Source organism: Hypomesus transpacificus, chromosome 26, assembly GCF_021917145.1.
Source record: "Hypomesus transpacificus isolate Combined female chromosome 26, fHypTra1, whole genome shotgun sequence".
NCBI lineage: Eukaryota > Metazoa > Chordata > Actinopteri > Osmeriformes > Osmeridae > Hypomesus > Hypomesus transpacificus.
This window is the reverse complement of record NC_061085.1, coordinates 5,044,749-5,105,696: the sequence shown is the minus strand read 5'-3', so window position 1 is coordinate 5,105,696 and position 60,948 is coordinate 5,044,749. Positions and strand designations below refer to the sequence as shown.

The window sequence follows — 60,948 nt, the reverse complement described above, 5'->3', positions numbered from 1 at the left end:
ATAAACATATAGGAATCTTACATTTAAATATGTGGTCTAACTATACTAAAACTAGCAGTAAAAAGTGGAATACACTAAAATAGAATAAAAGTGGGCATAAAATAAAATATAAATTGACAAATTACAATATAAAATACAATATAAAATACAAATATAACAGGAATTGAATGTAGTGCAAAAGTAAAAGTTTTAAGACATGAAGTCATTAGAGTCAGTGTAAGCTCTTGGCCTTGTTGAGGAGGCCAACAGCGGAAGGGAAGAAACTGTTTGTGTGGCGTGAGGTTTTGGTCCTGATGGACCGCAGCCTTCTGCCGGAGGGGAGTGTTTGAAACAGGGAGTGACCAGGGTGGGAGGAGTCCGCCACAATCTTCTTCGCTCGTCTCAGGGTCCTCGAGGTGTGCAGGTCCTCGAGGGAAGGCAGATTGCAGCCAATCACCTTCTCTGCAGTGCGGATGATACACTGCAGCCTGCTCTTGTCCTTGGCAGTGGCAGCAGCGTACCAGATGGTGATGGAGGAGGTAAGGAGAGACTCAATGATGGCTGTGTAGAAGTGCACCATCATTGTCTTTGGCAGGTTGAATTTCTTCAGCTGCCGCAGGAAGTACATCCTCTGTTGTGCTTTCTTGGAGAGGGAACTGATGTTCAGTTCCCACTTGAGGTCCTGGGAGAGGATAGTGCCCAGGAAGCGGAAGGACTCCACAGTGTTAACTGGGGAGTCACACAGAGTGATGGGGGTGAGTGGGGCTGTGTTCTTCCTGAAGTCCACAACCATCTTCACTGTCTTGAGAGCATTGAGCTCTAGTTTGTTCTGGCTGCACCAGGTCACCAGGTTGTCCGCTTCCCACCTATAGTCGGACTCGTCTCCACCAGAGATGAGCCCAATGAGGGTGGTGTCGTCCGCAAACTTCAGGAGACACGTTCAGCTGGGAGAGCTTGTCCTGAAGCAGAGCGGGGATGATGGTGTTGAAGGCATAGCTGAAGTCCACAAACAGGATCCTGGCGTAGGATGCTGGGGAGTCCAGGTGCTGTAGGGTGAAGTGGAGGGCCAAATTAACTGCATCGTCCACAGACCTGTTGGCTCTGTAGGCAAACTGCAGGGGGTCCAGTAGAGGGTCTGTGATGGATTTAAGGTGTGCCAGCACCAGGCGCTCAAAAGACTTCATTACCACAGAGGTCAGGGCGACGGGTCTGTAGTCATTATGTCCAGTTGGCCTGGGCTTTTTGGGCACAGGGATGATGGTGGAGGATTTGAGACAGGCTGGCACATGGCATGTCTCCAGGGAGGTGTTAAAGATGTAGGTAAACACCGGAGACAGCTGGTCAGCGCAGTTCTTGAGGGTGGCTGTAGAGACAGAGTCTGGCCCAGCTGCTTTGCGGGGGTTCTGTCTCTTGAACAGTTTGTTCACTTTTCTCTCCTGAATGGAGAGGGTCGTCACTGTAGATGAGGGAAGGGGGGGGCCTCATGGGTGGAAAGGGGTTGTTCAGGACTGTCCAATTGTCTTTCAAATCTACAGTAGAACTCATTCAGGTCGTTGGCCAGGCGGTAGTCGTTAGTGGAGTGGGGGGCTCTGGGCTTGAAGTTGCTGATCTGCCTGAGGCCTCTCCAGACAGAAGCAGAGTCGTTAGCAGAGAATTGGTGTTCCAGTCTCTGCGAGTACAGTCGTTTAGCCTCTCTCATCGCCTTGCTAAACCTGTTCTTCGACTCCTTGAATCTGTCCTTGTCCCCACTCCTAAACGCTGCCTCTTTGTCCAGCCTCAGCCTTCTGAGTTTAGCTGTAAACCAGGGTTTGTCGTTGTTGTAGCTCACCCTGGTGCGTGTTGGTATACAGCAGTCCTCACAGAAGCTGATGTATGATGTCACAGCCTCTGTGAGCTCATCCAGACTATTGGTAGCAGTTATGAACATGTCCCAGTCAGTACAGTCCAAGCACGCTCGCAGTTCCTCCATAGCCTCACTGGTCCACTGTTTCGATGTCCTCACAGCAGGCTTACAGCGCTTAAGCTTCTGCCTGTATGCAAGAATCAGGTGGACCATGGCGTGGTCTGAGTGACCCAGTGCTGCTCGGGGTCTGAGGCAGTCTGTGAGGTGTCTGTCAGTAAGCCGGCTCCTGTACTTGGATTTGGTGATTTTCATCTGTGAAAATGCCATTTCACAGAGGTAGGTCGATCCAAAGTAGGCACTCACTTTTAGTGCACATGCACTGAGGAGAGGAAACTTCTCTCGGCTGACAAGTCCCCAAAAGTCACTGTCCCTTGACCTGGCTTTCAGCTCAATGTCATTTTGCAAATCAAGCATCTCCATGTCCACTCCACTTGGCAAAGCAAATGCTTTCTCGAATTGGTCTGCAACCTCCTCTGTATTAATAGGCAGGAATGGGTTTGAAAGAAATGCAGCAATATCCTTCATGATTTCTAACTCACCAAAACGTCGACTGAACTCCGCTGCCAGTTTGTCCAGGTGCACACAGTACTGCTCAGGGTGAAAGTCAGAAGAGTCTTTGATGGACTGTGACATTTTTTCCAGGTTTGTAAAGTGTGTCAGCGTCCCTTTCCTCAGATTCGTGGTCCAGACACAGAGTTTGGCCTTGAACGCATTCACTGCGCTGATCATGTGGAGGAGGTGCCGGTCTTTTCCCTGGAGTTCGTGGTTGAGCGAGTTCAGTTTTCCGGTTAGGTCCGTCAGAAACCCCAGGTCCAGTAGCCACGCATCCGTTGAAAGTTCCTCGTGCTCCTCGTTCCTTTTCGACAGAAACGTCTTAATCTCAGGCAGCAAGTCAACAAATCGCTGCAGCACTTTTCCGCGACTCAACCACCTGACATCAGCATGCAGAAGCAGGTCTCCATACGCCGAATCGAGCTCATCCAATAACGCCTTGAATAAGCGATGCTGAAGCGCTTTTGCTCGAATCGAGTTTACCACTTTGACCACCAGTGACATGACATGAGAAAAGTCCACAACTTTCCCAGCCAAGGCTTGCTGATGAATCACACAGTGATACTTCATGAAGTCGGGGAAATCCGGATCATTACGGCACAGTGCTATAAAACCAGCGTGCACACCGCACATTGCCGGTGCCCCATCGGTAGTGATTGCCACCAGTTTCTGAATGGGGATGTTCTTTTCACGGACATAGCTTTTAAAAACGTTGTAAATATCCTCACCTCTCGTTGTCTCTTTTAATTGGAGAAGAGTGAGGAAGTCCTCCTTTGTTGTAAAGTCCTGGAAAGCCATTCTGACAAATACAACAAGCTGAGCCGTGTCCATTACATCCAGCGATTCATCAAACTGCAGTGAAAAATATTCACAGAGTGACAAGTCCTCCAACACCTGTTGACCAACGTTATCCGACAGTAACTCGATCCTTCGTGTCACTGTTGTAGGACCAAGAGGCACAGCACGGAATGCAGCTTTTATGTCCTCTTTGTTTTTGAAGGTGCTGCAAACAGTCTCTGCGGTGACGGTCAATAGTTCCTTAAACAAATCCCCATCTGTAAAAGGTCTCTTGTGTTTAGCCAAAATGTGGCTAATACGAAATGACGCCTCAGTTGCAGCCTTACTTTGAGACGTAGGTTGTGAGAAAAGCGACTGTTGAGCCTTCAACTCCACTTTCAGCTCCTGAACTTTTTTGGCGCGGATTGCGCTCTTTGGTGGATAGCAGTCTTTGAATCGGATGGTTGGTGTTGTGGTGCCGCTCCAAATTCCCTCGCTTAGACAGTGCCTGTGGCTGGTGGCACAACATACACACACTCTTGTCTTTTACCAAGGTAAAGATGAATTCCTCCTCCCATTCATGATGGAAACTGTAGTTTTTCGCCCTCTTTCGTGGTGCCTCTGCCATGCTTGCTAACACTATGTGGACAACACGGCCGGGTAAATAAACAAACCAACGGCAACCACGCCCACAGGTATCCTGGGATAGCAGGTCTCTCAAAGGTCGTCTTCGGGAAAAAACGCCCATTTATTCTGTCGGTGAATTGCTTTGCAACACGCACAGGCCAATATGCAAATCCAGGTACAAGAGAACGCGCGTTCAGTTTAAGAATCCTCCGCGTTCATGAATTAGTCGGAGATCAGTATTTCTGAAATTATTTTGGAGATCGACAGGGAAAGTCTCCGAGATCGACACGTCGATCGCGATCGACAGGTTGGCGACCTCTGCTTTACTGGATCGATTCCCCACCGTGCCACATGATGTTGTGTCCTTGGGCAAGGCACTTCACCCTACTTGCCTCGGGGGGAATGTCCCTGTACTTACTGTAAGTCGCTCTGGATAAGAGCGTCTGCTAAATGACTAAATGTAATGTAAATGTAATGTAAGGTGTTCTCTTCTCTGGTAGGGCATTTGATGAATTGTCTGTATTTGGGGAGTTCTTGAGTGAGATTGCCTTTGTTAAAGTCGCCTAGCACAATAACCAAGGAATCTGGATTTTCATGCTCCACGCACAATATCTGGTTTGCGAGTACACGTTGAGCCTCGTTGGCGCTTAGCCTGGCTGCCAGCCCAACTTCTCCCCGCCCCCAAAAAAATTTGGTCGGGAAGTTGGGTCTGGAGGGTCTCGTATTGGGGACCAACTACAGAAAAACAGAATCTGGGCGAACCAATTAAATTGCCGGGCGGGCTTTATAGGATGATGGACAGATGATCAACAGTAACGTAATCACCCACGTCACAAAAGAGCGTTTAAGTTGAATTTGTTTTGAACAAACATGGCTACCGCTGGAGATCTGGGATGTTATGATTCTGCCACCGAGTCTGTTTTAGAAGACATCGACAGCGCATTAATTTTGAAAGAGGAACAGAGAGACGCAAGGCATTTGTCAATGGAAAATATGTTTTTGCCGTCCTTCCTACGGGATTCGGTAAAAGTTTAATTTATCAGCTGGCCCCGATGGAGTTGTAATCCTAAAAGGAGAACTTGTTCGTATATGCATTGCCCTTTATTGTTTCGCTCAAAAAGGTTGACCGTGTGAACAAGTATTCTCCCTACCCTTAAATTAATTTTACAACACCGGCAAAAATCGTTTGTATTCATTCTTCAAGCATACTTCAAGTCTGCTTGTAGTTTAGTTCTGTTGACAACAACTATGCGGTGCTTAACATAAGCTACGTCACATACTCTGTTGCTCTGATTGGTTGTAGATCTATCCAATTGAGTGAAGAGGCATTTGTTTTCCAGGCTCGTTTGAAACACGCCCTGTAGTCAAAGGCCAACGGAGAGTTCTCAGACTCATATTCTGACCAGAATTATGAGTATGACAACGTCAGGCTAGTTGGCGCTAGCCTGAGGGGGCATGTAGATGCCGACCAGTATGAATGAAGCAAACTCACGTGGCGAGTAAAAAGGTTTACAGTTAATAAAAAATGTTTCCATATCAGGAGAACAATGCTGCAAAATCACTGTCACATCTTCACACCAGCCACTGTTAATAAAAAAACAAATACCACCGCCTTTCGTTTTGCCAGAAAGCAGGGAGTCACGATCCGCTCTCAGCAGTTTGAAACCTGCTAGCTGTAGTGCAGAGTCTGGGATCATTTCACTCAGCCATGTTTCCGTAAAGCACAAAACGGAAGATGAACGAAAGTCTCTGTCTTTCCATACCAGTAGCTGAAGTTCGTCCAGTTTGTTGCTCAGCGAACGAACGTTGGAGAGAAATATCCCCGGTAACGCTGTGCGCACTCCGCGCCGACGAAGTCGCACCAAAGCACCGGCCCGTTTACCTCTCCTACGATTCTTCGCTGCTAGGACAAAGCCGAGCGTGGCTTTGACTATAATTCCCACTAAGTCTGCCGCTGGAAGCAGAAAAGTGGGAAATAAATCCACAGGAGAAAGACCTCCTTCAAACCTACGCAGAGTTCAGAACTCCACTTTGCCACTACCCTTACAAAAAATAAGTATACTTCAAGTTTATTTTGTAAGTATACTTAGTATAAAAAGTATACTATTATCATGTTACTTACATTTACATTTAGTCATTTAGCAGACGCTCTTATCCAGGACGACTTACAGTAAGTACAGGGACATTCCCCCCGAGGCAAGTGCCTTGCCCAAGGACACAACGTCATTTTGCACGGCAGTAAATCGATCCGGCAACCTTCTGATTATTAGCCCGACTCCCTCACCGCTCAGCCATCTGACTTAAAGTATACTAGCAGTGTACTTATTTATATACAATTTTTGTACTAAGTATACTGAATTGGCCCACTTTTTAGGTCATTTAGTACACTTTAAAGTACACTTATAGTGTATTTCAAGGTTTACTTTTGAATACTGTAAAGTAGCCTGTGTAGTGCACTTTCAGTTCATCAAGTATACTTCCTAAAGTACTTCAAAGTATACTTTGGAATACTCTAAAGTAACCTTTGTAGTGCACTTTCAGTTCATTAAGTATACTTCCTACAGTACTTAAAAGTATACCTTGGAATACTCTAAAGTAACCTGTGTAGTGCACTTTCAGTTAATGAAGTATACTTCCTAAAAAGCCTCAAAGTATACTTTGCACTTTCGTGCACTTTCAATTAATGTAAGTACCTCAAGAAGTAGTCTTAATAAATTTAATTTTACTATGACTTACTAATAAATTAAAATGTTAAGCCCCTCAGACCTTGCGTCACATGGCGAGAACGAGGGCCCTCTCAAAGTCACACTGCAGATTCTGAAAGAGGCTACCTACTGCATGGGCATAGATGTTGAACAAATCCATATAAATACAAATTCATAAAACGTAACAGTCATTTAACTCATGGTTACAATGGTAAACCAGCACAACAATGACAATTACCATGCAACAAAACACAACAAGCAGACACATTTAAAAAACTAAATTCATGAAGTTACATTTGTATTTTGAACAAACGGCAAACTTATCAGCGCATTTTTACACTATTTACCGCCTTGCATCATGGGAATTGACAAGCCAATGAGCCACACTATCTTCATTATTTCACGTCGTTATTTAATTCTTCAGTCAGTTTGACAGTATAACCTTCAAAAAAGTAGCTTTTTAGTTTTTTTTCCATTAATACTCCAATTGATAATATGTATAAGAGTATAGGGCTTCAGAATGTTTTGGCAGCTATTAAGGTTACAGCTTCAGTAACAAAAAAAGATTCAATGTGCAATGCATAATAGATTTTCATAGACATGAATAATTAGAATGAGATGGATCAAAAAAATTAACCTGTAATGTACTTTTAAATTATTTTGACTGCTTTTGCTGTATAATAATAGAAAACGTACATCTTACTCCAGAAGAAATGTACACAATTTTCTGTTTCTAAGCAACACTTCTTAAAAGTAAATCAAAAGTGAACTATTTTCAAAGCATACTTCTTACAAAAGTGAACTATTTTCAAAGCATACTTAAGAGTATATCAAAAGTGAACTATTTTCAAAGCATACTTAAAAGTATATTAAAAGTGAACTATTTTCTAAGCATACTTCTTAAAAGTATATCAAAAGTGAACTAAAAGTGTACTATCCATATTTTAGTATACTTATAGTATACCTTAATATACTTCTTTTTGTAAGGGTAAGAGCAGCAAAGATCAATATCATGCCTTCTGTAGGCCCTGTCGCATTGATATAGAACGGCACAAGGAATATGCTAGTTCTGCCGGGCACTCTTCCTTAACATAATTTTCTGCTTCGAACACATCAACAGCGGATGATAAAACAACTGCTGCTGAGTTGACCAAATTATATATTTTAATTTATATTACAATTGAAATAGTTTGGGGAATGGCACTGTCTTAATTTCTTATCTTTCTTTTGACTAAACTTGTCCTCCTTTCTGACCCTTTGCCCTTCTTCCTGGGCCCAAACGTACTCCTTTTCATCCTTATGCTTCTGGTCACCCTACTTCTCATTGACTTCTCAATAGCATGCCATCAGAAACCAAAGGCAACAAATGAATCCCTAAATATTGTTAATTTATAATAATAAAAAATAAGTAATACACTAAATATTTATGTCAATTTGTAATTATTTTAAAAGTAATTTGTAATTACTTTTTTAAAATAAATTGTTGACGCGCTCAAATCGGAAGCCACCTTTGGTTTAGCGCCATACCATTGGTCCACAGACTTAGATGGAGAAAGCTGATTGGTCGTCAACCGAAGGTCAGAGGGTGCTGTGAATGTTATGTAGTCGGGAATATGTGGTGTGGACAATGTTATTAATCGAGATATGCGGCTATTTAATTGATACATTCGCAACATAATTCGTATTTGCTGGTCAATGTGTCTTTGCTTCGAGACTTATATAATAGCACAGCTATTTGAAGAAAACATTTTGCTGTAATTTTTCTCCTGCATGTGCAGGTAATTACTTTAGGGTGACTCGTAGCTAGCAGTAGCTTCCTAACCGCTGCATTTAGCAGACTTGTCACTTGTTAGTGATAGGTCTGTTGACATTTAGTCAGTTAGGTAGTCTGCCAATTTGATAGACGCAACAGCAACTGCACGCTATTAACAAAATGGGCTGTCTCAAAGCAACTAGACTAGCCTTGTCCTACGCTAGGACACTAAGCTTGTGCAAAACATCAGCTGGTGTAGGAAACATGAGTTCTGGCTATCTCAGAAGAAGTCTCAGTTCCTGTTCGAGACTGCAAAGCAGTATGTCTGCTTGGGTGATTGACCAGTATGGCACGAATGGGGTTCTAAGTTTCACTGAAGAGTACACAACTCCTAGTGTACATTTTGACAGTGAGGTTTTAATTCAGATCCATGCTGCAAGTCTCAACCCTCTTGACATATCCATGAGGGGTAAGTTGGGTCAAAACTCCTTTATTCAGCCTTTTGCTGGTAGTACTGTAAATCGACTGCAAAAAAAGCTGGTTATAGAGCACAAGTCTAGCCTAGAACTAATACTGCCGATGCACTCTGTCACTAGAAGTCACCTTATCTTACAGGCATGTCTTATGTTGATCTCAGGGGGGTATGGGGCCACAATCCTGAAACTGCGACGAGACCCTTTGAGCCTGGTTAAACAAGGCAGCTCTGAGTTTCCAATTGTATTGGGTCGTGACCTATCTGGTGTGGTGGTGGACTGTGGGTCTGGGGTGACACACTTTAAACCAGGAGATGAGGTACTGGAATATAGCACTCATATTGTCTGTTTGTTGAATACTCAAAGTCATACATACATAAACCTTAAAAAAGAATATATGGCTTATATGTGCTCATGGAATGTGAAAATGCAATTCTAATGTCTGTCTAATATTTTTTCATTCTTTCAATAGGTGTGGGCAGCAATTCCACCATGGAAACAAGGTAGCCTTGCAGAGTTTGTGACTCTAACAGAACATGAGGTACTCCAACCATTTTAAGTAGGCCACCTTGTACAGCCTACCTTAATATTGCACCATAAAGTATGCCTAAGGTTTATTGCATGATACGCAAACAATGTGATAACGTGTTCATCTGAAACATGCACTTTATGTTTTTTGTTTGATTAATTCATTTGGGTTTAATTTATTCATAAAAATAAAAAACAATTTAACCACCAGGACAGGGTCCATAGTTGTCTAACCTTTTCACTGAACATAACTAGTAGAATCTCGACAATTTGGATTAGATTCAAGCCATTATGTAATACCACAGTAGAGGGTGTATAATTAATCAGGGTTCAGTTCCACTGCTTTGCATGAGCAAGAGAAATATCAATTAGTCGGACAGTGGAACTGTCGTGTCTGCTTGAGTAGTAGTAGGGTGTATTGTTAGCTTGCTGCCCTCACCACAACTCTCAGGATGAACTTTCTGTTTTTAAACAAAGAAAAGTTTTCTTTGTTAGTCCAGAAAAATGCATTGTTACTGAAATTCAGGTGTGTGTTTTATTTTAGCGCTTTTGTTCTTGTGTGTTCACGGCCCCCCCCAGGTCTCACACAAACCAAGATCACTGAGTCACACAGAGGCAGCATCCATCCCCTATGTGGCTGCGACGGCCTTGTCTGCCCTTGTCAATGCCGCTGGCCTCTGCAGAGACAACTGCAATGACAAACGGCAAGTATTCCACTACTAGCGCACATACACACAACCTTACATACGTGCACTCCCACACAAAGATATATGTGCCTGTCATTTTTAGCCTATTGTATTGTATACTTAATTTAAAATGGATTATATAGCCTATTTTTTACATTAATCTACACTCAAATACCCATTTTGACAACATGTTTAGCAAATTCATAAAGAAGTATATACAGTTTGCTGTGGCACTCCAAATTGTGGTCAGGTGCTTCCTGCTTGCTATGACAATGACCCGAAGCAAACAGGCTTCAGGACATGTCTCTGAATGTCCTTGAGTGGTTTAGTCAGACTTAGACCCCATAGAACATCTGTGGAGAGACCTTAAAATGGCTGAGCGGTGAGGGAGTCGGGCTAGTAATCAGAAGGTTGCCGGATCGATCCCTGCCGTGCCACATGACGTTGTGTCCTTGGGCAAGGCACGTCACCCTACTTGCCTCGGGGGGAATGTCCCTGTACTTACTGTAAGTCGCTCTGGATAAGAGTGTCTGCTAAATGACTAAATGTAAATGTAAGATGGCAGTTCACATATGCTTTCCATCGGGCTCTGTCATTATAAATAATTGAGTACAGATTAATGGAGGAAAATGTATGCATTTCCAATGTAATCTAATTAGTGCTGTCAGTTAAACACGTTATTAACGGCGTTAACGCAAACCCATTTTAACAGCGTCAATTTTTTTATTGCGAGATTAACCTTCTTTTTGGCCTAGCAAACTTAGTAGTTTTTTTTCACATGCTGTTGCAACAACTAGTAACGTTAGAAAAACTACAACACCACACCGGATCTAGCTAGACCGGAAACAAAAACAATAGGCACATCGCACACACTTGTTTGGGCTTGCAAGCCGGCCAAAGAGTAGTAGGCCAACGTTATGTTTTGAGTGGATGGCGAGCGCGAGACGCCAAAATGGATGCCAATAAGATTCTGAGTTTACTTTTAAAAAGTTGATTAATACACAGAAATACATACTAACAGACTTTTCTTGTTTCTTTGGCTGCATTTATAAATCATCAGTGTAAGCGATTGACCGTGGCTCTGTTTGTTCTCTCCCCCCCCCAGAGTCCTGATCATTGGAGGGTCAGGAGGTGTTGGGACATTTTCTATCCAGGTAGAGACACTGCAGATCAGTAACCCACACACTGGTGTCGAACTACACCTTAATGGTAGACAGACCTTAGCCAATATCATACAATACAGTAACTATTAGAAAGGATTATGGGGAAATGGAGGCCTGTGTAATCTGCCACATATTTATAATCAACTTGTGGGGTCGATTCGTTTAGTTTCGTTGCATTATCAACAGTGGACCAAGCGAAACCAAGTGCACCCCATATATTTGACCGTGATATTTATCACTAGCTCAGGTCTGGTGGTTGACCTTTTACTCTTTCAGAGGAAGTGTAGATGTACCAGTCAGCTGTTCTCTTTCCGTTTCCCTTAGTTATTGAAAGCCTGGGGTGCACATGTGACTGTTACCTGTTCCCACAATGCTGAGGGGCTTGTGCGAGGTCTGGGCGCGGACGAGGTGGTGGACTACACAGCCGGAGATGTAGAAGGACGGCTGAATCTGATGAACAAGTAGGTGTCATAAGGTTTCAAGGAAAAAAGTTAGTATGTTAGTAACTACATTTTTCAAAAATAAAAGCTGGCTATAGTCGAGCCTCAGGTCTTTTCCATGTGATTTGACAGGATGAATGGTAAAAATGCCAGTACATTCTGTTCAACTGCTTTCAACTTTTTGGGATGCTGTACTGTATCTGAACCCGGTTTAAGGTACAGTAGATCAGCTAATACTGACACAAAACGAATGTTGTTTAAAACCATGATTTGGTTTAGAAGAAGCACAATGTCCCTGGCCTGAAATAAGCCTGTGTGTTGATCCAATGAGTCACTTTTTGATTTAATTGTCGGTTTTGTGAGACATCTCAGATCACCCGCACGCACCTCCTTCTGCCCAGCAAGCTGCGGGCCTTGGCACACCTGCCCACTGATTTTTACGTCTTGGTTTCCATGGAGATGAGGGCTCAAGGACTGAGTGGGTGCTGGTGCCCGCCTTTGGTTGGGCTACTAATAATCAAAGCTGTGAGCCATGCCCTGACGAGAGCACTGTTGGAAAGAACTGAGGAGAAAATAGTGAGAGAAAGACACACACACAAGCTTTAACCTGTTTCCGGTCCAATCCCGCCCGCGCGACAGAACCGAGCCCCCTTCCTGCCCAAGTTACTGCGCATTCACTAGTAAAACATATATTTTTAGACAGCTACACATTACATACATCATTGGAAAGTTAAGATTATTGTGCTTGCATTGCTGTAATCCATTTCAAAATCAAGGTGCAACAGCAAGTACAGTCAACGTCTTTTTTCGGTGACCAATATATAAACAAAGCCAAAGCAAAAAATGGTACTCACCCTAAAAGGTTTAAATTGGTCCAGGTATGCAAACAACCCAAAAACTTGATCTGCTTACATTCCCAAAGGTCTAAAGCAGGGGTGTCGAGCTCCGGTCCTCGAGGGCCGCTGTCCTGCATGTTTTAGATGTTTCCCTGATCCAGCTCACCTGATTCGAATGAATGGTCGTTATAACAACCCTTTTAATTGAATCAGGTGTGTTGGAGCAGGGAAACATCTAAAACATGCAGGACAGCGGCCCTCGAGGACCGGAGTTCGACACCCCTGGTCTAAAGTATCTAACCATGTCGAGTAGGTGTCCAAACAATGAATTATATCCACACATAGCCATGATCTTGTTGCTTCATTCTGCCTTCGCAATTTTTTTCTTCTTCAGTCTCTCACACACTATTGCTCATAAGAGGAGATCTGCTTCGTGTATTTATGAGTGGATAGTCTTACAATGGCCGCTACACTCTGCCCTTTCGATTGACACCTTGTTTGACCCAATAGGCGCTTTCATGCCCTGGTGACGGCCTTCTAAAGCCAACTAGGTCTGTGCGTCCTGCCGTCCTGCCCTGGGGGGCCCCACACTCGTTCTAAACGAATTTCTCAAACTGGCTTTGACTGGCTCTGAAATGAGCTTGTTAGCCTTGTAGCTAAGGACATGCTGTAAATGCTAATACCCAACATGCTAGGTATCTGTGGAGCCTTCAAAATAAAAGTCCCGGGCACAAGCTGTGTTTCTTGTGTGTCAATCCTGGGAATCAAATAAAGCACTACAATGTGTTCATGCTTCAGTTTTTATGTTTCAGCAATACTAATGAGGGATTTTGCTATTATGTATGATAATTCTAACTACCACCTTTCATTAGAGGTAACGATTATGAAAAATAATTAGTATTTGACCTTGGTTACAAAGGGTCATTTCAGAGTCTCCAAAAGGCCCTTTTAGAAAACGCCTGTTTGTACTCTTAAAAAAACTCGTCAAATATGAATATATAGTGGTATTATGTTTGATTTTTGACTTGAATTGGATAAGGCTTCAAGCTGTGGTCCAATTTTGTCTTCCAGCTAATACCTACCACCTCTAGGCCTCTTCAGGCCTCTGTTTTCAAAACAAAAGGTTGAGATAGAAACTTTTAATTTCCTTGTGTTAAAGCTTCTATTACTCAACACCAGTAGGACTTACAGGGGTCCTGACAACAGAGGAAATAAAAAGTGTCACCTTTCAGAAGAGACCATTTATATGCATGTACTCCAAATGGCTCAAGAATAGCTTTCAATTTACTTTGGGTATGCTGTTTAGGCGTTTTCAGGAACATTTAACAGGATTCTTAAGAGGTTTTAACAAACATGGAAGGAGTTAAAAACTTTGGTAGACTAGATTGATGAAGGTTGGTTTTCCGTTTCCTTTAGCTTCATTGCATCAAAGCACTATTTGAAACTCTGAAATGAGTTAACTATCAGCGTTTCCCACGTTTGCGATTTAAAGAGCGACCATCACTCCTACTTCCACCCCCTAGGTTCGATGTGGTCCTGGACAACGTGGGAGGAAACACAGAGCAGTGGGCCGTGGGTCTGCTCAAGCCCTGGAGCGGTGCCAAGTTCGTCACCCTGGTCTCCCCCTTCCTGATGAACACAGACTCCATGGGCCTACTGGACGGAGCCATGCGCTCAGGGCTCACTTTCCACGACAAGGCCACACAGGTCAGTCAGCAGTGACACAAGACCAATTCAATAATTGTGATGGCTGTACCTGATGTATACCTACCTGGTATAAGGAACCAAGGGATAAGTTCCACGAGGGCCTAATGTGAATCACTCTGAGAGGCAAGCAAATGAAAATGAGATGGGAGTCAGATGGCTGAGGGGTGAGGGAGTCGGGCTAGTAATCAGAAGGTTGCCGGATTGATTCCCCACCGTGCCAAAATGACGTTGTGTCCTTGGGCAAGGCACTTCACCCTACTTGCCTCGGGGGGAATGTCCCTGTACTTACTGTAAGTCGCTCTGGATAAGAGCGTCTGCTAAATGACTAAATGTGAGATATTTCACAGTAGAAATACCAGCGGAAGGTGAAGTTGTGCACTCTGCGAAACTTTGTTTTCAGTATCAGGGGTATAAAAAGTAGCGACCCGATCCTGAGGTCACCAAACGGGACCTCCTCAACGCCCTGGCTGCGCCTAGAAATTCTGTCCATATAAGTAATGAACAGAATCGGTGACAGAGGCCAGCCCTGGCAGAGTCCAACCCCCACCGGGAACAAGTTCGACTTACTACCGGCAGTCCACAGCCCCGATCAGGGAATCCGGTACCCCGTACTCTCTGAGCACCTCCCACATGAGCCCCCGAGGGACACGGTCAAACGCCTTTTCCAATCCACAAAACGTGTAGACTGTTTGGGCAAACTCCCATGTACCCTCCAGGACTCTGCCGAGGGTATAGAGCTGGTCCACTATTCCACGGCCAGGACGAAAACCACATTGCTCCTCCTGAATCCGAGGTTCGACAATCCGACGGACCGTCCTCCAGGACCCCTGAATAGGCTTTCCCAGGGAGACTGAGGAGTGTTATCCCCCTAAAGTTGGAGCACACCCTCTGGTCCCCCTTTTTAAAGAGGGGAACCACCACCCCGGTCTGCCAGTCCAGAGGCACTGTCCCCAATGTCGCAGAGTCATCTAAACGGCTTTTTGAAGCCGTTTGGAAGTCCTTCTCCATGGCCTCGCCGAACTCCTCCCATACCCGGGTTTTTGCCTTCGCGATAGCCAAAGCCGCGTTCCGCTTGGCCTACCGGTACACATCAGCTGCCTCTGGAGTCCTACCAGCCAATAAAGTCCGATAGGCCTCCTTCTTCAGTTTGACGGCATCCCTCACCTCCGGATTCCACCGCCGGGTTCCAGGGTTACCGCCGCAACATGCACCGACCGCCTTGCGGCTGCAGCTCCGGTCAGCCGCTTCAACAATGGAGGCCCGGAACATGGCCCATTCGGACTAAATGTCCCCGGCCCCCCTTGAGACATAATCGAAGCTCTCCCGGAGGTGGGAGTTGAAGCTCCTTCTGACAGGGGGTTCTGCCAGCCGGACAGTGTGGTTTAATGTTTGGACTAAGCTACTACATTCAAATGTATGCATTGACTCTTCCAGCAATTGTCTCCCACCCCAGTTGTCTCTCCTTTGCTGCTACAGTCGTGTTGCTTGTTTTGGGAATGTGTGCTGAGATTCACCATAAACACGTATTAACACTTCTAACTGAAGTGGGGTGAAGTAGGAGGATGTTTTTTGTTGCCGGGTGCCATGGTGGATCCTAGTAATGGAGTTCAGTTGATGTTGGCTTTTAATAGACCTCATTCACATGCTTAATTCAGAGTGGACATACATACAGAGTGGACATACCCCAAGTTGATTTAATTTATTCAATTCAGCTGTTCTGTAACCGAAAAGTCAGAGTTTAGCATTTTAGGGTAAATCAACTCTGAGTTCAGGGTTAAGCTCACAGTTTGTCAAACCTGCTTCCTGGAAAACCCCCCATAAGTGTAGAAAGAGATGCTTGTGTGCTTATGTGTGCGTTTGTTTCCCCAAACACACAGCTTCCCAGTTTGTGAATTGCATGTGTGATGGGTATGGTGGGTTTGCGCTGAAATGGATGGATTACTGGTTTAGAGCAGGGTGGGGCTGTTTTGAGGACTATGCATGTGTCAGTTGCTGAAACGGCAGAACTTTGGCAGGTGGGTGTGTGACTGGGTTGTCAGTAAATGCCCATTTATTTGTTTCCTGACAACCCCCCCAGACTCTTTGTCCCTGAAAATGTCTGTCTGACCAGTGTGTCTGATTGGACGACACACCCCAAGATCTGACCACTAGACAGCACTCTACGGCACAGACAACAGGGTCCCCTAGTGGCACGGAACAGCTTTGCAGGAATAAGCAATATTCTGCAGTTACTTTGCAGTTCTTTCCCCTCAGTTTCTCTTTCCCTCTTGCCTAGAACATCTTGTGTAACGGGGTATTCTACCGCTGGGCTTTCTATGCTCCTGATGGTCCTGCTCTCGACCAAATCACTGAGCTGGTGGACGCCGGAAAGGTAAGTAAAAAAACGCTGCATGTACCGTTACTGTACCCTTTCAAATTCACCGGAGACGGGCTCGGTCAGACCACCCTTAATCTCGATTTCATCACAGTTCATTAAATCAAATCCCGTTCCTGAAACAAATTAGATCCCATAATGAGTTTGAATAACTTTGAACTTTGACTAAATGACAGTCCCAATCTATTAGATGTAGAGCCCCTCCCCCCCTTCCTCCCCTGCCCCAGCCGGCAGTATGCGTCAATCCAGTCTGGTTCCCATAAGCGGACTCCTTTGTCCCAGGGCTGCTGGTTGTTAGAAACCGCCCTGTTGACACAAACAAACTCTGACACAAACAATCACACCATACACCCATTCCCAGACAAGTGGTCGGTCTTTACTGTGACAAGTGTGCCCCTATTCTTTGTTATTGACGAGACACTGACCAGAATACAGGATAACATTAGAATATCAGGGGAGGGTGGAAGGCGGAGCTGCAATTGTCCTGCCTCATCACATTCTACCCCCAATCCCTCCCCTTCTCCCCTTCCAATGATTTTTGTTGACAAAGGTGGATTCAATTGGAGATTATCTGGCTTTGGGAGCTCTCCTATAAACATAACCAGCAGTCTGGTTACAGCCAGCATATCTGTATGGAATAATGGGATTGCCAAACCTCCTAGACCTGTTGACTATTTGTTGGATTGCATACTGGCAACAGAACTGCAAGTGAAACAGCAGCTCTGTATGCAGCCGGTAGATCACGTACCACATTATTATGTGTACATTTAAAAACATGCTCTGGAGTAGATTGTTCTAAATTAACTTCTTAGCCCAGTAAGAATTTTCTAGAAACTAAACTTTCTTGAAAGGGATTGAATCAGCTGTTTAGGTCATGTTTCATGTCACGATAGGTGTAGAAATCATAAAAGGGAACATGTTTATTTTTACAAGAACTCAAACCGGATGCCCCTCTCTAGATCTTGCCGGTGGTGGAGGCTCGCTTCTCGTTCTCCCACGTGCCCCAGGCCTTCTTGAAGGTGGAGCAAGGTCACGCCAGGGGCAAGACGGTGGTGATGCTGGTGGAGGAGGTGGAGCACGCCCATGGCGACACCCCAGAAACGCCAAAGGAAGTCGGGCAGCACAGAAAAGTCAAGTCATTGTGATAAAGCACCAGTATATCACAAATGGAATGTCTTCCCTAGTTGCCCGAATGGAACTCGTCCATGAATTTTACAGAAATACAGGGATTTTAAATGCACGTGGGAAGAGAAATATTTGTGATAAAGACACTCGACTGCTATAGAGTATTTTATGTTTTACTTGAAATTAAAAGGCACCTACATAGGGGAACTTTGATAAACCTCTATACAATTATATCATGTATTTACTGTACATGTAGCAATCTTTACGTTATTTTTAGCAATTGAGAAGTTTATATCTGTGGTTGAGTGATTAATGTTGTATAAGTCAACCTGATATCTCCATGGTTGTTTTTGATATTTGTCACAACAAATTATACAAACACTCAATGCATGACGTGAATTAATTGGTACCCTGGTATGAAATATTTATTTATTAATCAAAAATAATACAGTTGTTTATTGCATAGTGTGTCAGAGTCTAATTTCTCTCAAATGAGTAAACATACCACTATTTGGTCCTTTTTTTTTTTTTTTTTTTTACCAAGCCATGGGCAGGTAATGTAATCCTTTAGATTTTTCCAGAAAGCTTTGTTGTCAACAACCTTAATGGAAAGGTCATACTACTTCCTGCAGCCAATGTCCAGCATCCCACCGTGCAGCTGCACAACGGAGCACTGAGGCTCCTTGTTGAGACTAGGTCCGATTCCATGTTCTCATAAGCCCTCAGAGTATCTCAATTGTCCATCTTTGAGTCAGTTTGCCGGGAACAAACGTATTGAGAATGACATGGTTCTTATCATAGTTCTGTCCACCTGCACAGGGGGAGCGAGAAAAACAAATTACCAAAAAATACTGCTCCAAGCTGCTGTTACACAGAGTCCACCAAGTGTCATTCCTTCACAAGGATTATACAACAAGCCTCTCCCTGTAAACCTAAAACAACTATGGACTGAGAAACTGCGGTCGACCGTGGGTAATACAACACAATACTGCAGCACCACGTCTCAATCATGCTGGCGTCTGACCTTTGACCTCCAGCAGCAGGTCGGGGGTGGGAGCATGGAGAATGAGGCCGTCTGCCGTGATGCTCCACAGGGCGGGCGGTTTCTCAGGATTGGGGGGGGAGAGACCAAGTCGACTACCTGCCATCGCCATACTACTGGTGGGACTCAGACAACAGTCCTCCAGTAGCTAGCAGACATGCAAAGATGGAGAGAGAGAGAGGGAGATAAGTAGAGGGATACAAACATGGGGGGGTGGGAGGTAGAGAAGACAATTTAGAAACAAGGACAGGGAAGAAGGGAGAACGTTTTTTAACTACCGAGAGGATAGACATGATGCACTGACCAGTGGATTTGGAGTTACAAATTTACATTTCAAGTGAAATCAGCACTGGCAAGAGTTGTTTTCTCATCATTATGAATAAACTTTGTTGACATCAGGTCATGATGAAAAAACTCATAGCAGGTGAAGCATCATCACCAATGTCGGGGGGTCATGTTCTACCTAGAACTACAGTTGCACTGAGAAGCTAAGACAGAAATATAATCACATGGTCACAACAAGCCACAAACGATGCATCAAATACTTCCTTATTTACACATTCCCCGATGGTCACCTGGCAACTGCATGGGGTGTCAGGTGGCTGAGTGGTTAGGAAACCGGGCTAGTATTCAGAAGGTTGCTGGTTTGATTCCCGGATGTGCCAAATTACGTTGTGTCCTTGGGCAAGGCACTTCACCCTTCTTGCCTCGGGAGAATGTCCCTGTACTTACTGTAAGTCTACTAACTGTAACTTTAATGTGTCATGTTAGCGACTCCCAAGTTGAAGATATTTCAGGGCCGCATTTACACCGCATTCCAGTTATGTTAGTGGGTGTACATAGCGGGGACAGTGTTGCCATGGTGACGGTACCTTGGTGCGAAGCTGGCCGTCCTGATAGAGCCAGATCTCTTCCACTGCGCCCGTCTCCTCCATGGTCTGGATCCGCATCAGCTTCAAGTCGTCCAGCTCTCCTGTGGCGGCCATCACCAGCCCTGTCTGTTTGTTCCTCAGACGAAAGTGCACCTGTTTCTGTTCAGGGGACGCACAGTTATAGCCTTCCTTCACTGCCCAAAAAGTTAAGCAATTAAAGGAATTATATTTGGATGTGGATTACTTGGATTAGTGGTCGCAAGGATCCGATTCGCTGCCAGTTGCTGAATTTGTGCCAGTCAGCGACCTCGCCAGGCTTAAGCAGAATCTGCGCACCTCTGTAATTGATGCTTTCATAGATGACCCACCTGTCATTTGGAAAAGGAGACAACATTCGAAAAACTCATTTTTCTTCGATATGTGAAAATACCGAGCCATACATAAACTGAAGAAAACATTCTCTCATAGATCACGGGTCTTATTGAACCGATTGTATCCTTTTCAGCTTGTGTACACACTATGACTAGGAAACTCAACAAGCCAATAAGACAAAGAGAGATTATGCTATTTCCTTCCTCTATAAACTATAGATAAACAAGCATTAAGTGATTGCTCTGCCCATTGGTGTGTTTTATCGACTTCTGTGGATCTCATCACAAAAATTCTGGTCTCAATAATCCCATTCATTGGTTTATATCCCTCCCCTCTCTGACAGTAGGAATGTCCCACTCCACAGACAGACTTGTTGCTGCCCGACTCTCTCCCCCCTTCCTCAGACAGAGTTAGCACCCTTCGACTGAATCTCACACACCCATTTCAACTTTCCACAGCGTCTGTTTCATCCATCAAACAACCATCAAAGTTTCTCTCGTCACTCAATATGAGATTTCTGCTGGCCTTGCAACCTGAAAACTCTATTAAATTGATTACTGCCCTTGGCCAAAAGACAAATAGATAAAAAGTTGTACAAGAACAGCATGTTGCACAGACAAAAACTCAATGACCAGGGTATTGTTTCAATTCTGATTTACTTTCTGTTTCTAAGTACAATGATTGTGACAATGAAGTACCCTGTCTGAGTCACAAGCAGATACTCGCGATGGCTCTATCGATTTCTTATGTTGCAATGTGCTCTTAACACTGACACACGCATAACTCTCAAGCAGGTCTCTATTGCGAGCTAATGACAGTCTCTAAAAGTCACATTGGATTGGGGCTGGATGAAACCTCTTCTGTTGTTTCACACCTTGCTGTTGTTTTTAACAGTTTGTCTTCTCTGCATCGCTGAAAAATTGTTTTAACAGTGTGGTGGACTGTTCGTCCCTCGTGGCAAATTGGCAATGAGTTGTTTAAAAAGTAAATAATGGATGTCATATTTTAGGGAACTCTTGGATTATACATAAATACACACACACAGAAACGTGTACTCACATTCCCCCATCTACCATGATAGATTGGACCCTACTGCAGTCTCCAGCCAATTGAAGGTTGACACAGCCAGATGCCATAACCACCCTCCTGCCCCGTAGGCCCAACCTCTCAAATAGAGTGATGGAGGGTACAGAGAACTCCTGGAGAGCAAAAGGGGGAGAGAGAAAATACGTTTTTGGTATTTTGGGATTATTACTACCGGCATTCCCCACAAGTAAATAAATGCACTCTTTTTGCATCTGTTTGTTTTCTTACAACTCTTTTCTTATCAACTCTTCTAGAAATATACTTCCTGACACACAATTCCTAACCAGAAGTTCCTGTTACCCACCCAATATATTAGTGTGTTTCTCAGTCATTTATTTTTATTGCACCAAGTCATCTTAGAAGGGAAACAAATGTGTTTACTTAAAATAACAGTTCTAGAATCGACCCAGACTCAACCTTGACTTGTGGTGCACAGCGCAGATGGAAGGACACATATGAAATTTCAGGCTACTCACAAAGCCAGTAATTTGCAGAGACAGGATTGAAGCATTGGCTCGCGAACAACCCATCGATCTCAGATCCGGGTAGTCCCCCTCCTCTAAAACGTACATTCTTTCAGTGAAGCCCTCACCCTCGAATGCCAGCCAGCTACACATGAACACAGGACACATGAAGACACAAGACAGTGACAATTATATGTGGTTCTGTTTAGGCGTCAGGCTTTTCATTTGCCAGTATTTTGACTTAATTTTAATAGGACATATATAAAATAATTACATTTACATTATTTAACTTGTTTTAGATTTTCCTACAAATGTATATTAGGAATGAAATTGCAGTTTCTCAACTGCATAAAAATTTGAATCCATCCCAACTTGTCATTAGTCATTGGTACAGCTACAGCCACAAAAGAGGACACAATGTCGGGTGTTGTTTTTTCCCCACCATCATTTTGCCTTTTGAAAGAAAATATTCTCAATGTACGTAAGTGTCAATCCACAGGATACCATATTAAAGGCAGGGTAGGTAATGTTGTTGAAAAACACTTTGTCATATTTGCCAAAAGTAACTTGATAGCAACCAATATATTTAAAGGTTTGACTGTAAAATGAAATCATTCCGGCATCTGTGGGCGTCGCAATACTGTAATAAACAACCAATCATTAAGGGGTTTGATACGGTTGACCATCAATTCCTGCTCGCCAGACTTTTTGAGATGGGCATTACTGGCACTGCACTTCAGTGGATCTCATCTTACCTGTCGGGAAGATCCGAGCAGTGAAAGGAACTGCACCCGACTACATTAGGTCTATGCTCCAGCCTTACACCCGCACCCGCCACCTACGGTCTTCTTCTGACATCCGTCTGGTGGTCCCACCGCTCAAGAGCACCCGGTCCCAACACAAGCTCTTCTCCTGTCCGGCCCCCCAAAGGTGGAATCAACTCCCCACCTCCATCAGAGACACTGACTGTCTCCCCACTTTCAAGAAAAGGCTCAAGACGCACTTGTTCCGGGAGTACAATGGCACTTAGGAATGTTTGTAAATTTTGGTTGCTTGCTTTTCCGCAGGTACACCCTTGCACTTTTTCGAGATTCATGTTGTTTAATTGTATCTTGTTTAACTACATGCTCTTATGGTTCTTCCCTTTGGGACTTATTTAGTTTTCACAATGCTTCATGTTTTGCTTACCCGCAATGTTTGGGGCTATCTCGTTGTTATGATCAGTGACCTATGCACTTTTGTAAAGCTCTCTTTTGGAAGTTGCTTTGGATAAAAGCGTCTGCTAAATGCATAAATGTAAATGTAAGGACCCTGACTATTGATTGGATGGGATACCTGTCTGTTTACATTTACATTACATTCACTTTTAGTCATTTAGCAGACGCTCTTATCAAGAGCGACTTACACTAAGTACAGGGACATTCCCCCCGAGGCAAGTAGGGTGAAGTGCCTTGCCGAAGGACTTCGGCAAATCAAGGCAAATCAAGGCAAAACTTAATTTGGCACGAACCAACAACCTTCTGATTAGTAGCCCGACTCCCTAACCGCTCAGCTATCTGACCCCCGTCTAACTACCTGCGCGCACTCTGCCCCGCCACTCAATGCTCGTTACTATAGTTTTGTGGGAGTGGCTTTGAAGAGAGGAGGTGGGATATTTTGGTTTGAATTTTGTAAAAAAAGACCTAAAATAGCTTTGCACAACTTGCCAACCTTGCCTTTAAGGCTATTATACGAAAGACCATAATTTCTGAGTGTCTGAATAAGAATGCTCCTTATTCTTACCTGCCAGCCTGAACCCTGCAGGAACCCAGAAAGAAACCCTGGGGAAAAGACTGAACACTATCCTCTAGTACGTGGATGGAACCCTGGAAGCCAGCTTCTGAAAACAATTGCACCTAAAACCACGGAAAACACACGGATGATACTGTATCTAGAAACAGAAGTAGTGTATATGGCATACAATTATAATGACTGTGCTACAGTATGTTAGCTACATTTTTTACAACAATTTAAATGATGTAATTTATACTTACTTTGAACTTGACCAACTTCCCAAAATTATCCTGAAAGACACCCAAGATAAGAACAGACAGGAGCAATTTTAAAGGATAATTAGTCAGTTCTAATAGAATGTATTTAAATGGCAGAATTGATATTTACCCGCATGACAGGCATCACTGAGGAGATTTTGGGGTGTATTGCCGCCCAGTCCTCTGGACTTCCATAGAGCCCTTTCTCCAACACGTACTGCTCCCCAGAGAAACCAGGCTCCTCATATGCCACCCACCTGGTGAGGGACAAATATAAACTTAATAATGACAAAACAAGGTCAATATTCATTTAGCTTTGACATTTCAGATCAAATACTGAATAAGATAACATATTTATAAAATGCTCTGTATTATAAACCCTACCACAATGTTAATACATTTGTTTTACTGTCATTGATGTATTTGTGTACCTTATCTACGGAGTGTGTGTAAAATCATTGTTTAAGAGCTGTTGCTGTTAGTGTGTCTGGACAACTTCCCATCAAATATAAACCAGTCTATATGGACACTCTCCAAGATCTCAGAGCCAAGTGGTAATGTACATTATGTATGCTCAGGGTGAACATAACATATGCCATGTGTATATGTGTCGGTGTATGTGGCAGAGTAGTGTTTAACCACACACAAGTCATCATGGAGTATGCAGGGCTGAGTCAACAGACTTAACCACACAGATTAGTCAGCTACCGATAATCAAGACAAGGGAGGAGGCCATCTGATTTAATAACAGGGTGGTACAATAGGAGTAGGATCAATTAGCCAGCACGGTGTATCCAAAGACAGGCCTTTTGTCTTTGGAGACAGTACACTCCAGCTGCATTTCAAACAGGCACTCATTAGTGCTGTTTCACCTTCTAGCACGCTTAGCTTGTTGTGTAAGTAAGTCACAATAATGCAATTATACAACTAAAAGATTGAGTGCTCTGTAAACACAACTTGGAGATTGCTTATTTCAAATAGAATGGATTCAAATGGGTGATACTTTGATACATCTCAATTTACATAAACTATAATTCATCTTAATTTTTGTCATAATGGTAATTATTTCCTTCACCAAGGTGAGAGGGAATGCCGTGACAGAAAGGCGTGGCGAGTTCAGCGTCTGGGAGACGGGTGTACTGTCTCAACTTGCCACCAGGGGAGTGGCCAGTTCCTATGGGAGCTAGCTTTTCTTTTGAACTACACGCCTGAAGAAGACCCTATCAAAACACACAGGAATTCAAATGATGGTTTATGTGTACTATACTGACGCAAAAAGAAAACATTTTAAAAGAGGTGGAAGAGTTTTGCAAGAATTGTCTGTTTAGGCTAGAGAAAGGAATGCTTTTTCTGTTTGAGAGAGACATATTTTCCAGTTAGGTCAGTTAGCCTAGCTACATTAGTGATGACAGGTACTGCTAATTCACTGTACATAAAGCATGTCAATAGCACACCCTCAAACCCTCAGGTGGGTAAAGATTTCCAAGACATGTCTCTGCAGCAGGTGAGCAGTTGAAGGTGAACTTGTCTACTTTACTCAGCTTGAAATGACATGATAATGGATTGAGCAGATGTCTGATTGTTTTCCTGTCAAAATACCTGCACCCTTCCCCTTGCGCAAACCCAACCTGTTATTAAGATTGCTGACTTACACTCCGCTAAAAACGTGAACCGACTGTGTCTTGAGCCCATAACCAGTCTCTTCTAGATTGGTGATGGGCCCTAGCAGATCGATGTTGGCGCCCAACTCATCAAAGTCTCTCTTGCTGAACATCTCTAGGTGTGGAGACATGAAATCCTGTTGTTTGGAATTAAAGAAAGACAACAACTTTCACTTCGCACTGTTCTGAAAGTAATAAACCAAGTCATGTACAAACCTGGAAACGGTTAATTACTATTTGTATCTGTTGCAAGGCACCCCTGCACCTAATTGAGAACGCTAACTTGACCAATTAATCATAATTTCAATCATCATTTGTACCAGGAGGTCCCAAAGTGTACTATAATAATAATATTTTGTAATGCGCCTTTCTTGCACTCGAAGCTCCAAGGTACAGTAAAAATTACAATCATAAAACATAACAATACAATAACAATAAGAACAGACACAATTAAATTAATTTAAAAAAATATATATTTAAAAAAAAATCTAAAATCTAAAAAATTCTCAAAATGGGTAAGTGAAGGAGCATTTCTGATGGAAACAGGTAGTGAGTTCCACAGTTTAGGAGCAAGATACTTACAGACAGTATTGGTCGTATAGACAGCAGATGCTGTGAGGCCCCTCCCCAGTCCCTCCAGTCCAGGTACTCTCCCTCCTCCAGGACATGCTGGTGACCTTCAAACCCAGACTGCTCATAACCAACCCACCTGGGCCAGGAAGAGGGATTATGATTACGTTCAGGCACAGAGAGATCTAATAATAATGCACGCATTAAAGAAGACAATGGCAATAAAGTCTTCTAAAATAGTATTTTTTGAAGTTATATCTTTTGTTATATAACAAAATAAATAACAGATTTTAAATATTGTATAATAAAATAAATAGCCAAATTGCTGTTTTGAAGAGAATAGATAAACCTACAGTCCTCCAAGGATCTTTAAAGAGCCCACAGATTTGAGTTTCAGATTTGGCAAGTCGGTGGCATCCTCAAAACTAAGGACATCCCTCTCGATCTCCACACAGGCTCCTTGAAAGCCAGACTGCTCATACACCAAAGCCTGGACACACAAAGGTCATAGGTCAGAAAAAAACCAGACTGGAGTCACACATGTCAATGTGTTGCCTGTCAGTCGTGCTACTCATCTTACTTTCTCACTTATCTTTTTCACTGGTGTGTTACCCGTCCGAAATTGAAACTAAGCTGCAATACTGTAGGTTTGTAACCTAATGGAACAGGTGGGTGGTATTTAAATATATAGAGAGAGAGAGAGAGAGAGAGAGAGAGATAGAGAGAGAGAGAGAGAGAGAGAGAGAGAGAGAGAGGGAGAGAGAGAGAGAGAGAGAAGACTAGAGAGAGATGAGAGAAAAAAGGAGGGAAGAGCAGCTGGAGTAAAAACTAACCTTTTGTTCATTGGGATTCTCCACTTTAAATCCACCCTGGAGAATGGAGAGAAAGAAATCATTAGCATCCAGCAAGAACCCCTCTGATTAAACACTGTGCCCAAAGGGTGCAAGTCAGCTATTATGTAAATACTGCCATTTTGCAAATTGCTTAATTAACTGCAGTTCTGTTTCAAAGTGATAGCAAGGTGAAAGGGGGTAGTGAAAGTGAGGCAGGCAGTACTGAGATGGTTGATCACTTTGGAACATTTTAATGTTGAGAATGAGCTGACATCCTAGTGATCCTAATAGCCCTCATGTAAAGTGGCAGATAATATAAAAAACTGTCAAGGATATAAAACACACTGGGGAATTGAAATGTTCATCTTATTTGCGCATCACACCATGCCAGGTATTCAAGCATTTAGCGATGAGCAATATATTCCATTATTGAACACAAAATCACATATACCAGAATAAAGGACATAGGAGGATACATTTGGAAACCTTGTGCTAAGTACATGGACTGTAAATAATGTAAGATTAGATAGTTCTAAGACTAACTAGATTTTTTCCTCAGCAAAGTTGGATATCCAACAAGCCCCCAACAAGTCTTTTGATGATTTGGCAGCTCCTACAAGGTCAAGAAAAAACTCTGGTCCACCCACCATTTTGAGTGGTCGAAGGGATCCAACGAAAGCAGATGGAAACCCCCAGGACTCTGGGCAGGGATATTCCCCCTGCTCCAACACTGCAAGCATGCCTTGGTACTCCGGGTCACTGAACACCAGCCACCTATTTTAGGTAAGGGGCAGAGAAAACTCAACACCTAAAAAATAGTCCAAACCTCTCACCAACCAAGACTGAGCTTGGTTCAACTGCTTGGTTCTATTGATTGTTTATGAGTCGAATAAACTTCGGAATAAAAACACTCCAGACCCCAACCTTGGTTTCATAAGGAAACACCTGTATTGACTTTGGTTTCATGGAATGAAATGCATGCTACTGTACACCACTATGTTAGATACAGAATGTTCGAAGATAGGGGAAATAAATGTGCAAATCAGACACCACTATGTGGGTTTTCTGACAATGGCGGGCTAGGAGTCGGGCACACAATGTCCTATAAACCTTCACAGAGAAAAACAGATTTCTCCCTGCCAGACTTTACTTTTTTCTTTCTCTCTAACTCTTCCTCTTGCTCTGTTCCTCTCTTTACTGTGGAACACTTCCTTCAGCTCCACCTATCTCTACTAGCGCCAGAGCCTTACGGTAATGCTCACTCCGTCCTACTCTAGTTATCCCTCTATCCCCACCCATGTCTCTCTTCACCTTTAACCATCTCTCACAACATTTCCCTCTTTCCTTTTTCCCCTCAAGTGGGCAGTGGCAGGTGGAACATTCTAAAGGTTAGAGCAAGGCCGTAGCCATTGGGGGGGACAAAATCTGCTGGGGAGATTTCCTTTCCCTCTTTTTTTTACGTTTAGTTATGAATATGATTTCGGACAGCGCGCGTGGTTGCCTGTCGAAGCGTAGCACATTTATATTTTTAAACCAATATTTTGGGGGAACATTTTGACCCTATTTGAATATGGGTGAGGATGTCCCCCCCCCCCAATATATATTATAATTACGGCCCTGGGTTAGAGTGAAGAGAGCAAAATCATGATGTACACTGTTTAAATCCAAATATTAGTTCATGAGGGGTCAGATGGCTGAGCGGTTAGGGAATTGGGCTACCAATCAGAAAGTTACTGGTTCGATGCCCGGCCGTCTGAAATGACGTTGTGTCCCTGGGCAAGGCACTTCGCCCTACTTGCCTCGGGGGACTGTGCCTGTACTTACTGTAAGTCGCTCTGGATAAGAGCGTCTGCTAAATGACTAATTAAATGGGAAAATGAGTCCAAATTTTTAGTACCAGTCAAAGGTTTGGACACATTTTGAAAATGTGTCCAAACTTTTGACTGGTACTGTAAATGTAATGTAAGTTCATGGTCCCTTTTCCTCTTCTGTTGTCCTCCAGCCACTAAAACAATTATACCTGTCAAGGGTCAACTATACTGAGGGGCTCAAATGCTCTACACTAACCAGAATTGAATAATAATTAGTTAATGACTTATTGCTTACAGTTATCCTGCACTTCTAAACAAACTGGGCTTCTCGAAAGACTGTGGCGGCCATTTCAATTAAAAATGAATGTTTCTAGCTTCCCATATAGTTGTCTCATTCAGCAAAACTAATAACTGTGCTTGTGGTTTTCATTTTTCAAAAGAAATTCTAGATTTGAGATAAGTTGACACATGATCCCAAACAGATACACACTCGCGCACACACAGACACTTACACTCCAGAGTGGACTTTGATTGATGCCGTGTTCTGAAGAATACCAAAAGTGCAAATCTCCAGTGCATCATCATGGTACGTGACCACTCTGCCATGCCCCGCCGGTTCAGTGAATAAGTCAATGTGAGGAATGCTGTAGTCCTACAAAAGTCGAGAGAGAGAAAGAGAATCAATAAAAACATGGATGGAAGAAAAAAGAAATATGTAATACGTGCCCCAGTTTGGATATACATGGACATCTTTCTACTTTTATATTCCTTAGAGCAAATTAACATTCCCTTCATATCATTACATGTTATTGAGGTCAATGGCAAAGCCAGGAAATTATTTTATTTGACCTCAGTTAAATATTTATTTACTAATGAGGCAATTGGAGAGAGTACACTTACACACACCGCCAGCCGAATGGAGCCAATGACTATTGGGGGTTCAACTGGTGGATGTAGCTCTTGAGGTCCTGATTCTGCCCACACATTGGTCAGGTCCATAGGCCCCTCCTCCAGGGCAATGCAACGACCAGTGAAGTCAGGCTTCTCATAAAGCACCCAGCTGCAGGTTCAAGGTGTGGTCATGTTAAGTTAGGGACACTTGGTCACATCATACATTTGCAATACAAAATGATTTAAACACCTACATATCTTCCTTACTCTGCTGTATCAAAGAATGGATTCTGAACCTCATTATCACTGCAGCTTTTCAAGCAGTAAATCACAATCTTAATGTTGATTTCATGTTTCAATGAGTCTGTAGTATCTCAAGTGGGGATTATTTGATATGACAGATAAGACGACTGATTCAATTCCCTGATGAATATTTAAGGTGGTGAGGCAAGCCTCGCTGGTTGCTCCGGCAGCATTTTTTCATCTCTCCTCAGAGCCAGTTGGTCTTTGAGACATACTCTCTGTGACAATAAACTCTAGGCAGTTTTTCTAATTTTGCAGACTCACCATCCTCTCACAACTTTGACTGAAATCAGTGGGGATAGTTTCAGTGAGGTGGCATTCGGCACATTCCTGAAGATTTCATAGGCCTGACCTTCAAACTGAGCATACTCATATAACACCATCTACAATAGGATAAAGAGAGAAGAAGCCAAATTGTCAGTCACAAACTGAAGGACATTAACTATTAACCTTGTTTTTAACTGCATAGCATACTAATGAAAAAAACGATCAGTGACTCATTGTTGGTGGAATAAGAACAGGTGGTGTGGTCATTGTTATTCATCTACAGCCTCTTCCCTAGAGATCTAATCTAAATAAGGTTTCTAGGTTCATTCACTCAATAAAACATGTGTACAGCTGCTTAGTAATTCCCAGTACATAAATAGTACATGCAACAGAGATATTTCCCACAATGCATTGCGTCACCACAATCGTTGAAAGTCCTTGGCAACGCTACCTCTCATTTTTAATTATACCCATCTGAGAATTTCTACTGCTTTGTCTCTAACACTCAGATAAAATAATTTTTAAATAGATGTTTTCAACAAACATCTGCTAGTTGCCTACCTTTCCAGGGCGTCTATGTAATCCCTGTATAGCCGCCGTCTGCAAAACAAACCACTATCAAAGCAGTTGATATAATTACATTGAACATTGAAGAGTAAAACACTACAGACCCAGTGTTTCTTCTCTATTTAATGGCAACACCTATTAACTCATAACATGTATTTAATCATCTCATGAAACAGTTGAATCAGTCAAACAACTTTTTGTACAGGCGAAATACACTATAGACAGGTATCCTTACGTCAGTGGCACAAACCCCTAGTGGGGAAGCCTTAGGGTGGAGGACCTGAGGTAGTGTTGGTAGGGGAACAATAGGGGCGGGTAGAGATCCCCCAGTACTCTTCAGGACCTCAGATTTAGTACTGGGCTCTGCTATATCTCCATCAAGCAACCCTGTTGCTCCAGCCATCTTCTGCAGTGACAGGAACCCAATGAGATAAAGATCAATAAAATGGGCGCATGATAAGCTTCTTTAAGAAAACAAAGTACTTGTAACACAAATGGAACAGTTGGTGATGGGAAACATATCAAACCATAGTAGCTAGAGAACATCGCTATGTTCTATGAGAATGCTCCTCGATTCATTTTTATAAAGATGTAGTGGCAAGCAAGAGGCATGAAAGACAACTGTCCAAGGCAAAGCTAGTAGTAGTATATAAAATATGACACTATGGGCCCTATCTTGCACCCAGCGCAATTGACTTTGTCAACGACGCAAGTATCAGTCTTAGTTTTCACTTGACGCAAAGCAGACTTTTCCCTCCACAGACGCACGTCGGTAAATTAGGGGAAAAAGGAGGCGTGTTCCGGCGCAAACGTTCCCTGGTGCTATTTTGCAGTTTCAGAAAAACAATTCCGCCACAGACCAGGAAAAAAGTAGTCTAAAGTCAATGGCGCGTTATTCAGATGCTATTTTAAGGGTGCATGCTTGGCCTGTGCACACTGCTGGCGCACGGGCCAATTTAACAACGTTAAATTGTTTAGATTTATTCTATGGCTGTGTGTTCTTTCATGTCAATGATTTAAAAGATTTTCATGAGAAATCCCTATGTATGTGAACTTGATCTGTAACAATTGTGGCAATTTCCTCCCACGCCTGTTTAACCGAAGCTAATTTGGGTGGGTTTCTTCTCCCATCCCAATCAGAATCCGGCATGTATGTTACACAAACACTAAATTTACTGTGGCAGGAAGGTGCAAACAATAAACATGTACGGGTCTTAAATTAAGTAAAAAAGTACAATGGTTAAACTAATTCTAAGAACTAAACAATTTAAAAATATAAACATTAAAAAAATTAAATATATATAAAAATAAGACTAAGAATTTGAATGAGCAGCATGAGTGGGCAACTTAGTGCAATGAGAAAAAATGCTCTGCCTTTCCCTTACACTAGGTGCGTTCGACATGGACTGCAGCTGCATGAAACGACCGGCGAGAGTAGCTGCTTGCAGTCGGGGAGGAGTTAAAAAACGGCTCAGTGAAATCGGACATTCCAACTTATCGTGGTTTGCTGTGTTGACCTCAGTCATGGCCAATCAAGCGCTATTTGCTTATTTTACTTTATTTATAATTAAACTTAGTCTTTCCGTTAGTGATGAGGCGGACCAAAACCATTTCTTCAACACATTTTCTATTCAATTAAACAGTTTGGTCCGGATTTGAGCATTGGCGAAACTGAAGGTGTCAATATAATTACAAAACACAAACTTGTCGTGTCTGAGTCTGGCCAATCATGAAATACCTGTGTCTCATTAGAACCTGTGCAGTTGCTCTTGAGAAAATCTGCTCAGCTACACAGCCGGCAGTTCTCGAATCGATCTCACGGTACTTTGATGGCAACGTCACAGTGACCTAGCCTCGGCGCCGTCTCAAGTCAGACAAAGGGCCCTATCTTGCACCTAGCACAATTGAATTAGTCAACGACGCAAGTGTCATTCCTAGTTTGCACTCGACGCAAAGCCGACTTTCCCCTCCACAGACGCACGTCGAAATGCCTTTGCGCTCCCGTGGGCGGTTCAGCGAAAAAGGAGGCGTGTTCTGGCGCAAACGTTCCCTGGTGCTATCTTGCAGTTTCCGAAAAACAATTTCGCTACTGACCAGGAAAAACGTGGTCTAAAGTCAATGGCGCATTATTGAGATGCTATTTTAAGGGTGCAAGCTTGGTCCGTGCCCACTGCTGGCGAGGCCAGGGTCTTCTATCTGCGAAGCTACGTTACATTGTTTTGATTTATGGCGTGTTACATTTCTTCAATGATTATAAAAAGATTTTCATAAGAAATGTCTATGTATGTGACTTTAATTTGTAACATCTGTGGCAATTTCCTCCCATGACTGTTTAACCGAAGCTAATTTGGTTAGGTTTCTTCTCCCATGCCCATCAGAATCAGAATTTGGTTTATTCGCCATGTAGCCTATGTTACAAAAATACGCAATTTACTGTGGCAGGAAGGTGCAAACAATAAACATGTACGGGTATAAATTAAGTACAAAAGTACATTAGTTAAACAAATTCTAAGAAGTAAACAATTTAAAAATATAACAATAAAAAAAATGTAATATATGTAAAAATAATAATAATAATTTGAATGAGCAGCATGAGTGGGCAACTTAGTGCAATGAGAAAACTGCTCTGACTTTCCCATACAATGTAACTTCTCTATCTTTTATGGCCCTGACGAGAATGTCGGTCTCCTCGGCTGTGAACCGCCTGGCAAATCCGCCGTTATAATAGCAATTCGCCATGGAACAAGCGCTGCTCTTTAAGGGAATGTGAGATGATGCTCTGATTGGTTTATTGCACGTTACGCCCAAACCACACCCATTAGTAATGTAGCTACTTCAGATCAACCAAGGCGCAAAGTCATTTATCCCGCCGGCAAAATAACAACCAAGCTGAATTCACGCCCACAAAGTTACTTGCGCTTTGCGTTTTGATACTTGCGTTTCAAATCGTCAAAATAGGGGGGGAAAAGTCTAACCAGAATTCACTGTTTCAAGTCAGCCGCCTGCAGCCGGCTGCATGCAGTCAGTCCATGTCGAACGCACCAACTGTCCCTTCTCTATCTTTTATGGCCCTGACGAGAACGTCGGTCTCCTTGGCTGTGAACCGCTCCTGGCGTGCGCCTGGCAAATCCGCCGTTGTAATAGCAATCCGCCATTGAACAAGCACGCCTGCTCTTAAAGGGAATGTGACATGACCCTCTGATAGGTTTATTGCACGTTACGCCCAAACCACACCCATTAGTAATGTTGCTACTTCAGACCAACCCATTTTAGATTTGCGCCAGGCACAAAGTCATTTATCCCGCCGGTATAATAGCCACAGCGCCAGAGTCCTGCCCACAAAGTTACTTGCGCTTTTCGTTTTGATACTTGCGTTTCAAATAGTTTAAATAGGGCCCTATGGCTACTTGCCAACAAAATAAAACAGGAGGGAAACATACTGTCGCACATACTGCGAATAAGCAGTTGCTTAATGGCTAATGTATTGCAATGTATTTTCAGGTAATGATCATTGCTGGAGAACAAACTATACCATTCAACATGTGTTGGTTAATCAAAGTGTATAGACAAGTTTTACCTTTGCTTCTAGCAGCTAACCAACACATAGGTACAAGGTTGTGTTTGAAAGCATCATAAAGTGAATCCTATATATAATCTGGGCTAACAAGCTAAACTGACAACTAGATGTCTAACTAGCCAAGAACACCATGGGTGGGTCATTCTTCACTTCCATGTCAGTCATGTCATGTAGTGCCTGGCGGTTTTATTACTATTTAAGCTACTAATATTAATTGATAGAGATGCTACAATATTTAGCAGCTAATCAGATTTAAATAATTTAACCAAGCCATTGTATACTTCCTTAATTAATTCTCATTATCACTTGCAAAATAAACTCATACAGAATGACTATCTAATCTCACAAAGGATATCACCAAGGTCCTTAGCCCCAGGTTTGAAAGATTTAAACAAAAAAGGGGATAAACAGAAAAGCTAAAACTGACCTCAGAGTTAAGCTGTTGTTTCTCTTTTCCCAGCTCTGGCCTTGCAGGCTTCTTGGGGAGGTACTTCTCTAAATAATCTGGCAGCTTGATGTCGTTAAAGGAAACAAGCGGAGGACCTGAGTCACTGACCACAGCCTGTGCAGAAACGCTGTTTTCTTGTGGAGGAATCTGGTCGGCCAACACCACATGGTCCGCAATGGGGGAAGTGGGCTGGGCTGGCTGTGTTATTTGGGAGACTGGGGAGAGGTTGCTAGGTGACACATCCCCACCTCTCTTAGTCCTGGAACATTTCAAGCTGTTAAAGATACAGCTTCCTTCCAAACGGGAAGGGCGGGGTTTCACCTTCACCTCTTTCTCTTTTGTCTCCTCCCCCTGTTCCTTGTCTTTTCCCTCCTCTGTGGTACTTTTCCTGTCTTGGAGGTGTTTGGAGCGGGTGCCCAAGCTCCTGCAAAGCATGCTCCTATCGGCAATACTAGTTCTTGCAGGCTTCTGTTCTCCATCCGTTCCTACACTTTGTATCTTGGTTGAGGGGTTGCTAGGGGACTCTAAACTGAACTCCCTCTTCTTCCTTAAGCCAAACTTAAAGTTCTCAGGGTCAAAAGACTTCTCGAAACGATCCTCCCAGATGGCGGGCATGGCAAAGGTTGGCTGAGGGGGTCGGAGGTGGCTGTGTTTGCGCGGGGGCAGAGAGAAAGGTACTCCAAACTTCTTAATGTTCTGGATAAAGTCATCCTCCAGCTCCCCTGAAGTGAGGTTGCTTTCGCTGACTGAGCAGCTGAGTTTTTGCTTGAACTCAGGGCTGCGGAGCTTCTGTGCGGGGAACCGCTGGTCAATATCCAACCAGCTGGACGGGGTGTCCCTCTGTTGGAAGGACCCATCCCCAAAGGATCCACGGGACAAGAGTAGCTTGTTCAGGGATGGACGCTGGTCTTGAGATGGTCTTTGTTTGGTGGGCTCTGTTAGTGGAGGTGGCTTTGTAGATTTATTTGGGCTTTTCTCTGTGGCTCCCCTATCGCTTGGGGGTGGGGGCATTTCACCAATACCAATTGATGCAGGGTCTTTTCCCATCACCCCTGGATTGTTTCCTTCTGGCCTGTCTGCCCCTGTAGTAGTACTGGTAGTGGTATTGGTAGAAATAGATGAACTGATTTGTACAATATCCCTTCTCCCATCTGCTTTCCTGTCATTTAGCAACTTGTCTTCCACCTCAGTTGGTAATAGACCGCTTGCATGTGTCCCTACTTTAATGTTCTCAGAGTTTTTGTCATCTGGGTCCACAGTTTTTACCAGGATGTTCTTCGTCCTATTAACCATATCTAATTCTTCACTGGGTCTTGGTCCAAGCCCAACTAAAGGCTCCTCGGCTGGGGCCACAGGGTTCTGTCTCTCCTGTTGATTATTGGTATTTGCTTTGTTCACAGGGCAGCTTTTATTAGAATCTAAAGCTGAAGGTGTGGGAGACTTGTTCACTTTTACATGAGACTGTCCCTCCACTGTCGAAGTGGTTTGTTCTGCTGCAGTACTCTGTCCTTGCTTTAGTGTGTCATCTCTGGATTTCCCTGTTTTCAGCATAGATAAATCCACAGGTGTCACTTTCTCCCCTTGAATATTAGTCTTTACTGGACCTTTGGTCACTGAGGAGCTTTTTTTAGAATCTACAGGTTCAGGGGACGTTATTGCTTTTACAGTAGACTCTCCCCCATTTTTGTTAGTTCTGGTTTGTTCTGCTGCAGGATCCCATCCCTGCTTTATTGTGTCATCCTGCCAGTTTTTTTCTGTTTTCAACACTGATAAAGTCTCATGCTGAGACTCTTTTGGAGACTTTACAGAGCCTTCCTCAGGTGACTTTTTGATGTGTTTATCACTGTCAGTTGTCCTAGCTGTCTTATTACTCCCAGTCACAAGAAAGTCAGTGGTTCTATTTTTCTGCTGAGTGGGTGTTGGGTGGACAGGTTCTGTGTGAAGTGGCAAGGAGGGAACAGTGGTTACAGGGACTTGGACAGCTTCCTTTGGGGATGTGACTTTGGATTTTGATGCTTCTGCAATGGCCTCAGGCTCCATTTTGCCCTGGGCATTAACAGGGCCGGTGTGTAAGCTGTTGTCTGAGGGGTTGTGTTTTACTTCGCTCTCTGCTTTTTTATCCAAACTTTCAGCCAATCTGTCCTTTGGCTGATTTTCAATAGTTGTGGGTATCCCATGAAGACTCGTATTTGTCTTTGGTACAGATGAGGAAGAAAAGTCTAAGCTTTTGTCTTTAGAAATACTTTGTCCTTCATGAACTACTGAAGAGCTTTGAACCTTCTCTTTGTGTCCCACTGTCTGTGTGGGTGGAATATCAATAGTCTTATCAGTCAGCTTGCCTGTTTCACTGTTGGAATTGGGTTTATTGTCTCCACTGATGATGGTTGACATGGCCGATTCTCTATTTTCCTCAACCAGTTTTCTGGGGCCATCTTTTTTAATTAGTAAATCAGTATGTTTGTCTGAGAGATCTGATGATTTACTGATTGCTTCCTTGCTAAGTGGCAGTTTTTTTGTTTCTGATTCATCATCTTTAGATTGTTTTGCTTGTGATGAGGACACTGTCTTCACTTCTTTTTCAGTTGCACAGCTAATGTCCTTAATTACACCTGTCTTTTCCTGCATGCTCACAAGTCCTTGTTCTGTGTTTGGGAGCTCTGGTTTGATAATACTATTACTCACAAGGCTCGTTGAATCTTTGTTTTTCCTCCTCTTTGACCTTGACCCTGACCTACCAGGGGTTTTGGTCTGTAAGCCTACCTCAGGAGTTGGTTGAACCAAGTCACCTCGCAACATTTTGGGTTCTACTTGGGAAGGTCTATCAGCTACATTCTCAGTTTTAGACAACATTTTTGCCTTTGTGTTGGAGTCTGTCTGAAGTTGAGAAACAGGTGTGTCCACAACAGAGAGAGTTTCTCGCCCTGCAGGTTTGGATGTTATCTCTGTGATTTGAGAGGTTGCTGTTTTGCATATAAAGGCCTGAAGGTCCTGTTTCAATGACTGTGACGCAGATGTGGGTGAGGGGGTTGATCTTTGGGACATTCCAGTCATAGCAGACTTTTGAGGCAACACGATCTTGTCCTCCTTTTTGCATGCCTCTGCAAAGTTCATCACTCGCTCCCTGACTGTCTGGCCTTTCCCCTTGACAGGGGGAGCGGAGCTGGACCTGGTATTTCCACGTTCCACTGACCTCACCCTCACATGTGGCCCCCCTTGCTCATGTTTGATGTCTGCTTTGAACTTTCCAGTGACTTTCCTGATTGGAGAGACATCGGCACTCCTGGGGTAGGTCTTACTAACATCTCCGTGCATCTTCCCTTCAAACAGGTTGATTCTGTCAGCAATCAGACAACTGGCAGCTGAGCTGGCTTTGGGGTCCTCATCCATTTTACACATGTCTTGTGGCCTGAGGGTAATTGGAGGCAAAAAAATATTAAATCCCACATACATGCTTCCGTACTGAGAAACATTGTTTTTGTTCTTCAAATAACTGATGTAATATCCCCTAAATATTGTTTTGACAATACTGCTTTTTTGTACATCAACTTAGTGTTGAAAGTAGGGCAGGGCAGTATGGCCTACAATGTTTATCACGGTATAATTCGTAAGCACTGGTATGTGCATTCTGGTAGATTAATGTTCGCGCACATGCATGGCTTTCAGGTGGTGAAAGAGATTGCTAGTGTTTCCACCTTTGGCTAGCACAATTCGACGACACAACTTACATAGTAGGCTACTGTTTGTTGGTCGATAACTTGAAACCAAATCATTTCCAAATGACAGAGGCTCAATTTTCCTTTGACCAATTCTTCTTTGTCCGGCAAATCAACCCAACTGGCGTTATTTTCAGACATTATTAATGCTTGCTTACACTTGCCAACAAAAGCAGTTTACTCATATGAATGTTTGCTTCCTCTGGAGTTACGCTAGCTTGTTTGTTGACTTTCATTGGCTGGCACAATGCGTGCAGCGTCCATGCTGCATGTTTTTTTTGTAAAAGATACAAATTTGAACTAGCCCACTAGGCAGTATCACTTGACTTATATTTATACCAAACAGAAACACTTTACTAATACATTTATTAATATATCGTGATATCCATGATATGGCAAAATCCATATTCGCGTTCATACCGGTATACCGCCCACCCCTTGATGAAAGGTTAAAATGTCAGTCAGCGTGGGAGAGACAGTAAGCACAAGATTGTAGACTGGCCTTAAAATATATGTAACAGCTACAATGTTTTAATTATGGTAACTTGTCAATCAAACAGTGGTATTAATAGTATTGTTCATTAAGAACATTAATGAGCATTGTTCATTAAGAAACATTACACGAAACAGGTACAATAATACAATATCAACATAACAATACAATAACGACGTAAAACTTCACCTTTTGTTTATTTCTGGTTTCCTTTTGCCTTTAGTTGTGTCTTCAGTAGTCCCTCTTGAAAAATCCTGTTCCACATGGTTATTTACTTCTGTGCTCAACTCCGAATTGACTGTAACTTTCTTAGAAAATAACTTTTCACTGTGAGACACTTTCATACTCCTACGTTTGGACTCTGGAGTCTCTGTCAGTCTCTCCACCCTATAAAGGCTATCACCCACCTCCTCTATGTCTTCCATGGTGTCTGCTATGGACACCAGTGTGGCCAGAACAGGGGAGTCAGTGTCCTGCAGGTTGTTTTCCACCCCCACTGTGCTGAAGGTCGACCTGTCGCTAGCTCCCTCAGGTGAGGTCAGGGAAGCTTTGTTTTTGGTGGGGGAGGAGTCTGCCTCCTGCTCTCCCAGGTGTGTTTCTGCCTCCACTGGGCGGGAACTGGTTCCTGAGTTTCTATCTGATGAGGATGAGCCCGTATTGGATGGCTGGGTTTTGCTGGGCAGGTTTTCCTGGGACGTTCCATCTTCCAGGGAGGTCTTCCTTGACCTCCTCCTTCCTGAATTTTTTCGCCCCATGGTGTCTTTGTTGGTCTCTCTTCCGGAGAGCTCAGGTGAAGGCTGTGTTTCTATGGGAGACTTTAGTGACACTCCCACCAAGGCACTGTAGTGACCTTTGTCTCCAATAGCAGGGTTCAGATGTGTTCTTTTGCGCTCTGATGCCACAGTATCAGTGTTCCCACAGGAATCGATTCTATTTGCCCTGGAGACCACCTGGATGCTTTTCTTGACTGTGTGTACAACTTCCTGTCCAGAATCTTCACTGCTCTGGCTCACACTGGTTTCTTCCAGGTACACATGCAGCTTCCTGCTTGTCTGAGCCTGAGTCTGGGTGTGGGCCTGGGTTTGTTCCTGGTCAGAGTCCCCCACCACTCCCTCTTCTGCTGAAGATGAAAAATGTGTCAACTGACTAGCATTCCAGTCCAAGGCAGGATTCCTGCTTTCTGAAGCCTGTTTTTTTCCCTCCTCCTTCTCTTGTGGCTGCTCAGCATGTCCCTCCTCTACGGGCCCGCCTCCTGGCTCACTGCCTATGCCCCAGACTGACAGAGGTCTGGCTCTGTGGGCAGACGGCCTGGCGTCCTCCTCCTCACATGAGAAAAGATCCTTGGATAGGCAAGGCTTGTTAGCTTGGGAGTCTTGGCCCCCCTCTTGTTCCTCCTCCTCCTGCTGCTCCTTTTCTCGGGACCCCCTCAGAGGCCCCTCCTCTCCTTCTGGCCTGGGGGCTTGTTCACTGGTTGGGGATGCATCTCCTGTGGGGCTCCAGGGGCTTCTTCCTCTCCAGGGAGAAAACCAGCTCCCTATACGGCCCAGGACCCCAGTATTCTGCTGTTCTGGTGACTGGGACTGGAGACAGGGAAAGAGAAAACTATTAGACATGTAGAGACACATGCCCATAAACTGACAAGTAGGAAGAAAGTGCTGAAAAACTGCTGGTAAACTTTATAAACATTTTCATGGAATGCTTAGTTTGGGAATTGTGGGAATGGTGCACAATAAACACTTTTATTTCTTGGTAATTTGAAGTTCAAATATAGTAAAATCAATTTAAAGAAACAGAACCCTTTCTGGTAAAATACAAAAAGGATACTGTTAATTAAACTATTTCGATTTTTGACATAATATTTTGGATGTTATTATAAAGTGGTTGCAGCTCAGTAGAATATTTCAGAAAGAACCAGAACATATTTTTCCACTTTATAAGTTCCGGAATTGTACATCACTGGTTAAAAGACTTACATTATAAGCATATAGGTTATTAAGTGCACTGTAAATAGGAAATGGAAAGGAAAGAAGGGTAGTAGTTGGTTCGTAGTCCAAGGGTTATTTGGTGTGTTTTTCCGCCACGCTCTTGCTGTTTTGCCGTGCAACTCTCAACATAGCAAAAACATGCAAGAATGCTGTTGAAATTCAAGCTTACCGTAGGAAAAACCATATCATTCAGACTCTTTACGTAGTTTGTGAACATGTTTTGAATATTAAAACCTATAGACCACAGAATAGAAACATCATCATTTCTAAGTTAATTAAAAGTATAAGAAATAAGATGGCCTATTGTCAAATGTAGTGTATTTTTAGGAAAAACTTACCTCCAATGTTATGGTAGAGTAAAAGTGTTCTACTCCAAATTGGAAGTCAACAGTCGTTATGTAGTAAATACTGTAATAACAACTTATCGCAACGCACAAGTATGTAGGTTACATTTTGCAGTCGCTGTGTGCTGTTCTCAAAATCTGACAGCAGGCAAGGAATGCAGTTTGAGCTAATATATATACGAGTCGGAGGTATGTGCGCAGGGCTGAGTTGAAGTTGATTTCTTCCAGAGAAGCGTGCAAACGCTGCCTACTGGTACAAACACGGTGAAAGTTTTCCTTCCCTGGGATGACGCACCGTTGAGTTGGCTGTGTTTGAACAGTCCCGTTCAAACTGTGCCCCTATTGTAAATTGGCGGCCCAGACCACAGTCTTTCCATGCCTCGTCGAGGAAAAACTTAACTCTTAACCTACCAGTTAACTTATTTAATAAATGTTTTACTTTATTATCTTTCATTGCATTTTATAAACTGTTATCTCTTCATACGGATTTTAATTAATCAAAGTAATACAGTTTAAATAGATAGATAACGTGTTATCGGATGGGTTGGGGTCATCTTAAAAAGTCTGAAGCGCGTTAATCACTCAAAAAATACATACACAACTCAAGATGTCAGACATTCTTCTGATCGTTTCACTCTCCACGCCCTTTTGCTTTATGTTTCAAATTCAAGTTCAGACGTGATTCTATGATTAAATTGTTTGACATTCAAAGTTCTTACCATGATAACAACCGTAATTATCCTGTTGGATGTCCCACGAATCGGTTTGATGGAACCTGCACAGTCGACATCAAGGGGAAATGCACAAGAAATTCGGGAACACCGTCACCCACCTCAGTGAGGTAACCTTTTCCTTCTCAGAGCACGACCTAATGGAATATTCATTTGTCCAAAATTCCAATCGGTTTGAAACTGTTACATTAAATATAATTCATGGTATTACTATGAACAGTGTGTCCAATGTGGGTTGAGGTAGTGCTCAGATGGAATCTGCCAAGCCCAGGTAACACACCCCAGGGCAAAAGCCTGATGACACAGAAGGTATGGCGGCTGTTGTGAAAGACTTTCGTGTCAAACCTTTGCAAACATGAGCTTAGAAATTGACCTTACTGACACAAAAACTCACTTCGGTGAACACACATTATACAAACTTACTGACTATCTGACAAATATGCACATACACACAAGCGTACACAATTACACAAGCTTGCTGTCTTTCTGTCTGACACACACACACACAGTTGTCCTCTGCCTCAAAGACATAAATTATTCATCCTTTGACGGATTTGAAACCTGCCCTGCCCCTCCCCATGAAAAATGTATGAAATGCTTTATTTATATCACTTGTTGCTACCAAACTTTCAGTACCAGCACCTGTTAGACACTTCTTGTAAGGCTCACTGCTAACAAAACTGTTTTGATAGTTATAATAGTTAATAATATAAACCGACAACTTTCACACAGTGCAAATCACCCTTCCCAGTGCGTTTAAGACGACTGGCTGAGTTGTATCTGCATATTCATAATTGATTTACCTACTTTTACAATAAAGTGGCAAGTCTATTATGAATATGCAAATATTTATAAAACATTTTCTTGACCAATCTGTTCATTTAGGCCTATACACAGTTTTTCAAGAATAGCAACATCCTTGTGCCATGATGTTTGGGATGACTGCTTAATTACCTGGGTTTTGGCTTCCAAGTTGATGAACCTGCTACACCTGTCACTAAGGTTAGTAGCTTACTAGCAGAAAGGTTTGCTGACAAGTGATGTCTTTTAAGTTAAATGGAGTAAGATTAAACAACTTAAAGCATGGAGGATTGCGACCGAACCAAACTCCCCGTTTTCGATTACAAACCAAGACTCCAATCAACCAATACGCATCAGCCCAGTTAAAGTACGGACAAACTCCCCGTTTCAGGCTTCCCGGGGAATCTGCTCGAGCTGCTGCTCTGTCATGACCCACTAGGACTCTCTGCCGAGTTCAATGCCTGGTAACTATGCATACACCCTCACATCATCATTCATTCATTCTGCGCATCCCAGTAATCACACCCTTGTCCTCTCAGGATCCCAGGCTTGGCTCTGCTACTGGCCTCCTCCATCTACACCAGGCTCGGCTCTGCTACCAGCCTCCACCTACCACTCCAGGCTCGGCTCTCCTACCAGCCTCCACAAACCGCATCAGGCTTGGCTCTGCTACCAGCCTCTACCAAACTGCATTTGACTTGGCTCTGCTACCAGCCTCCTCCACCAATCGGGCTTGGCTCTGTTACTAAACCTGCTTCAATAAAAGCATATCTTATTCAATCGCTGGTGTGTTACTGAATACGTGAAATAATTGTATTTTTATTGTATGATTTTGTATTTTCCTTTATCTTCTAGTATTATATTTCTTATAAATATCAATGACATTGTTGCTTGCGGTGACTGACATATCATTGCACTGTGGGCCCGGTGTAGCTTATATAACAATAAAGAACTTGCATATCATAAAGAATGCCTTTTTATTAGGTTGTACTGCCAAAAATAAAACCCTGGTTATTTGATTCACTGAATGTTGATGCAATCAGGACATGCGATATGCACTTGTCTCGCACTCGCTCTAAATACCAAATCCACGATTCCGGGAGATTGTATAGCATTTGCGGGTGTCCGGGAGCCGCTATTGAAATGCGGGAGACTCCCGGAACTTCCGGGAGACTTGGGATGTCTGCGGTTCTCCTTTGCGTTTACATTTAGTTATTTAGCAGACGCTTTTATCCAAAGCAACCTACAAGAAAGAGCTTTACAAAAGGTGCATAGGTCAATGATCATAAACAACGAGATAGCACCCAAAATTATGTGGGTAGCCAAAACATGAAGCATACATTGTGAAAAGCAAATAAGAGCCGATGGGTAGAACTAGAAGAGCATGTAGTTAAACAAATTACAATTAAACTACATTATCCTCGAAAGTGCTAGTGTAGCAAGCAACAATAATATAATTCACAGCGAGTACAAGTAGTTAAATCAGTTACAACTAACCAACAAGTGCAACAAGGCCCTAAATAAGTGTCATTGTGTTCCTGGAGGAAATAAACTAACATCTGATGTAATGTTGTGCTGTAATGCCACTGATCTGTAAACTCAACCAATAGACTATCAGGACGATTGTATGCAGGCCTGGTGCATTTGTGTCCCCTCGCAATTTCCTCATAAATAATGGTGTTTCCGCCCTGTGTTCACCGCACAGAGCTTTCGGACCAACATGTACTGTATGTGTAGCCTGACGTTGTCATACTCATAATTCTAGTCAGAATATGAGTCTGATAACTTTCTGTTGGGCTGTGAGTATAGGGCGTGTTTCAACCAAACTCGAATCAAACAAATGCCTCTCCGCTCAATTGGATAGACCTACAACCAATCAGAGCAACGTAATATGTTGTTTGTTGAAAACAAATTCAACCCAAGCGCTCTTTGGTGACGTGGTTGATTATGTTACTGTTGATCATCTGTCCATCATCGTATAAAGCCCGCCCTGACAATTTCATTGGTCCGAACAGCTCCTGTTCGGACATAGTTTTTTCTCAACCGAGCTACCCCAGACCCAACTTCCTGACCAAATTCTTTTGTGGGCGGGGCTAAGTTGGGCTGGCAGCCAGGCTATTGTATGTGCTCATAATTGGCAAATGTTCTCAAATGCATTCTGATTGGGCATACAATGTATTAAGTTGGAGCTTGCGTCAGGATCACTGTCAGCCGGATGAGCAATTGTTCATTTTGGGGAAACATTCAAGTGACCAGTGGTTTGGAGTTGGAGTCTGTTGGTCATGTCTAGCTTCATTGCGGGAGACTAAGGAGAGAAAGCTTGAGGGACAGCCTGAGGGGGCAGGGTATAACAGGTCTATCTGTGGTAGTTTTGTTGCTCACACACATATACATTTTTATTAATAATGATAACGGTTGTTAATTGTTAATAGCATCAATGATGCTGTATAGTGATGTGTGATGACAGCAATGGGATGGAATTAATAGTTTTTTTAAATGATTTGAAACACGATATTGTCCCACGTGCTGGTCACACACACTCATTACAGCCATGTGCACCTAATTAGCCCCTGGAAACATTGATTCAAAAAGGGAACATGGACAGACGGTATGTTTGTGGGGACCAGGCGCATAGCCAGTAATGGGCCAGGGCAGCACTGGCCAGCCCACATTACTCACTGGCCCGCCCAGGCAAGTTTGATCAAAATACATTTTTAGTTCATTTTTATTATTCAAATGTATTTAAGAAAATATATTAATATAAACCTGATTTATTGTTGACTGGTGTGTGTTTAATTTGTTTAATGTTAACAAATTAAATAAAATGGAACTCTTGAAGCAAGTTGTAGGAAGCCTCCGGAACGTAATTGGTTGCTATGGTTGCTAGGAGTTACTACAGGAAGACTCTCTAGGCGTCCTTTAGCCAGCTAACTTTTCTAGCTGCTTTTTAGCCATGTATTAACATCGCCACAAAAACTATAGGCCCACTCACTTTTGCACTGGCCTGCCCAAAATACAATTTCTGCCAACGCCACTGGTGTAGACCTGACCTGCAATTTTAGCAGGCTGACTGTTGTATTGTACAGTCTGTACACTCAAGCCCGTATTCAGTAACCAGAGCATTTCGAGGGATAGTTTTATAAATGCATGTGACTGTGTGTATACAGTGAGTCAGTGGATTGAAACCTCAACCTCCTCCCCTTTCTTCCTAACTTCTCTCCACATTCCCTTCTCCTTCCTTCTATCCAGCCTCCTTCCAAGTCCTTTCATATCTTAATTATTTTTTTCAATAATTAGAATTTTCAATTCTATAAACTGGATACTCTTCCTCCTTCCACTCCTCTCCATTCCACTGATTCTGTTCTTCCATATTTGTCTTACTAGCACAGTATATTTTAGGGAAGAGGGTGGGGGTAAAGCAGAAGGCTTACCAAAGATGGAGGTCTGCTTCCATTTGAGAAGAACCAAGGTCAAGAAAGTGACTAAGTTTATCTCCCACTCACTTTCCAGTCACCATAGAAACATTAATCCCACAGTTGTAAACTGGCGTTTTTTTTTCCTGGTCTATTTACAGGGCTGCCAACTTTTCAAAAAACCTTGGAGTGAGATTTGGTGGGGCCAACCAAAATGTTAATGCGTACAAAGCAACCCCTGTTCATCATATCAAACACAAACGACAACAATTGTACACATACCCACATCGGAAAAAATAATTTACTATAGTAAGTAAGTAAGTAAGACTTTATTTATATAGCACATTTCATACAAGAATTGTAGCTCAAGGTGCTTTACATAAAATCAATAAAAACAATAATACAAGTGATAAAAATTATAATTAAAATAGCAACAATAATATAACTAATAAAAGTAGTAAAACCCTTCTGAGATAAAATTACTTAAATGCTTCGGTAAAAAGGTAGGTTTTAAGCTGTCTTTTAAAAATGTCTAGCGTGTTTGCTCCCCTAATATTTATGGGTAATTTGTTCCATAGTTTTGGGGCATAATTAGCAAAGGCGGAATCACCAATCTTCTTATGACTGCTTCTGATGACCTCTAATAGGCCTGCATTTGATGATCGCAGTGTTCTAGCTGGTGTGTAGTTTATAAGGGAGTTAGCAATGTAGCTAGGTCCTTTTCCGTGTAGAGCTTTGTATATGAGGAAAAGGACCTTAAAGTCAATTCTGAAGGTAACAGGGAGCCAGTGTAAAGTAGCTAGGACAGGACTAATGTGTTCTCTCCTTTTAGTTTTGGTTAATAATCTAGCTGCAGAATTTTGAATGAGCTGTAATCTTTCAGTGGTTTTCTTGGGAAGACCAGTGAAAAGTGCGTTACAGTAGTCCAGCCGGCTGGATATAAAAGCATGAATTAACTTCTCTGCATCATTTTGGTTCATGAATGGTCGTACCTTTGCTATATTCCTCAGGTGAAAGAAAGCTGTTTTGGTCACTTTATTTATGTGAGAGTTGAAATTCAAATCTGAGTCCAGGATTACACCATGACTCATCACCTCTGGTTTAAGACAGGGGGTTAAGCCTCCTAGATTCTTAGTAAGCATCTCTGTTTTGGATTTGGGGCCACATAGTAGGACTTCGGTTTTGTCTTCATTTAATTTAAGAAAGTTATCATTCATCCATTTGTGTATTGCCAACAGGCAGTTGGTAATGGAATTGATGGCCATTGCATCGTTGGGTTCAGTGGATATATATAGTTGTGTGTCGTCTGCATAGCTATGGAAATCTATGTTATGTTCTCTGATTATGTCGCCGAGTGGTAACATATAAAGAGAAAAAAGTAATGGACCTAGGCAGCTTCCTTGAGCAACCCCATAGCAGTTCTCATGTTTCTTGGACCTATGGTCTCCTAAACTAACATAAAACTTCCTTCCCGTGATATATGATTTTATCCAGTTCAATACACTATCCGTGAACCCAATAAGCTTTTCCAGTCTATTGATTAGGATGTTGTGATCAATGGTATCAAATGCTGCACTAAGATCTAGCAGGATAAGGATAGAGACTTTATTTGCATCAGAGTTTAATCTGAGGTCGCTAATTATTTTGGTGAGAGCAGTACTGTGATATTTCCTGAAACCTGACTGCGAGACTTCCAGAATGTTATTTTCTTCGAGAAAAGAATTTAATTGGACTAAAACTGTCTTTTCCAGTACTTTACTAATAAATGGAAGGTTTGATATTGGTCTGTAATTTGCAAGTAGACCGTTATCCAATTTGGGTTTCTTTAATAGGGGCTTTACAACAGCTGTTTTGAAGGCATCTGGGAAGACCCCAGTTCTAAGGGATGTGTTTATAATCTCTAGCACCGGACCTGAGACACTATCAAACACTCGCTTAAAGAATGTTGTGGGTATAGGATCAATATCTGAGGTTGTGGAGTTAGTGAACTTTCCAAAATTGTCAGCGAATCTAAGTGTGATACAGGTAAATGTGCTCATGGTTATGTTGCAGAATCTACTGATGTCAGTTTCGACCCCACTATTAATTATACTAGCTCTGATCAGAGTTATTTTGTTCTTGAAGAACAAAGCAAGCTCTTCACATTTAACTGCTGAGGATGGGGGTGGGACAGGGACAGTGTTTAGCAGCTGGTCAATGGTGGAGAAAAGAACTCTGGAATTTCTGGCATTTTCTGTAATACTGTTGGAGAAATATTCTCTCCTTGCTAGACGGGTGGTTTTGTTATAGGTGGTTAGTGTATCTTTGTAGATATTGTAGTGGATAGTGATCTTTGTTTTCCTCCATTGTCACGAGGCACTTTGATCCTTGGCAGTAAGGAACGAGGAGACAAAGGCAGGTGAAGCACTTTTACTTGTACTAGGATTTCAACAACATACATTATTTGCATTGGATAGCGTCGTGCAAAGACAATTACCCACAATAGTGCCTGGTCTAAACAGGGTTTATATACTGTGTGTAATTGATGATGATGTGCAGGTGTGTGCAATAATGAGTTGTGAGTCGGTCCGTGTTCCTCCGCTATCCTCAGTACTCTGGGGAACTAGACCGTCTGAGGGGTTCAAGAGGAGGATCCGTGACAGAACCCCCCCTCGGACGCGCGGCTCCCGCCGCTGGACGCTGCCGCCCAGGGGGGCGACCCCGAGGACACGGAGCGGGACGATCCGGGCGGCGGCGGTGAAAGTCCCGTATAAGAGAAGGGTCCATGACATCCCCAGCAGGAACCCAACTCTGCTCCTCAGGGCCGTAACCCTCCCAGTCCACCAGGTATTGTATCCGACCCCGTCGGATCCTGGAGTCAAGGAGGTCCCTCACGGCATAGACCTCGTGGCCATCCAGCAACAGAGGAGGAGGAGGAGGGTCTCGAGGCACGTTATCCGCCAGGGGTCCAGGGAGAACAGGCCTAAGGAGGGAAACGTGGAATGTCGGTGCAATCCTGTAGTGAGACGGTAACTGTATGCGATAGGCCACCTCATTGACCCTCCGAAGGACGTTGAAAGGTCCGATGAACAGGGGACTCAGCTTCCGGCAGGGCAGGCGGAGAGGGAGGTTCCTCGTGGACAGCCATACTCGATCCCCAGGGCGGTAGACAGGTGCCACACTCCGTCGACGATCTGCTTGAGACTTGTGTCGTCTCACTGCACGCTGGAGCCTAACGTGAGCGGAATCCCAGACTTCGCCAGCTCGCCTAAACCACTCATCCACTGCTGGAGCGTCAGTCCCGGTTGGTGTCCAAGGTGCAAGGACAGGTTGGTATCCAAGAATGCACTGAAACGGAGTGAGCCCTGTAGAAGAGTGAACAAGAGAGTTCTGAGCGTATTCCGCCCAAGGCAGAAATCGAGCCCACTCACCCTGCCTGTCATGGCAATGGCTGCGCAGAAACCTCCCCAGTTCCTGGTTGGTTCTCTCCACCTGCCCGTTGGATTGTGGACGATATCCCGATGTGAGACTGACGGTGGTTCCCATCTTGTTCAGAAACGCCTTCCACACCCTCGACGTGAACTGAGGTCCCCTGTCCGAGACAATGTCCCCCGGAAGCCCATAGTGTTGGAAGACCTGTTGAAACAGTGCCTCAGCGACCTGGAATGCCGTGGGTAGACCAGTTAATGGGATGAATCTGCAGCCCTTGGAGAAACGATCCACTACCACCAGTACAGTAGTATAACCGTCAGACATGGGTAGATCAGTGATGAAATCCACTGAGAGATGGGACCAAGGCCGCTGAGGCACTGGCAGGGGGAGGAGCTTCCCTGCAGGCGCTTGTCGGGGAGCCTTGGTCTGCGCACATACAGAGCAGGAGGCGACATACCATTTGATGTCTGCTGACATGTTGGGCCACCAATACTTCTGGGAAAGTGCAAGGATAGTGCGGGCAGTACCTGGATGACCTGTCGAGGGGTTTGTATGGACCCAGGTGATGAGGCGTTCTCGGAAGGCATCGGGAACGTAGGTGCGTCCGGGTGGTACATTTTGGGGTGCAGGTGCACCGAGTAGCGCCCTCCGTATGTCCTCGTTGATATCCCATGACACCGGGGCCACGATGAGCTCTGGGGGGAGAATGGGACCCCCCAGGTCCTTGTTCTCTCCCTTCTCATGCATACGAGAGAGGGCATCTGCCTTGGCATTCTTGGTACCGGGTCTGTAAGACATAGTGAAGCTGAATCGGGTCAGACAAAGCGCCCACCTGGCTTGTCTGGAGTTGAGACGTTTAGTGGCCCGTATGTGTTCCAGATTACGATGGTCCGTGAGGATCTGGAACGGGTGTGCGGCGCCCTCCAGCCAGTGTCTCCACTCTTCAAGTGCGAGTATTACCGCCAGCAATTCCCGGTCTCCAACTCCATAGTTCCTCTCTGCAGAGTTAAGTTTCTTTGAAAAGAAAGCACAGGGATATCACTTTTCTGGCTTACCCTGTTGTTGAGATAGAATGGCTCCAACACCGACCTCGGAGGCATCCACCTCCAAGACGAAGGGTTTGCTTGGATCGGGATGTTTCAACACCGGAGCTGAGGTGAACATTATTTTCAGCCGGTGAAAGGCCCGTCCTGCATCAGGGGTCCAGTCCAATTTCTTTGGGGGACCCTTCAGTAGGGAGGTTAGTGGAGCTGCTATGGAGCTGAAGTTCCGGATAAAGCGGCAGTAAAAGTTGGCAAATCCCAGGAAACTTTGTAATCCTTTGACGGTGGTGGGAACAGGCCATGACCTGACAGCGCTGGTCTTCTGCTTTTCCATCACTACCCCCTGTGGGCTGATCTTGTATCCCAGGAAGGAGACTTCTCTCTGGTGGAAGGAACATTTCTCCCCTTTCCCAAAGAGGTTGTGTCGGCGGAGTCTCTGCAGCACTTCTTTTACATGCTGGACATGGTTGGCGAAGGAGTCGGAGAAAACCAAGATGTCGATGTAAACCAGGACACTTTCCCAGTAGGTCACGGAAGATGTCGTCGACAAAGGACTGAAAGACAAGAGGGGGCGTTAGCTAGCCCGTAGGGCATAACGCAATATTCGTAGTGCCCAGACGTTGAGGTTGTATGCACTGCGTAGATCCAGTTTAGTAAAAAAGCAGGCCTCTCGTAGTTGTTCAGACGGAACCAGAGGCAGGGGATAGCGGTATTTGACAGTGACGTCATTCAATCCCCTATAATCAATGCAAGGGCACAGGCCTCCATCCTTTTTTTCCACAAAGAAAAAGCTTGCAGAGGCAGGTGAGGTTGATTTGCGTACATACCCCTGTTTCAAGGCTTCCCTGATGTAGTTTTCCATGGCTTCTGTTTCCGTCCGCAATAACGGATAAACCCGACAGCGTGGGGGAACAGCTCCGTCTATAAGGTCAATGGCGCAGTCCCAGGGTCAATGAGGAGGAAGCTGCGTTGAACACGATGGCGAAAAAACATCCTGGAATTCTTGATACTCCCGAGGAATACACACTTGAAGGGCACCCGTCGGACTCTCCACCGTAGTTGACGCGCAGACCAGGGGTTGACAGGTCTCCCGGCATGAGGAACCCCATGAGATGATCCTGTTCTGACTCCAGTTAATGATGGGTTGATGCTTGCACAGCCATGGTATTCCTAGCACAACCTTGTGAAGAAGGGAGGTAAGGATGTGAAACACTATCTTTTCCTGGTGAGGGGGTGAAGTGGAAATAGTGATTGTGATGGGAGAGGTGCAGTGCGTGATAGTGCCGGTGCCTAGTGGTCTTCCATCCAATGACGTCACTGGTCTTGGGTTTTTCAGCCTTTGTGTGGGAAGACCCAGGGCCGTCACCAGACCGTAGTCTATCAGGTTGCCCGCCGCTCCTGAGTCTATAAGGGCAGTAGACATCAGAGGAGAAGAACCATGATGGATTTGGATTGGTATTAAACATAGCTGAGACTTTGGAACTGGGTTTGGGCTCACGTGATCTTGACGTGGCGTACTACGCTCCCGTCGTGGCCATCGTCGTCCCTTTGAGGGATCCGGTGATCCTCCTATTTCCATCGGCAAGTCCTCCGTACCGAGGTGGTGTGGTGTGCCGGTGGGGAGGGGAGGTGAGCATCGTGAAGGAGCCTGACTGCCCGCTTTCCGTCTTTCCCGCAGCATATCATCCCGTTTAATGGACGTGGAAATCAACATGTTGAGATCCATGACATCATCGCGGCAGGCTAGTTCGGTTTTCATGTCGTCGCGTAACCCCCGTCGGTAAGCTGTGCGCAAAGCACGATCATTCCATCCTGATGCCGCTGCGAGGGTGTGAAAGGCCAGTGAGTAATCAGCTGCTGGATGATCTTCCTGAGTGAGCTGCAGCAGACGCTCTCCTCCATCCTTTCCGTCTGAGGGATGATAAAACACAGCCCTGAAATGACTCAGAAAAGATGCATAGGTCCCCGTAGCTGCCTCAGCTCCTTCCCACACTGCCGTAGCCCATTGTAGAGCTCGTCCACGTAAGAGGGATACGATAAGGGCCACCTTGGACTGATCGGTGGGGTAGGAACCAGGTTGCGCAGCCATATACAGCGTGACTTGCATCAAAAAGCCTTTACATTGGGATGGGTTCCCATCATAGCGATCAGGCATAGCTACCGGTGAGTTTGTGTGGGGAGCGGATACCGGTGGTGTGGAAGGAGCCGTGTTCTGGTCTGTAGTTAACCCAGAAGAACATCCGGTCGTCTTTATCTCGGTCAAGGTCTGTTCGATGTTCCGCAGGGCGGCGGTTAACTCACCCAGGATCTGATGATGGTGGGCCAGGCGTTGCTCGTGGCCGTCCACAGCCTGGGCCACCTCGGTTAGATCCGTCTCCATATTTGGTGGGTAATTCTGTCACGAGACACTTTGATCCTTGGCAGTAAGGAACGAGTAGATAAAGGCAGGTGAAGCACTTTTACTTGTACTTAGGGATGGGACGTATGGCACTGACGCATCGATGCTTGTGTCGCAAAACCAATACGCACAGTTTCGAAAAAGTGTTTTGGAGCTTGTATCAAATTACGAAACCACGTGACAGATGACGTTCAATGCTTCAAACGTCACAAACTGGTTCGAAGTTTTGCCGCTCTTCTGAACCAGAGCCATGGAAGGAACGAAGCCACCGCTTCTTGTTAAAGACAAATCTCACATTGTCAGAGAAGCAGCACCAGGCATCGCTAGAGTTTCTTCCATCAGTCATTATTATTTAGCCAAATCCATATAGTAATAATTATAAATCCGTGCATTTGTGTTGTGTTATTTTATTGAAATGAAACGTAACATGATAGGACTAGGTAGGTCTATACAGTGCCCAGAAAACAAATGTTGATGATTCGTCAACATTGTCAACAGTAATAATAATTTGTAAAAATAAAGTTCCCCCAGTTCACAATAGACCTACATATCACAAATGTTAAGAAAAAATCGGTGTTATCTAGTTTAATTGATATAAAGACCATGTCGTATAAAGTCCGTCCACCCGCAACAAAAAGTAATGATTTCTTCGGTGGTGTAGTTGGTTAAAGCATTGTACGCCAACATTGTTCATGCGAATCTGGAATCCTGAGTTCGCGCCTCAATGCAGGGACCCTCGTACGACGTTCTTTAACTTTTACTGTGAGAAAATGACATAATTCTAAAGGCCTACGGATGTATCACAACATTTTAATGTGTGAGAACTAATATCAGATCAAAATGAACACATGTAGCCTTAATTAAATATTGAATAACGTAGGGTAGTCTACCGTCGGAGACAACCACTACGCCTCATTCAGCCAGTTTTAGCGGCTGCTAGATGACGCTGTTCATTTTCAATGCGCCGATAGTTCGGCTCTTTGGGCCGGCACAATCCGGAAGAAACCACCAAAGCTTCACAAGGCATCGTTCGCCCATCCCTACTTGTACTAGGATTTCAACAACATACATTATTTGCATTGCATAGCGTCGTGAAAAGACAATTACCCACAATAGTGCCTGGTCTGAACAGGGTTTATATACTGTGTGTAATTGATGATGATGTGCAGGTGTGTGCAATAATGAGGTGTGAGTCGGTCCGTGTTCCTCCGCTATCCTCAGTACTCTGGGGAACTAGACCGTCTGAGGGGTGCAAGAGGAGGATCCGTGACATCCATTTTCTCTCTGCTGCACGGCATTTTCTTTTCGTTTCACTAACATTTTTATTTCTCAGCCATGGGGAGGTTCTGCTTGTGCACTTCATTTTGGTTTTTAGTGGTGCAACAGAGTTTAACACAGTTAATAGTGCATCATTGAGGTTCTCTACCATTTCATTCAGAGAGCAATCATGATTAGTTGGCTCATATAGAGCGAATTGTTCAGAAGATTTCATCATAGCTGAATCGTCTAAATTTCTTCTTTGGACTAAGAATTCTTTTGTGTTTCTTGTTAGGATGATTTCCACATTAAAAAGTATATAATGATGGTCTGAGAGGGGTAGATCAGTTATCAAAATATTATTGATATTTAGTCCAGTTGTTATCACTAGATCTAGTGTGTCTCCGTGCTGGTGTGTTGGGTCTGTCATGTGTTGAGTTAGATCGAAGCTGTCGAGGAGATTTAAGAGCTCAATAGTTCTTGGGTCTGCTTTCTTATTTACATGGATATTTAAGTCTCCGTTTAAAACTACTTTGTCATATCTAGTGACACATAGTGATAATAGTTCAGAGAATTCTTGTATGAATATTGGCGAGTCCTTGGGTGGCCGATAGATAATAACAATAAGTATTGATTCGGTTTTGAGCTCTATAGCAAGATATTCATATGATGTGAATTTACCTAGCTCAGTAATTTTGAACAACAGTTTAGAGGAGAAAATTGCTGCGACTCCTCCACCTTTTTTTGATTTCCTAGAAACTTGGTGAAAGCTGTAATTGGGCGGACACGCTTCTATCAGAGTTGCTGTTGCCGTGTCATTGTTAAGCCAGGTTTCTGTTAGACAGATGCAGTCTAAGTTGTTTTCTTTGATCAGATCATTAACTAGAAATGTTTTGTTATTTAGTGATCTAACATTGAGAAGGGCCAGTTTCATCTGTGGGGTATTAACAGATAAAACAGGGGTTGATAAATCTGTTGGAAGAATATGGATAGTTCTGTGACTTCTAACACTAGTTTCAGGTTTGTAACCATGCATTTTACCATGCCATTTTCTGTTTGTGATGATGACCGGTATGTCTAATGAAATAGCATGGTGGCTGTCCTAGCGTAGCTTTTCTTTGGGAAAGTCTATGTCACAGAGCTGTTCCATCACAAGGGAATTCATCCGGGGGGTGCAGATCTGTGCAGGGCCCATGTCCTTGCAGGAGGCTGTTTGAATGTTCTGTTCTGTTCGATGGGAGGTTGTTTGGGATGCGTCATGGCATCTCCAATCAAGATAGTGGCAATATGTGGTATTGTGTTTGTATTTCTAATGTTTGCCTCATCAGTAGCTGCGGAGCCAGTTCTTAGCTTATTTGGGTTAGAAATGATAGGACCTTTTGCTTAGGGTGACCAGATTTGAGTTGATATTAACATAAGAAAATTAAGACACTTTTCAGTCCTGCTCATATATTCAACAAAGGCGGCAAGGTGCTCATTGTTGCCAGATTGGTAATGGTATCATACCAAAGGCTCACAATCATCGTATTTGGAGGAAAAGGCGGTTGACCAATGACAGTTCTCTCTACGGTCAGAGCTCGTGCAAGAAGGTGGAACTTAAGGGGGATACGTTATATTAACTCTATGGGAGATACCCTTCCAAAACGTGTGAGGCCGGGCGTAATAATTAGTTTGTGAAAGACCCAGAAAAAACACAAATATCCAACGAGGCAAAATCCCGGACGATTTTGGAATCCCTGCCGGACGCATTTTTTTGGTCTCAAAAAGAGGACATGTCCGGGTAAAAGAGGACGTCTGGTCACCCTACTTTTGCTAGACCAAGGTCAGCCATTGTGTCAGTGCTAGCAGTAGATTCTAAAGTGCTAGCAGCGTTAGCTCCTCTAAGTGCTGATGGGTTGTGGGTAGTCTTAGCATACCTTGGAAGTTGATAATCCTGTGGTATTGTTGTCTGATTAGGCCTGATGGGGGGTCGAACAGCGCCCCGAATGGTCTGAGAGGGGCTTGGAGTGAAATGGGGGACTCCCGGTCGCAGCAGACGATGATGTGATGGATTTGCATGTGTGTAGTAGCTACCATCATGGTGTGTCGGCGATCTGGGCCCTTCATGTTTGTAAGCTGCGTGGCTATCACTCCTGTGCCTCTTCGCCTTGAATTACACACACAAGGAAGTTCCCATTGGTTCGAATCTGTTTCTGAGTGGGACAGGAGGAGAGGTGATGTGGGAAGAATTTCTGCCTTGCTTTTTATCCTTGGTGACAGTCCCATCTCCGATGAAGGTAGAAGCGGCGCTGGGCCTTTTTGGTTTAGCGCCGAGAGCAGGCCATGACTCATCCGGTCCACCGGCTGGTGGAAAGAAAGCTGGTTCCAAGGGTGGCTCATTAGCCGGTAGCTTAGCCTCCTGGCTAGGTAGCAAGGAATCTATAAAGTCTTCGGTCTCTCTGTCATCTATGAGGGTTCTGACTCTTAACTCCAGTTCGACTATCCTCTGAGTAAGTTGTTTGCAGTCGTTGCAAGCCATAGTTCTACAGGGAACAAGCTTTAGTTTTGCTTGCATGTGGTCAGTCTGGGAGAGTAGCCCAAAATACTTCTGCTCTCCTTGGGCTTCAGTCCCTCAGGTTGTTCCTTTTAGTGGTTGTAGTCGATCCACTTTGCTCCAATCAGAAGTATTTGATTTTGAGTAATATAATCAAAAACTATCCAAATGATTGAAACTTCAGAGCATTTCTCCGTGAATGACTAAACAATAGGATAGAAGCCAAGCAGGGAAGCAAGCAGGGAAGGTCAGTCTAGTGGAATGACCTCCCCGTTCAGCTACCTACCTCTCAGTCATGACGTGGAAGTTTTTGAGAGAATCAATCGTAAAGCTGAAGACGGGTACAGAGTTAATGTTTATTTGACGTATGACGTAAACATAATAACGTTACCAACATAACATAATCAACACACAAACTTTAGACAGTAACACAAAGACATTTCCATACAGCTCCATCTAGCATTCTAGAATTGAACCGGAGAATCCAGCCCACCAGCACTACCCAGGTGATGGCCCTGAACCCCCAAGAACATTCTTCAACAGACCATTTTATAGATACCACAGTTCTCAAAAGTCATTGGTTGTGTCCTACAGACATGCAGCTATACCAAATATCTTCTGTTATTGGTTAACTCTTTAAAACAATACAGTTGAATCCATAATTGGCCGCGTTTCCCAGATTCGATTATTCTTAAGGATTTAAGAAGGCTCTTAAGAAGGGTTCGGCTAAGAAGGAGTGCTAAGATAGGGGTGTTTCCCAGACACATTCTTAACTGCCTTCTTAAGATCCCGCCAAAGAAGCTTCTTAAGAAGCTCTTAGTGGGAGCTTTCCACCGCCGTGGTGTTGAAACTAAATCAATCGATGCCAGGAAAGTCGATCACCCACCACTTTATAAGCGCATGACTCACACACAACACCCTGTGGTCCCCACACACAGGTGCAATTAGGCTACGCGCGCGTGTGTGTGTGATCACAGCTAACAGGTGTATTCAAGTAGTAATCAAGCCCATTAACGCATATATACCCCCCTGTGGCTAGGCACACATATGTGAGAATGGAAAAAACTGTGACGAAACGAGGTAAGAGGTCACCCTCCTTTACTCCGGAGGAGATGGCCGTCCTAATCGAGGAGGTAAGCCAGCACCGGGATGACCTTTTTGGGGGAACAAAGGGTAAAAAAACCCTAGTATTAAAAAACCACATATGGCAGGCCATAGCACAAAGGATGTCCCCCCTATATCCCCTGTGGTCTCCGGGACTGGGGTGCAGTCAGGAAGAAATGGCAGGAATTTCAGAGCCAAACCCCCCAAAAAAGTGCTACGGTGAGGCGAGAGGCCATGGGCACGGGTGGTGGCGCACCCGGTGCTACAACCCTTACCCCTGAAGAGGAAAAAGTTCTGGCCTAAGAAGGCGGCCCCCCATAATGACCTGCACCTTCAGCGAGACGCTAGGGGAAATAGAAAAAGAGAAACTGGTGGTGCTGCGGAGGATAGAGGGCCAACTGGAGAGGCAGACTGCCATCCAGGAGGAGATGGTGGCGATAAAACGCCAGAAGCTGGATCTTCAACAGAGACAGCTCGCACTGGCCGAGGCGCAATTCAACCGTCCCTCCATATCGGTCCCAATAATTCTCCCCCAGGATGGAGGTAAGGGGCATTTCTATTTCATTTCTCCGCATTGCACAATGTATCCTGTTCAATTTCACTAATCAATCTCCCTTCATTGCAGGTGAGGCAGACGCCCAGTGAGCCAGAGGTGCCACTGCTTTTTGTTCCTCTTAGTTTTTTGTTGTTGAGTAGTTTGTTGAATAAACTACTTTTCCTTTTCAACCATGTGTTGTGTGGATCATTTTGTGTCATTTCCTAGCTTTCAAGCCCTATACATGATAGTTGATATGGGTTGTGTGATGGTAGTGGTAGGTGGTTTGTTGTTGGGAGTAGGGTGGTGCTGATAACAGTGCGTGGTGACTGGGTAGGGGATAATGGACATCAAAACAGATGGACAAGCTCCTCTCTGGTCTGGACACCAGCTTGGTGGAGTGCTGCTCGGGTTTCGCTGGGGGCGAGGTTGGGGGCTTCATCTTCTGAGGATTCCCCATCTTCATCCTCATCCTCAGGAGGCGGCTCATCTGCGCCAACGCGCACTGCAATGTTATGCAGCATGGCTGTGACAACAATCACGCGGCAACACTTTGCAGGTGACAAGCGCAGCCTCCCCGACGAACGATTGATACATTGGAAACGTCCCTTCCACCTGCCAAACACCCGTTCAATGTGGGTCCTGGTGTGTGTGTGGGCCTCATTGAACCTCTCCTCCTGTGATGTTGCTGGGTTGGTGTCATAAGGTAACTCCGGAGAGGGTAGCCACTATCCCCGAGGAAGATGCTCCTGCCAAACTCTCCTCTGCCAGCCATCTGCCCCACAGCTGAGTTGGCCCACACGAAGCTGTCGTGTGTGCCTCCTGGCCACCTGGCAACGATGTCAGTGATGAGGCCATCGTGGTCCACTGCCACCTGGGTGTTGATGGCAGCGTAGTGTTTCCTCCCAATCCAGCACGGATCCACCAGGGAGGGATTGTGGATTGGGATGAGTGTGCCATCCACGACACCGATTACCCTCCCCGGGTAATCGGTGTCGTGGATGGCACACTCATCCCAATCCCAGCCATGGCGTGAAATCCACTGTGGACCTGGCGGACCTCGTCCCGCGTGTTGGGCATTTTGATGTGTCCGGGCATGGCGCAGGAGGATCGGTGTCACGGTTGCCACACTCCGTGAAACCGATGCCTTGCTGAGGCCGGTGCCGTCCCCCACCACCTCCAGGAAGGCTCCCCACTGCGTAAAAACGCAGCGCAGCCAGGAGCTGCACCTCCGGGCTGAGGGCAAAATTGCAGCGGGTTGCCCTCCGGATGTGTGGTGACACTATCCTGACGAGGCGTTGGATCTCATCACGGGGAAGCCGGTACTTGGACTGGACAGCCCGGTCCGACAGCACATTCAATGGGGAGAAGTGCTGACGCACATATGCATTTATATAAACCGTCTGGCTTCGCGCACGGCGACGCTGTTGGTTAGCAGCAAGAATATGCTGTATTGCAGCCATGGTGTCTCACTCGCGTGGACTTCAGCAATGCCTTTACATATAGACTGAGGTGGAGCCTCGATCTCTTGATGAGGTTCCAGCCTAGTTCAATTACACCTGTCAGTTTCCCTGTTATCTGTGAAATACCACAGGGTTGTTGATGTTTTTATATCTAATGTAAACTCATGCAGATGCCGAATGTTTGTGAAAACGTAATGAGTGATAGTAATGATTCATTTTATTTATGTAGCTACAGGAACACATGGGCAATTATTTATTTTTATATCGTTATTTTTCTTCTTATGCTATTATTTTTCTTGCGTCAGTGTTCTGCAGCTGTGGGCGCACATTTATCATCACACATGGTTTTAGTATTCCTTTGTGTCAGATACAACTTTCCATTACGCGGCTGCAGTGAGCGTTTGGTCGCTAAGAAGGCTCTTAAGAGTGGGTCAGGCTGATCTTACATTTCCTTCTTAGTGTAAGATCTTCTTAAGCTAGAACGACTCTGGGAAACACGTCCTTCTTTCACAGCGCTCTTAAGAGCGCTCCTAAGAAGAAGATCTTAGCGCTTAAGAGCCTCTTAACGAATATGGGAAACGCGGCCATTCACTGTTTCAAGATAGACCCGAAATCCTTTCTACCAACTGTAAACTACTTTTGTCTTTCACAAAAATGTCTTTCACAGTCCCTAATGTCCTTCCATCTTGGTCTCAAGATGCTCTTCTTCAAGCTTCAACTCGACAAACTTCTAATTTCTTGAGCCCTAGGGCACTAAAGCAGCTGTTAGCAGCTCATTACTTCTTGTGATACCTGATAATGTGTCCCTTCTCTGTTGTATTCAAGATACTGTCACTACACTGTCTGGCAAGACCCTTCACGCACGGGTGTTTAATGTTACACTCATGAATTGTCTCTTTTGCTGCACTGTTCTAAGCACAACTGTAGATGTTATTTTATGACTTAATTAGGATTCCTTCGCCACTTAGGTGTTTCTACCTTTTCTTATTGTTGGAATGCTGCTTCAGCATTCAAGTATTGTTCTTTAAATCTTTATTGTTGGAATGCTGCTTCAGCATTCAATCCTCTTAAACTTCTTCAACTCTGAAATCCTTTTTCTTTCTCAATCTTTCGGCTACAGCCACCATTTAAACAATAAAAGTTGACAAAACCCTAAACTATTCAATTTTCTTTTTAGCTTTTTGATATCTATTCAACTTTTTTCAATATTACTGATTATGTTTCATGATTTTTTCAAACCGTTTCTGTGATTTACATGGGTGTTTATGTGGAGAGCCTAGAGTGCTGACTAAAACGCTTACA

General features: G+C 44.0%; 2 protein-coding genes and 1 long non-coding RNA gene across 7 annotated transcripts; 2 read left to right on the top strand and 1 right to left on the bottom strand.

Annotated features, from left to right (window-relative positions):
- The first annotated feature begins 8,120 nt into the window (after positions 1-8,120).
- LOC124487358 (reticulon-4-interacting protein 1 homolog, mitochondrial-like) lies at positions 8,121-18,091 on the top strand. The gene is made up of 9 exons (XM_047049637.1): positions 8,121-8,765; positions 8,934-9,088; positions 9,242-9,310; positions 9,877-10,001; positions 11,089-11,137; positions 11,471-11,607; positions 13,946-14,129; positions 16,405-16,500; positions 17,463-18,091. The coding sequence occupies exons 1-9, from the start codon at positions 8,477-8,479 to the stop codon at positions 17,646-17,648; spliced, it is 1,290 nt and encodes a 429-aa protein (XP_046905593.1). The 5' UTR covers positions 8,121-8,476; the 3' UTR covers positions 17,649-18,091.
- On the bottom strand, positions 18,044-41,759 carry LOC124487356 (beta/gamma crystallin domain-containing protein 1-like). Of its 4 annotated transcripts, none has more exons than XM_047049633.1 (23): positions 40,952-41,647; positions 40,783-40,847; positions 38,818-40,208; positions 34,402-37,828; positions 30,633-30,803; positions 30,392-30,445; positions 29,828-29,946; positions 29,270-29,429; positions 28,882-29,021; positions 27,206-27,332; positions 26,559-26,594; positions 26,079-26,215; positions 25,738-25,864; positions 25,147-25,292; positions 23,625-23,751; positions 23,498-23,527; positions 23,247-23,359; positions 21,477-21,609; positions 20,974-21,113; positions 19,787-19,910; positions 19,543-19,701; positions 18,653-18,818; positions 18,044-18,439 (listed from the first exon to the last, which is right to left on the bottom strand). In XM_047049633.1, exons 2-23 carry the CDS (start codon positions 40,828-40,830, stop codon positions 18,351-18,353), a joined length of 7,164 nt encoding a protein of 2,387 aa, XP_046905589.1. In that variant the 5' UTR covers positions 40,831-40,847; positions 40,952-41,647; the 3' UTR covers positions 18,044-18,350. The 4 variants fall into 4 exon arrangements, with proteins under 4 accessions (XP_046905589.1, XP_046905590.1, XP_046905591.1 ...); XM_047049634.1 differs by having other exon boundaries at positions 30,392-30,430; XM_047049635.1 differs by lacking the exons at positions 40,783-40,847; positions 40,952-41,647 and adding an exon at positions 41,677-41,759.
- LOC124487359 lies at positions 37,619-43,599 on the top strand. 2 transcript variants are annotated; one of them, XR_006958369.1, is made up of 5 exons: positions 37,619-37,707; positions 41,741-41,997; positions 42,574-42,690; positions 42,881-42,953; positions 43,029-43,597. It is a non-coding gene; the product is annotated as an uncharacterized LOC124487359 (long non-coding RNA). The 2 variants fall into 2 exon arrangements; XR_006958370.1 differs by lacking the exon at positions 37,619-37,707 and adding an exon at positions 40,218-40,297 and having other exon boundaries at positions 43,029-43,599.
- The last annotated feature ends 17,349 nt before the right edge of the window (positions 43,600-60,948 follow it).

What these genes read in the sequence shown, in the direction of transcription:
- LOC124487356 (XM_047049633.1), bottom strand. Translation starts at nt 40,830, where the DNA reads ATGTTCACAAACTACGTAAAGAGTCTGAATGATATGGTTTTTCCTACG. An exon ending in CCATTCGGCTGGCGGTGTGT is followed by an intron (nt 29,022 to 29,269) that starts GTAAGTGTACTC and finishes CGACTTTTGTAG; the next exon opens with GACTACAGCATTCCTCACAT. An exon ending in CCTGCTGCTGGAGGTCAAAG is followed by an intron (nt 18,440 to 18,652) that starts GTCAGACGCCAG and finishes CCCCCTGTGCAG; the next exon opens with GTGGACAGAACTATGATAAG.
- LOC124487358 (XM_047049637.1), top strand. Translation starts at nt 8,477, where the DNA reads ATGGGCTGTCTCAAAGCAACTAGACTAGCCTTGTCCTACGCTAGGACA. An exon ending in ACTTTAAACCAGGAGATGAG is followed by an intron (nt 9,089 to 9,241) that starts GTACTGGAATAT and finishes TTCTTTCAATAG; the next exon opens with GTGTGGGCAGCAATTCCACC. An exon ending in CGGCTGAATCTGATGAACAA is followed by an intron (nt 11,608 to 13,945) that starts GTAGGTGTCATA and finishes TCCACCCCCTAG; the next exon opens with GTTCGATGTGGTCCTGGACA.